Source organism: Plecotus auritus (genome assembly GCF_963455305.1).
Source record: "Plecotus auritus genome assembly, chromosome: 6".
In the NCBI taxonomy this organism is placed as follows: domain Eukaryota; kingdom Metazoa; phylum Chordata; class Mammalia; order Chiroptera; family Vespertilionidae; genus Plecotus; species Plecotus auritus.
Window position 1 is genome coordinate 1,195,681 of NC_137773.1, and position 56,172 is coordinate 1,251,852.

Consider the following 56,172-nt stretch of genomic DNA (forward strand, 5'->3'; position numbering starts at 1 on the left):
TTGAGGGAGACCTGCGGAGGCCTCCTCAGGGTGGTACCTGGGAATGCTCACGTATGCACACCGCGTATGCGCACCTGCTGCGGGCATCAGCCCTGCCACCCTCCACAGTCCTGCCCTCAGCCCACCGCCAGGCCAGCTCAGAGCTCGGTGGGCAGCCCTCACCCTGAGACCCACCTGCCCCAGGGCTGGGTGTGAGAGAGAGGCAGGGGAGCACTCCTATATGTCCGTATCTCCACATCCACCCACCCACCCACCCCTCTGTCCATCCATCCATCCTCCCATCTGTCCATCCATTCATTCATCCATCCATCCGTCCATCCATCCATGCATCCATTCACCCATCTATCCATCCATCCATGCATCCATTCACCCATCTATCCATCCATCCATGCATCCATTCACCCATCTATCCATCCATCTTTCCATCCATTCATCCATCTATCCGTCCATGCATCCATTCACCCATCTGTCCATCCATTCATTCATCCATCCATTCACCCATCTGTCCATCTATCCATCCTTCCATCTGTCCATCCATTCATTCATCCATCCATTCACCCACCTGTCCATCCATCTATCCTCCCATCTGTCCATCCATTCATTCATCCATCCATCCACCCATCTGTCCATTCATTCATTCATCCATCCATCCATCCATCCATCCACCCATCTGTCCATCCATCTACCCACCCACCCATCTGTCCATCCATCCATCCACCCATCTGTCCATCCATTCATCCACCCATCCATCCATCCATCCACCCACCCACCCATCTGTCCATCTATTCATTCATCCATCCATCCACCCATCTGTCCATCCATTCATTCATCCATCCATCCACCCACCTGTCCATCCATTCATCCATCCGTCCATCCACCCATCTGTCCATCCATTCATCCATCCATCCATCCATCCACCCACCCACCCACCCATCTGTCCATCTATTGATCTATCCACCGTCCATCCATCCCCTTACTCATCTGTCCAACCAGTATTTATTGAGCATCTACTTGTGCCCGGCCTCGATAAAGAGCAGGAGGGGGCACTGCCCTCACCCTGCGCTCTGTTGGGGGTGGGGGACAGGCAGGGAATGGGCAGTTGCAAGCTCATGTGGTCAGTGCCAGGATGTGGGGAGCATAGGGTCGGGGAGGACTTCCTGAAAGAGGTAGCCCTTGGCTGGCCTTCTCGGGTGTCCCCCAAAGCCTTGCTCCGCCACCTGACCACTGACCACAGAGGCCCCGAGGTTCAGGGAAGCGGGCCCGGCCCCAGTGCTCATAGGTGCCTCCCGCCTGCAGAGAGTGCCAGCTAGCCAGCCGGGGTGGGCAGGGTGGGCACCAGCCATGTCCCTGTTGCAGAGTCAAGCACAATCCGAGACCCACGGAGAGAAGGGAACTGGCCCAAGACCACACAGAGCTGGGGAGAGGGGTTCTGGGCCGAGCAGGCAGGCAGGCAGGCGGGGCGGGGCCGGGCTCCACTCACAGCTGCTGGCTGTCTATTCTTCTCCCAGGGCAATGCCCACCCAGCTGCAGGAGTGGGACCAGCTGCTGCCGTCGGCGTGCCCCTCCTCCTGCCACAGGGCTTCTGCGCCAACCCCTCTCCACCTCTTAGGTCTGGGCTGGGCCCTCAGGGGGCCACCGGGGGCCGGGCTGTCCCTGCCTCCGAGGAAGCCCGCAGGCCCCTGGCATCATCAAGGAGGCTCCAGGCTGCCAGGTCTCTGGGCCTCACAGCAACGTGGAGGGCAGGGTCTCCGTCGGTCAGATGGGGCGTCATGAGGCCCCAGCACCCAGCTCTGCCCTCCTGCCACCACCTCGCGTGGAGCTGGGGACCGTGCCTCCCTCCCTGGCTCGGCTGCGGGCTGGGCGGAGGCTGTCCCAGGACGCGGAGTGGGACCACGGCCTCGGATGACTTCCTGCGAGTTAATGGGTCACCCATTATGTCTCCTGCGTCTTCCCAGAGAAGAGACGGCCCAGCAGGGGACAGCCAAGGCCCCCGGAGCCCGTGGAGAAGGGGCTTCCAGAACCCCGGCGGGAAGTGGGCCTGAGCTCAGACGGGGTTGCAGCCCCACGTCTGAGCCTGGCAGGGGAGCACAGCAGGGTCCCCCGGGCCGTGCTGGTCATGGGGCCCCCTTTCCTCAGCCTCCTCTCCACCCCACCTCAATGGGCAGGTCTCAGCCACCGGGCTGCCCAGAGCCCCACGGCGGGGCTGGAGGAGGGGCCGTGCTGAGCGGGGGTCAGCTGCCCGAGGCACATGGACCCGTGTCCCTGGGCCAGGGCGCAGGCAGCCTGCGAAATGGACAGCGTGTTCCCCTCATGTTAGGGCTGGGGAAACAGGACTGTCCTGGTTCCAGGTCTTACAACTGAAAAGTCCATCTGGGTTGGAGGGCAAGCAGTCTGCCCCGAGGCCCGCAGCCCAGCCGTGTCCCGAGGCCGTGCCCCTAGGCCGTGCCCGAGCAGGGCCCCCTCCACCCTCGCCCCACCCCACCCCTTCCCGAGCACCTTAAGGCCCCAAGGGGCTTCCTGGCAACCTGATCAACACTCCCCGGCCCCCCATTTCCAGTCCTGAGCCCAGCAGCACCCCCCCTCCCCCACATCCACCTCCACGCTATTTGGCCCAGGGGGTCCCTGGAGGGAGCCTTGGATCTCGGATGAGGGTAGGGCAGGGGAGCGCCTCGGGCTGGGGCTGAGCCCGGGGAGGGGCAGGGGTGGCTGCACTGGCCACCCCCCTACAGTGTTCAGGCTCAAGGAGTCACCACGAAATTCCTTTCTCCTGACAGCAAAGACATTGAATCACTCTTGCCAAAGCCCGCGGCCCCACAAGAATGCAGTAGGCTTTGTCCTACAGTTCCCAGACGGCCCCCCACTCGCACAAGCCGGGCCCAGAGCGGCGCAGGGAAACCCCTGCTGGGCGCTATGCCATGCCTCTGGCAGCTGGGCCAATCCCGCCCCTCCCTCACCGGGCACAGCAGTCCTTCCCCAGCCTCACCGAGCAGTCCACGCAATGGGCACATGGCTCCTGCTGTCCCGTGTGTCAGAGGGCTGGGAGGCCGGAGCCACAGCAAGCGGGGCGCTCTGCGGCTGGCTCCAGGACCTCGATGGGGCGGGAGGCTGACTGCTGTCCCTGCTGCCTCTGCAGACGCTCAGACCTAGTGGGTACCACTCATTGCGGATGCTGCTGACCTCAGTCCCAGGGATGGGGCACGGCTCGTGCAAAGGTTTGGGGCTCATCGGTGCGTGCGGCTGAAGGAGAGTGAGGAGGGAAGGCAGGGATCAGCCAGAAACGGGCTGGGCCAGGTCAGGCGCACAGACACACAGGCCAGGACGGAGCTGAGGCCGGGCAGCCCTGGAGGGTTTGGGGCGTGCACGTGGGGCGCTGGCTGTGCGTGGAGGTAGGTAGACCAGGTGGACTGGGGACACGGAGATGGGGTTTCAGGACCGCCCCAGAGGTCCAGGGGAGAGGAGGCGGCAAGGGAGGAGGCTCTGTCTCAAAAGAGCCCAGACTTGGACTAGACGGGAGGGAGGGGGCTGGTGGGGCGAGGACCATGCAGCACAGACACCCTCAGACAGAGGCTGGGGCTGTGTGGGGGAGACCCACCCAGGCATCGGGTCCTCTTCCTCTCCGGCCCACTCCCACCGCTCCAGCTGCCTGGCGGCTCCAGGGCCGGGCCTGGCTGATGAGGGAGGGGTTTATGGCAGGAGGTGACACCACGGGAGGCTTGTCTCCTGGGCACAGCCGGCACCATCTGTTCGGGCATCGGCCTGCCTGAGGTGCCTGCTAATTACCTGGGGCGGCAGGAAGAGGCCTGGGAACCTCCATCCCCCACCCCACCCACGACGGGGCCGGGCCCTGACAGCAAACGGCGCAGCCCTCCGCGCGGAGCCTGGTAGCAGGCCGTGTTCCCCCCTCCGCGGAGGGCCTGCCATGCAGCAGGCCTGTCCTCCTGCGGTGGACATGCAGGTGGAGGGAACGACTGACGACGCCACCGCAGACAGACAGAGGGACAGCGCGGGGAGATGAGGGGCCAGTGGGCAGTGAGCGCGGGGGGTCGGGGGCGGGGGCGACCAGGGGAACCTTGGTGGTCCCGGAGCAGCAGCGGGAGGGGAAGGAGGCGCAACCAAGCGGAGAGCCGCCCCCAGCCGCGCTTCCGGACTGTGTTGCGGGCCGGGAGGGGGGGATCGGATCCCCATCCCACGCTGGGGGGGCCTTGGTCACTTCCGGGCCCCTCACCCCTCACCCTCCACCCGGTCTGCGGGCGCACATTCCTGCCGCCCCTGCTCGTGCGGTGGGCCGGCCGACCCGTGGGAAGGGCCGGGGGTGGCTGCCGCCCGTGTGCCGGGGGCGGGGCACAGCTGGCCCACATCTGGCCCGAGCCCGGAGGGACCAAATGGGACAGAAGGCCGCCTTTCATCCCGTGCGGGGAGGGGCGGCCTTCGTGTCTCCTCGCCATGGGGCGCCGGGAGGATTCGGGGACCAATCCCCCCCCCCCCCCGCGACGTTTGGCTGGGATTCCAGGAAATGGGCGCCGAGGCCGAGGGTGGAGCAGGTGCTTGGTCACGGGACCTTCGCGTCCCTCCCCACCTGCGGCTCAGGTGGCTGAGCTCCTCCCGACACTGAAAACAGCTGCGCTGGACCCAGCCCTCCGTCCACCCAGGCGCCGCCCCGGGACTTGGCCCGCGCGGGGAGGAAGCCAGGCTCCGGGCGGGAAGCGCAAAGCGAGGAAGTAGGGCGTCCCTTATGGGACCTTGGAGCCGGGGCCCCTATCCCAGAATCCGGGTCAGCGGGCCGAGGCGCACCCCTCCGCGTGCCGGACGACAGGGTGCAGCCCCGCGGGCGCTGGCCAGCCTGGGTTTCCCCTTTAGGGCCACAGGGAACGGTGGGCTCAGAGCCCCACGCTCCGGGCTGCCCGCCGAGAGCCACCGGGAGGGGCGGGGCGCGCACCGGAGCGCAGAGGGCGGGGCTGTGGCGCCCTCTGCGCGGTTCCCAGACCCCCGCCGCGGCCCCACGTGGGCGCGGCAGGGTCTGGGGGGCAATTCGCGCGAGGCCCCGCCCCGGGAGCCAGTGAGCGCGTGGCGAGGGCGTGGCCTCGCGGAAGGCCCGCCCCGGGGGCGGGGCCGGGCCGGGAGACTTTAAGTGCGCAGGGCGCGGGCGGGGCGCCGCAGGACGCGCTGCAGGACCCGGGCGCTCGGCGCGGTGTGTGGGGCGGCGCGCACCGGGCAGCGCGCACCCCACGATGCTCAAGCGCTGCGGCCGCCGCCTGCTGCTGGCTCTGGCGGGAGCGCTGCTCGCCTGCCTGCTGGTGCTCACGGCCGACCCACCGCCGCCCCCGGCGCCCGCCGAGCGCGGCCGGCGCGCGCTGCGCAGCCTGGCGGGCCCCGTGGGGGTGGCCCCGGCGCCGGGGCTGGAGGCGGCGGCGGCGGCGCCCGGGGCGCTGGCCCGCGAGGTGCACAGCCTGTCCGAGTACTTCAGCCTGCTGACCCGCGCGCGCAGGGACGCGGGCCCACCGCCCGGGGGCGCCGCCCGTCCCTCCGACGGCCACCCGCGGCCCCAGGCGGAGCCGCTCGCGCCCCACGACGTGTTCATCGCCGTGAAGACGACCAGAAAGTTCCACCGCGCGCGCCTCGACCTGCTGCTGGAGACCTGGATCTCGCGCCACAAGGAGATGGTGAGCCCCACGCCTGGGAGGGCGAGGGGGGCCCCGGCCTTGCCCAGCTGGTGGCCGTGTCCGATGGCGCAGGCCACGTCGCTGCCCCGCCACGGGATGTGTGCGGGCAGCGACGCCCGTCCAGCCCCTTCCCGCCCCGTTTGCCTGGCGGGACCGCTCTCCCCGGGCCGAGGTGCAAGTGGGCTGGGTCCGCCCGCAGCCGACCTCCAGAGCGCAGGGTGCCACGCACTGACCCTGCACCAGCCGCCAGTGCTGGGGGTTGGTGCCCTGCGATGCTCTTGCCCCCAGACATGGGGGGGCGTTACTAGGGCGTTACTGTCCCCGGATTCTGCCTGGGGCCTCCACCCTGGGCCCCACTTCCCTGGGGAGAAAGACTTTTCTTAGAGGTGGAATGGGGGCACCTCCTGGGCCCAGGGCAGGTCTCCCCTCCCTAACCGGGTGGTTGCTATGGGATGGGGACCAAGTCATTCCTGAGGATAACCGGAGCTGGGTGGTGTGGCACCCCGGGGAGCACATCTGGGAAGAAAGAGCCCTGGGTCTGGGGGGTGCCGAGACTCCCTCCGCTGGGCGGGTGTTGAATGCCCCACATGGAACGTCCACTTCCTACACACGCTGACACACCCCAGGCTGCAGAAGGCGGTGGGGCGGGGGCAGCCGTGTGCCCCGGGCTGGGGGGGCGGGGGAGGGCCCTGGCAGGGGGCTGGCGGCTGGGAGAGTCAGGGGACTGACTGGGCATTTGGGGTGAGGGCGAGGGATCCTTGGCTGGGGTGGGGGGGGGGCTCAGAGAAGACCCCTCACTCTTCGTCCCTGCCTCAGCCCTCCAGGCCCAAGGCTCTCTGGCCCCCCTGAGTCCAGCTTTGGGTCGGGGCTGTGCTGAGGTCACGACAAGGGCGAGGGGCCAGGGTCTTGTCGGGTCCGGCCTGGGGAGGGGCCCTGGGGAGCCCGTGGCCGCTCCTGGGAACACAGCGTCTTTCCCAGAGGCTCGGCGGCCGCGGGAGGGGGCTGCGGGCGGGCGCGGGTTTTGTTTGGCGGCCGGGCCGTTAGGATTCCCAGCGCGGGGCGGCTCTCACGCAGGCCGCTCGGGCAAGGTAACAAAGCCCCTTTCTCAGCGAGAAAGGCCCCGGCCTCTTGTGTGCAGCTCTGCCTCCATGGGAACCGCCGGCGCTGGCCACTCAGGTTGCCTGGCGATGAGGGTCCCGGTCCCCCCCCCCCATGGCTCTGACTGACAGTCCTGGCCGGGCTGCGTCCCAGAGGCCGCCCCTCCCCGCGCTGCCTCCTGCTGTGTGACCTCTGGCCCCCTGCTCAGCCTCTCTGGGCTGCCAGCAGCCCTCAGCGCCCCCCTCGTGGACTTGGGGCCTCTCTGCACGGGAAGGGTCTCAGGTACCAGTGCCAGCAGAGCTGAGGCATCTTGGGCGCGAGCCTCAGTCTCCTCGTCTCGGAAATGGGAAGGCTTGCCTCCCAGGGCTTTGTTAAAGAGGCAGGCTGCTCGGGACCCGAGCCCAGCGGGCACTCAGAGGCAGGGAGGGGGCGCACTCCCACCCAGATGCAGGGCTGCGCTTCCATCCCGCCGCTGACCCCACCCGGGAAGGGCCCGACCTGCCCCCCTGGCATCAGTTCCTGTCAGCGGAGGGTCCGCCTCTCTGCCCGGGCACTGATTCAGACCCGGGCTGAGGGGGAGAGCGGAGGAAGTCAGGGCTGCGGTGGGGGAAACCCAGAGAGGGTGTGTGAGCCTGAGAGTGGGCAGCTGACCCACGTGAGGGGCAGGGGGACTTCCTGGAGGAGGTGCCCTTTGAGCTAGACGAAGCGGAAATGCCCAGAAAGAGCCGTCCAGGCACCATAAGCACAAGCAAGGGGGGGGGTGGGTGTTGGAGAAACTTCCAGCAATGGCAGTGACGGCGGGGGGGGGGGGGGCGGTCCACACTGTGCCGGGCCTTGACGTCCAGGGTGAGGCACTGGGCCTTTGGCCCGCAGGGTCCTCCTCGCTCGCTCCTCCCAGGAGTGGGCCGGCGTGGCGGTGGCAGCGGCCACAATGGTGGGGGAGAGCCTGGCATCCTGTGTTTCTTTGAATCGCAGCTCCAGGAACAATGCCGCTTCCTGTGTGCGCCCCCCCCTCGCCAGCCCTGCCGCCCGCTCTTCCTCCTCCTGCCCGTCGGCGGGGGAAGCGGGGAGGGGGCCCCCGGGGTGTCTCGCCAGGTCCCTGGAAAGCAAGGCCGGGGGGCCAAGCACCTCCTCTGCCCCAGGCTGGGGGCACCCCTCTCTGGCCTCGGTGTCCCCGCCGGTGCCCTCGGGCAGTCATGGTGCCCACCGCTCTGCTCCGGACACAGGAGTCTGGCTCTGCCCGTTGCGTTGAGCGGGAAACAGCCTCTGAGCGGTGGGGGCGGCCAGCGCCCGTCCCTCTGCCGGCTGCTCTGATGTGGGGAGACGGGAGGCCCGTTCCCGCCCCAGCCCCGCCCTGCGAGTGCTCTCCCGGCAGCAGGCTGCCTCTCCCCACAAAGGTGACTTTAATCTCCGTAGCCTTGGGCCGGGTTTTTAGGGCACCAGCAAGCGCGGGAGAACAGGCCTCGCTTGATCTCATTAAGAAAGCATTTTCCTTTTAATCCAGCGCAGGGGCGTCTGCACAGGCCGGCCCCAGCCTCCCACGGCATTCCTGGCCGAGGTGCTGGGGAGCAGGCGGGGGGCCGGTGCGTGTCTGTGCGTGCGGGCCGCCCCGGGGTGTCTGCTGAGCTCCCTGAGGAGGGCTGTGTGTATGTGAGAGGCTGTGCATGGAGCCAGCCAGCAACCCCCTTAGCACTAAGCCTGGGGTCCCCAAGCTTGTGGCCGCTGGGGTCTGGGGTTGTGGGGGGAGGAGCTGGGCCGCCCAGGTGCTGATGGGCCCCCCAGGTGGGCCCCAGGTCCCTGGGTGTGCACTGTGGGCCAGGCCTGCACATGCGAGATCCGTCCCAGGACCCGTTGGTGCACAGAAGGCAACCGAGGCCTGGCGGGCATGGGGTGGGGGGGTCCCCTGCTGCCTGTGCTTCGAGCAGCGCCCCCCACCCCCGGGCCCCAGCCTCAGCTCTCAGCCAGGCTGGGTACATCAGCGGCACGCGCTGGGCGGGCGGGCGGAGGAGGGAACATTCCTCCCGTGTGCCGACCAGCCCAGGCGGGCGCCGGCAGCTCCTGGCCCCGCCCCGTCACCCCCATCCCCTCTGAGGCTCCATCCTGTCAGGAGGCAGCCCTGCTGGCACAGGTGAGCCCTTGATGTGGCTCGGGCCCGGCCTGTCTCCAGCCCGGTGTTCCTGCCCCTGCTGGGCGGCGTGGGTGAGCCGGGCGGGGGCGGGGGGGGGGGGGCGGGCGGGACGCAGATCGGCAGGCTGGGGCGCGTGCGGCCTGCCACCTCCTCCCTACGAACCGTCTGTGTCTCCAGAGAAGGTGACCTGCCCGCGGGTCACACGGCCAAGGGATGTGTGCCCGCCCCTCCCCCAGGCCTGAAGGCCCAGCCTGAGGACTGCGCCCCTGCCCGCCGGACCTCAGCCCAGCCCGGCCGGTTAACCAGGCCAGCTGTATGGTAATGGGCAGTGCGGCCACTCTCGCTTAACGCGGCCGAGTTAAGGCCGCCCCGCGCCCGCGGCCGGGACAAAGCGGGCGGACAATGCCGGTGACTCATCCTCCCGCCGGACCCTTTGTCCGCAGGACTTGGCAGCTGCCCAGCAGAGGCCTTTGTCCTCGACTGATTGAGACTTGGCTTCGCAAAGCCCAGCTCCTCTCCTCCGCCGGCCCTCCGCCCTCCGCCCCTCCCCCGGGCCGGGCGCTGTGTCAATAAGGGTGTGTGCCCGCCAGGTGCGCCGGAGCCGGTTACCTGGCGGCTGGGCGGGGCCCCCGCCTCCCCGGCTCGTGCCTGCACAGCTGCCGGGTGACCTTGGGCCCAGCTGTCGACGTGGGGGTGGGGTGGGGTCTGCATAAACCCCAGCCCTTCTTCCCCTCAGGCAGTGCACGCGGGGAAACGGAGGCCCGGAGGAGGGTGGGGAGCGGGCGTGACGGCCACGGCCACGGAGACCCCGTGTGCCCGGCCCTGCCCCTGCCGGGGTCGGGGACACGGGGCGCCCGTTCAAGGCCCGTTTCTCCTTCCAGACGTTCATTTTCACCGACGGGGAGGACGAGGCCCTGGCCCAGCGCGTGGGTGAGCCTGAACCTGGGGGCAGGGAACTCCACTCCCAGCGGGAATCGTCCCCCGTCCTTCTCCCCTCCCGAGAGGTCACGGAGGCCAGGAGCAGTTTACTCAACTGGTTTGCTCAGCGCCCCGCCCCACCACTCGCCCCCCCAATTCTCATGCAAACGAGGTCCTTTCAGCTCCCCGGCCCCTTTGAGCAACAGGTGGCCGGTGCTGGGAAAAAGCCGCCTGAATGGGCAGGGGCGGGGCGGCCGGGGCCAGGCAGGGCTGGGGGAGGGGAGTGGCGCTCGCCAGGCCTGGGGAACCCACACGGGGCGCGGCTTACAGGAGCCCCGGCGCCCTGGGACAGAGCCAGCCGCCCACCCTGTCTGCCCTCCGGCGCTGGGCAACCGCAGGCCCGGCTGCCCTCCGGAGCCTGCCCGCCCGCACTGCAGCCCTCCCCTCGTCCGCAGGCAACGTGATCAATACCAACTGCTCGGCCGCCCACAGCCGCCAGGCCCTGTCCTGCAAGATGGCCGTGGAGTATGACCGCTTCGTCGCGTCCGGGAGGAAGTGAGTGTGGGCCTCGGGCAGGGCCCCGGGCATCCCCCCCTCCACCAGGCCCCCTCCTGGCAGCTCCCCCCTGCACAGCCGGGACCCCCCCACTCCCTGACGGCCTGCCCCGCCTGCCCGCCCGCCCGCAGGTGGTTCTGCCACGTGGACGATGACAACTACGTGAACGTGTGGGCCCTGCTGCGCCTGCTGGCCGGCTACCCGCACACCCAGGACGTGTACATCGGCAAGCCCAGCCTGGACCGGCCCATCCAGGCCACCGAGAGGGTCGGCGAGAATAAGATGGTGAGCGGCCAGCCCGGACTCGCCTGGGCTGGCGAGGGGGGCGAGGGGGGAGGCTGTGGGTCCCTGCAGCCCGGGGGCAGGGTCTCACCACGCCCCCCCCCCCCCCCCGTTCTGCAGCGCCCTGTCCACTTCTGGTTTGCCACGGGGGGAGCTGGCTTCTGCATCAGCCGAGGACTGGCCCTGAAGATGAGCCCGTGGGCCAGGTGAGTGCCTCGGGCACAGGCCAGGCTGCCCCGGTCCTGAGCACCCCCCTCCCCCACATGCTGCGGGCCTGGTCATCGTCCCAGCAGCTGGTGTCCCCCAACCCCACGTGCACAGGCAGGTTGAGGCGAGGTTCCCCCCACTTCTCGCCTCTGCCAGCAGGGAGCTAGCACCCAGGGCAGGGGCCGTGGGCAAGACCCCGTGCCGCACCAGCAGCTCCGGCTCAGAACCCGCAGGCTGGCCGGAGCCGGTGGGGGTGGGGCTCGGGGACGGGAGAGGCTGGCAGGCGGCCCGGGGCTTGTCCACCTCCTCTGGAGCAGCGCCTCTTCCGCCCACAGCGGGGGCCACTTCGTGAGCACGGCCGAGCGCATCCGGCTGCCGGACGACTGCACGGTGGGCTACATCGTGGAGGCGCTGCTGGGCGTGCGCCTTATCCGCAGCGGCCTCTTCCACTCGCACCTGGAGAACCTGCAGCAGGTCCCCGCCTCGGAGCTGCACCAGCAGGTACCCCGGGGGGCGGGCGGGCGGAGGGGGCGCGGAGGAGGGGCCGCTTCACAGGGAGGCCGGGAAGGGCCCTGCTGGCTGCCACCCAGACCCCCAGGGTCCCCCCGCCAGCAGGACCCCACTCAGACCCTCGGTCCACTCTCCCCATGTTTGTCTGCAGCCCGACACCCCGGCTCTGTGCCTTTGGGGCCTGGTCCTGCATGCGGGGTCTCCTCTCGCTCACAGCACCCAGGGGTGGGCAAACGTTTTGACGCGAGGGCCACCATGGGTTCTTAAACTGGACCGGAGGGCCGGAACCAAAGCATGGATGGAGTGTTTGTGTGAACTGATATAAATTCAAAGGAAAGGAGCGGAGGGGAGAGCAAGAGAACCGGATAGAACAGCCGGATCCGGCCTGCGGGCCGTAGTTTGCCCATGGCTGCCCTAGACCCTCATTCCTGGGGTGCGCAGAGGTGGGGGGGTGCCGCGTGGCTCATCACCTTCCTGCTTGGCCTGAGGCGGGCAGCAGGCTAGCTGTCCCCTCGTTCAGGGCCACGTGGCCAGCCTGGGGCCAAGGCGGGGTGTCCCCGTCCTCCCAGCACTACCCCGCCCTCTCACGCAGGTCACCCTGAGCTACGGCACGTTTGAGAACAAGCGGAACGCGGTCCATATTAAGGGGCCCTTCTCAGTGGAGGCCGACCCTTCCAGGTGGGGAGACGGAGGCCCGATGGGGCGAGGCTTACCTCGAGTCCCCGGGTGGGGGGGGGGGGGCTCTGGAGGAGGCAGGCTGGACCATCAAGTGCCCAGGCCCCCTGCTAGGGCAAAGGGGGCCCCCGGGTGCCGTGGGACCCCCACCCCACGCAGACCAGCCCCCCCCCCACTCTGTCCCCGCAGGTTCCGCTCCATCCACTGCCGCCTGTACCCCGACACACCCTGGTGTCCCCACACCGCCGTCTTCTAGCAGTCGCGGCTGAGACCCCGTCCCCGGCCGCCCCGGTACCCAAAGGGCCCGGGGACCCCTGTTGGGCCGTCCTGGCCTTGTTATTTGCGGCTGCCAGGGCTGTGCCTCCGTGAGTGTACGTGTGCCCACTGGGCCGCAGGCTGCTGGAAGCTCTGCTCTGCTCGGCCGAGGAGCGGGCACCAGCGCCCCAGCCGGCCCCGCGCTCCGAGGGCCAGGGGCTCCGAGCCCAGGCCGGGGGGAGTGGTCCGGCAGCGGCCACTGTGAGGGGGTTCTGTGTGGCTCTGCGGGGTGCGGGGGGGTCTGTTGGGCAGAAAGGGGTCAGGGCTGCCCTGCCCAGCTGAGGCCCCGTGCCCGGGCACCTGTCCCGGAGCCCCCAGGACAGCTGAGCCCTGGACGGAAGCTGGGTTTTAGCGGACAGTGGCCTGGTCCCCTCCTCCCCTCACTGAGCTCTGGCCCTGCCCAGCAGCCCTGTGAAGCCCCGTGGCCGTGTGGCTGGGAGGACAGTGCCCCCCCGCCCTGAGCGGCCCTCTCAGAGGTCTTGCCTCTGTCCCCCCAGATGGGGAGGCAGAGCTGAGCGTATCTCCTCTCCCAAGTGGAGGCCCGTCGCCCACAGTGGGCGTGTCTGTAAATATTGTGACAGTATTTTTTTACTGTGCTTGTTTCAAACGGGGGTGGGCTGTAAAAAGTGGGGTGTCCTTGTCTTGCTCTCGGGGAACGGGGAGGGCGTGGTTTTGTCGTTTCTGTGGATCAGAAAAAGCAGAAGCCACCCTTGGGGTCATCTCTGTGGCCGAAGCCGGAAGCACCTGAGTTTTATGCCCGGCGGCTGACCGGCTGACCTCCCGTCGGCCCCAGGGCGCACCTGGCCGTGTCTTCTGCTTTTCTTCCTGCAAAGACGCGGCTAGGAAGGCGGACAATAAGGGACCGTTCTCAGGGAATCGCAGTGTGGTTGCTATGGTGACGTCCTTGCTGTGAATAAAGGTGCTTTCGGGCAGTGCTCTGGGGTCCTGTCACTCGCCCTTGGCGCTCGCAGGGGGAGGCGAGGGGAGAAGGGACCCGCTGGGGCCTGGCCGGGGCCTCCTGACCTGCCTTCACAGCCACCACAGAGGCCACCGCCCGGCCTCATTTTGCAGGTGGGGAAGCTGAGGCTTGGAGCGCGTGACGCCAGGGCCAGGCAGCTGGGGTGCTGAAGGGCTCAAACTCGGAGGCCAGGCTGGCCCCAGACCCTGGCCTCCCGGTGCCGGTCTCTGGGCAGGCTGCATGCCAGCGCACCCCGACGGGTCCGGCTGGAGGAGCTGCTATGCCGCTGGCAGGGGCAGCCCCTGCCCCCGCTCCCGAGCACCCTGGACAGCCCTCACTTCCTCTTCCTCCCCGACCTCCCTGGGACTAGAGGGTCCCGCCTCCTCTCTGCTCCGAGCTCAGCCTGAGCAGCACCTCAAAAAGGAACTGGTGCTCCCCCCCCACCCCACCCGCAGCCACTGGGGGCAGAATGCCAGCCCCACCCCACCAGCCCCAGGCTCGGCCCCATCACAGCCCTGGCTGCTGGCTGCCTGGCCTGTGGGCACCTGGCGGGGGCCTCGCCCCACCTTGCCGTGCACAGGCCCGAGTCAGCATAGCGTGGCTTCCAGAGTCCTTGGCGTGACGGGGACGGGGGGAGGGAAGGGGAAGGCGTGCCCCTCGCCGTCACCCGGTGTAGCCCCTGAGCACCCCGTGCGCACTCGGCGGGGGAGCAGCACGTCTTGGATGGTGGGGGAAGTGACACAGAGCAGCTGCCGGGTACGGGCCTCGGCCACGGGCCTCCTTCCTGCCGGGTGAGTCAGGCCCAGGGCTCCTCGGGAGCTGGCATGGTCTCCGCAGAGCTGGCAGGGCCTGGGCACAGGTGTGGCAGATGGAGTCCTCCTCGGAGCTGAGGCCCCTCCCAGCTGGCCCCCTGGGGCTCGGGCCTGGGGGCCCCACAGAGGAGCAGGCTGGGGCCTCGGAGTGAGCCGCTAAAGGGCGACAGGAACGTCTCCGTCCGCAGGAGGGGCCTCCCCAGCAGGTGCCATGGAGGCGGAAGAGGGGCCCTCGGCATGCCCCACCCTCTGGGGGCACCACTGTCCCCAACCCACACACACTGGGCCCCAGGTCCGTGTCCCCCGGCCCTGCCTGGCCTCTCCCAGGCTGCCGGCCTGGCCCGGGCTCTCAGAATAAAAACGCAGCCCCTGTGCTGGGGCTGGTGATGCCTCGCTGAGCTTCTGGCGGCCAGGGCGGCGGGGCCAGGCTGGGCAGGCTGAGGGGTGCAGGGTGGGGCCCCTCTGCTCAGTTGAAGCTTCTTCCCCACTGGCCCTGAGGCTGGCTTCCCCAAGGGAGTTGAGCTGGAGCGGAAAGGCTCTGCCGAGCTTCAGTGCCGAGGAGGGGGCTCCAGGCCCCAGCACAGCGGGGCACAGGTGGGGGGCCCCCGCAGATCAGCACGCCTGAGAAGTGGGGAGGTAGGGGCGCCCAGGAAGCCAGCCAGCAGCAAGCAGGGCCTTCCGCAGACCTAAGCCAGACCCAGCTGGGCTGCGCCAGGCCCGCCCGCTCAGGACGGGGGAGCAGAGGAGATGTGGGTGGCCAGGGCGGCCTCGGCCCTCTGTCTGCCAGGCCGGCTGGCCCTCCGCGGCTGCCCAGGCCTGTCTGCCCACCCCAGGCTGGTGGATGCCCGTGGAGGGCCCGGAGCACATGGGCACGTGGCGGGAGGCACCCAGGCCTGCGGGTTGCCCAGATTATATGCCCACACAGAGCTCCCTTTACCCCCACCCCAGGCCTCCAGGACCCTCCATGGACCACCCACTGCGGGCCTTTGGCGCCACCTGGTGGCCAGAGGTGGTGGCTTCGCCTTTCCCAGGACCTGGCCCTGTTCTAGGGGCGCAGCCCCCAGGCAGGGCGGACAGACCCTCTCCAGCCCGCAGCCCCCACTTGCTCTGCAAAGCTCACCTCAGGGTCCCAACGTTGTGCCCAGCATTTGGTTCGTGCAGCGAGGGTCACATCCAGGGGCAGCCGGACCCGGCCCCGGCCCTGGCTCCACGGCCCATCCCAGCCGAACCCCTGGCTGCTCCTCTGTGTGGTGCTCACAGCTGAACCCCCGCCAGCAGCGTCCTGGAAATGCAGCTCTAGGGCCGCCCCAGCCCATCGGGGCCCCTGACAGTCTGTCCCCAAGCCCAGCCCGGGTCTCATCCTCCGAGGACACTGCCCAGGCCTTGCCCATGACCACAAGGCCAGGCCACCCCCTCCTCGGTCCAGCTTTTCTGACACCACTGGTTCCCTGACCCCTCACCCTCCGAGGCCTCCTCTGCCTGAAATCCCAGGTCAGGTCATGCCCTTGAACTCACCTTCCCCTCCCCTGGACTCTGCCTTCCACATCCTCCGGGCCAGGCCTCTGGCCTGAACCGTTTCTCCCAGGCCTCCACCTGCTCAGCACCCACACGGAGGCACAGGCTCCCCCTAACCTTAACCCCCTAACCCTAACCTTAACCCTAACCCTATCCCTAACCTTAAACACTAACCCCCTAACCCTAACCTTAACCCCCCCAACACTAACCCCCTAATCCTAACACTAACACCCTAGCCCTAACCTTAACCCTAACCCTATCCCTAACCTTAAACACTAACACACCCTAACCCTAACCTTAACCCCCCTAACACTAACCCCCTAATCCTAACACTAACACCCTAACCCTAACCTTAACCCTAACCTTATCCCTAACCTTAAACACTAACACTAACCCCCTAACCCTAACCTTAACCCCAACACTAACCCCCTAATCCTAACACTAACACCCTAGCCCTAACCTTAACCCCTAACCCTAACCTTAACCCCCTAACCATAACACTAACACTAACCCCCTAGCCCTAATCCTAACATCCTAACAGATAGGTTAGGGTTAGGGTTAGGGTTAGGGTTAGGGTTAGGGTTAGGGTTGGGTTAGGATTAAGGGTAGGGATAGGGATAGGGTTAGGGTTAGGGATAGGATTAGGGTCAGGATTAAGAATAGGGAGAGAGGGTTAGAATTAAGCATAGGGTTAAGCGTAGAGATAGCGTTAGGGGTAGGGTTAAAGATAGGGACAGGGTTAGGGTTTGGGTTAAGGATACGGATAGGGTTAGGGTTAAGGATAGGGTTAGGGATAGAGATAGGGTTAGGGCTAGGGCTAGGGTTAGGGTTAGTGATAGGGTAAGTGTTAGGGCTAGTGTAAGGGTTAGGAATAAGGTTAGGGTTAGGGCTAGGGCTATTGTGAGGGTTAGGGTTAGGTTCAGGCTAGGGTTAGGGTTAAGGGTAGGCATAGGGTTAGGGTTAGTGTTAAGCATAGGGATAGGGTTATGGTTAGGGTTAGGGTTAGGCTTAGAATTAAGGATAGGCATAGGATTAGGGTTAGGGTTATCGTTAAGCATAAGGGTTAGAGTTAGGGCTGGGTTTAGGGCTAGTGTTAAGCATAGGCTTAGTGTTAGGGTAGGGTTAGGTGTTGGGGTGAGGGTTAGGGTTAGGGTTAGGGGTAAGGATGGGGTTAGGGGTAGGGGTAGGGTCAGGGTTAGGGTTAAGAGTTGGGGTGAGGGTTAGGGGTAGGGGTAGGGCTATGGTTAGGGGTAGGGGGGGGTAGGGTTAGGGTCAGGGTTAGGGCTAGGGCTCTGGTTAGGGTTAGGGGTAGGGGTAGGGTCAGGGTTAGGGCTAGGGCTCTGGTTAGGGTTAGGGGTAGGGGTAGGGGTAGGGTCAGGGTTAGGGCTAGGGCTCTGGTTAGGGTTAGTGGTAGGGGTAGGGTCAGGGTTAGGGCTAGGGCTCTGGTTAGGGTTAGGGGTAGGGGTAGGGGTAGGTGTTGGGGTGAGGGTTAGGCCTAGGGTTAGGGGTAGGGATATGGTTAGGGGTAGGGGTAGAGGTGGGGTTAGGGGTAGGGGTAGGGGTAGGGTCAGGGTTAGGGCTAGGGCTGTAGTTAGGGGTAGGGGTAGGGGTAGGTGTTGGGGTGAGGGTTAGAGCTAGGGGTAGGGGTAGGGATATGGTTAGGGGTAGGGGGGTAGGGGGGTAGGGTTAGGGTTAGGGGGTAGGGGTAGAGTTAGGTGTTGGGGTGAGGGACACAGGAATATCCCACAACAGCTTTCAGTATTTTGCTTCATGACCCTCCAGCTCCAGGGTTATGAGAGTCTCTCTGAGCGGAGTCTCAGATCAGAACAAGAATGATGCTTCCCACCTGGGCGGGGAGAGCTGGGGTTTCCCCGAGGTGACCTCTGTGAGGCCTCCTGCTGGCACTGGAGCCGGCACTGCCCTGGGAAGCTCCGGGGTCCCCACCTTGGTGCCCAGAAGGAGCAGGAGCTAGCACCGCGAGGCTCAGGAAAGCTCCTCTCGGGGACCCCCCACCCGCCCCCCCCCTTCCGCTCTCCTCCCCGCCACTGCCTGGGGCCCCAGCACAGCACCCTGGTCCCTGGGTCCCTCTGCTGCACAGGGTTGCAAAGGCGGCTTTTATAAGGCCCTCCAGACACCCGCCCTGCCCCTCTGTCACCTCCGCCGACCAGAGGCCCAGCCCCCAGGCCCTTGGTCTGCTGCCCTCCCCCAGGGTCCCCGCACGCGGTCCCCCCCACCCCCCCAGACTTCCTCGGGAGTAAATATCTCAGGGAGAGGCCTGTTTTTTAAAATCTGTTTATTTTAAAACATGAAACCCAAGCTGAATAGAAACCACAGAGATTACATCGACGAGATTTTAGTATTTGCCAAGAAAAATAAAGCCCCAAAGATATAAAAATCAAACCCCAAACCCATTTGAAAAAAAAAAAAAAAAAAGCAAAAAAACAAACAAAAATTAGCGACAGCACCTCCAGCCAAGGCCCTGGGGAGGTCAGGGGTCGAAGGTCAGTGCCCCATGGCTCAGGCCTCAGGCAGGGAGCAGCTCAGATGTTCATCAGATGGGAGGGGCCGGGAGGGCGGGGGTCTCCTCACATTGAGATGGATCTTGTAGCACAGGAGCCTGCGGCCATCAGGGCTCAACAAACCCCCCAGGAGAGCTCCCTGCCCGCGGCTCCCACTCCCACTCCCCCTCGGGGCCCGGCAGGTCCTGGGGGCGGGGGGGGGGCTGGTGCTGGGACGGAGTTGCATAGTGAGATGGGGTGGGGGTGGCCCGGAGAAGGGTCCGACTTCCAAGCAGGCCTTCGGCTGCCCAAACCCGCTTCCTGCTCACCAGCCTGGAGGGCTGAGCCCGGTGGGGCTCTGCGGCCTCCCTGCCCCCCATGGGGTCCCGGGCCCGCCCCCCAAGATGCAGTCAGGCCGGAGGGCCCCGGACCCACTGGTGCAGGAGTGGGAGTGGGTGCGGGGCCAATGGCAGGGGCAGGGCTAGGAAGAGGCCCCCAAACGGAAGAGAAAACCGCCTGCTCTGTGCACGGAGCTCAGGTCCGAACCCCCAGATTCCCCTTTTACTCGACTCGGGGTCACAGGCAAGCGGCCACGCCCACGCCGCCCACGCCGGGCGGCCTCCCAGGTGGCACAGGTCTGGGGGGGGGCGGCTGCTCCTGCTGTCCATTCACCTGGGGGGGCGCGCAGCAGCAGCAGGACATGGCTGGCACCGAGCAGGACCACTGGGCCACCTCCTGACCAGAGGCCATCACACTCCCGCCACGGGGAGGGGGGGGCACGGGGCCTGGAGCACGCTGGACAGTGTGTGAGGTTCAGCCATGTCCAGGGGAGTCCTTCCCAACAGAGGCTGCCCGGGGGGGGGCCATCCCCCCCACCCCTTTGGTCCCAGACACCAGCACAGAGAGAAGGTCCCGGGGGAGGGAGGGGCCTCTCTGGAGTTGGGGCCCACAGTCTGTAACTGCCCGACCGGCTGCCTGGCTCGGACCCTGGCCTGGCCCCTCCGTGAGGCTGGCGCCCCCTGGCAGGAGGCAGCAAACATTGTACACTGAAGCCGGAAGCACCTAGGGAGGCCTTGCCCCCACTTCACAGGTAGGGAGACCGAGGCCGCAGGGACCTTGGTCCGACAGCCCACATCCTCCTGGGGTAGCACCTGCCGGGGAGGGGTCTCCAGGGCCTGGGGCTGCCCGCTGGCCTCTGCCCCCCAGCAGCGCCCCGAGAAGCAGCGGCTGCTCAGCCCGAGTCCCAGCTGGTCCTCCTGGACTCGGGGTCACACTGGCCGGGGGGCTGGGGTGAGGTTAGTGGTTAGTCCCGGCGGCAGGGCCAAGGGCTCATTCACAGGCAGCTTGGGTGTCCCCCCGCCCCCCCAGCCGAGGCCAGGCTCCAGGACACGGCACCTGTCCTGGGTGGAAGGGGACCGGGAGGGAGTGTGTGCAGCCCGCGGCCCGCGTACCCTAGAGATGAGGAACATGGTTAGTGCAGAGAATGACCCGGAACAGGGTGCCAAGCCTGGGGGGGGAGGGGGGTTTGGCACCACGGTGAGCAGCCCAGGCTCGGCGACACCGGCTTCCTCTGGCCGCGGGGAGGGCGGGCGCCGCAGGAGCTGAGGGAGAGAGCAAAACCGGGGAGGCGGAGAGGGTGGGCCCGGGAGGCCCTGGCAGCTGGCTGAGGGGCCTGTGGGGGGGCGGGGGGAGAGAAAGAGCCGGAGACACGCAGAGGAGCAGGAGGCGCCGGGCAGAGGGCAGCGCGTGGCCAGAGGCGCCGGGGCTGCGGAGGGAGGGGCCAAGCAGGGCTCTGCGAACCCAAATCCTTAGTGGGGGGAGGGACCCCGAGGGCCCTGGTGTCTACGACAGCGCTCCCGTGTGTCCAGGCGTGGACCCCGAGGTCAGGGTGCAGCTCAGAGCTCCCTCATCTCCACCGGCAGGGCCCCTGCAGAAAGGGGGGGGGGCAGCCCGGGCGTCACGGAGGGGCTGGTGGCCTGGGGGAGGAGCAGGGCCATTGGCACGGGGCGGCGGGCCGGCGGTCTAGTGGCCGCTGCCGCTGGAGTCGGGGCGCGGCTGGCTCGTGGCGAGGTATTTGGCTCTCATGCTGGACGTGTACTGCGGGAGACAGGGAAGCGGTGTGAGCGGGATGTGGGCCGGCTGGGCAAGGCCTGGGGGCCAGCCAGAAGCACCCTTGGGGGCAGGCAGGACAGACTCGGACGGCGTGACTGGCAGGCCTGGGGGCGGGCTCGGGAGGGGCTGCGGGCCCAGCACCAGGACTCTGAGCCCGAGGGCCCAGGCCGGATCGGGACCAGCCTCCTGCCCGGTGGGGTGACCACACTCGGCCCTATCCCCGTCTCGGGCACGTGGGCGCCGTGCCAGGCAGAGCTCCGCCCCCCCCCCCGCCCCCCACAAACCAGCGCCCAGAGGCTCCATGCCAGGACCCAAAGGCCACCCACAAGCCGGCCTCTCCCCGCAGGACCCCTGCAGAGCCCCCCAGCAGAGCTCCAGGCGGGGCGGGCTGTGTCCCAGGAAGTCAGAGGGCCCACGGGGGCCGCTCCGCCAGTCTCCCGCGAAAGGAGGCCCCCAAGCCGCGCGGCGCTCGGGCGGGCGATACCCGCTGTGGTCTCCCCCAGGTCACAGGCGCAGGGACCGGGGTGACGGGGGGCGGGGAGGGCTGCACGTCTCAGCTGCCCTTGTCTGACCGGAAGCACAAGGGCCTTGCTCAGTGTGTGCATGTACGTGGGCGTGCGTGCGTGTGCGGGGGGGTGTGTGTGCGTGCATGTACGTGGGTGTGCGTGCGTGTGCGGGGGGGGGTGTGTGCGTGCATGTACGTGGGTGTGCGTGCGTGTGCGGGGGGATGTGTGCGTGCATGTACGTGGGCGTGCGTGCGTGTGCGGGTGTGTGTGTGCGTGCACGTACGTGTGTGTGCGTGCATGTACGTGGGCGTGCGTGCGTGTGTGTGCGTGCATGTACGTGGGCGTGCGTGCGTGTGCGGGGGTGTGTGTGCGTGCACGTACGTGGGTGTGTGTGCGTGCATGTACGTGGGCGTGCGTGCGTGTGCGGGGGTGTGTGTGCGTGCACGTATGTGCTCACAAACATGTGGAGGAGGCGTGTGCTAAGACCAGGCAGTGTATAAAGGGTCACACGCCCATGGGGGGTAGGGACCAAGGCCCAGGCATGTGCCACAGGCCACGGGTGTCACCCCATAGCTGCACGCTAACCCGCCGTCCCCAGCTCTGGTGGGTCGGCGGCCCCGGGCCCGAGAGGCCTCCCCGAAGCGCTGGTGGGGAGAAGGCGGCACGTGCCCGGCAGGGGCCAGGAAGGATCCGGAAGGAGCCGCGGCACCAGGGCGTGCCATTCTGGGACATGCAGCGAGGCCGGGGGCGCAGCCACGCAGCCATGAGGGTGCTCAGCTCGGGGCGGCTGGGAGCAGCTTGCACGCCGCGCGCCACCTGAGTGCACGTGGCACCTGCAGGCGGCATCGCGAGGGCCAGGCCGCTGGCCGCACCCGGGACCAGGTGCAGGGTGCCCAGGGCTCCGGGTCAGGTCTCCTTGCTGGGAGGTGACAGGAGGGGCTGTGGCCACCTGCAGCCAGGCGGGGGCGGGGGGGGGGGGGGCTCACTGTCCTGAGGTGAGTGACAGTCCCGGGCCAGCTTCAGGCCTCTGTGGCTGGGCTGGAGCCACAAGCCCGCAGGCCTGCCTGTCCAGAGCCCCCCACGGCCCTGATCTGGAACGGCCCAGGCCCGGCAGGTGGGCTCACGGACAGCCTGGCGAGGGGGCTCGGTGAGCAGGGGGCGTGAGGCACGGGGCACAGGTGGGTGGCGGTGCACAGGGCAGGGGACGCAAGTGGCTCAGTACCTGTCACTCTGAGGGCATGGCCACCACCGCGGTCAGGCACTGTCCATGGGCTTAAACTGCCAGCCCGTGTGGCTGCCAGAGTCCAGGGCAGCCAGATATCGCTAGGAGGGCCCAGGGTGGGGGAGGGAGGTGCAGGGGAGAGAGAGAGAGAGAGAGAGAGTGCAGCCTCAACGCCAGGTGTGGGCCGGCCAGAGGAGGCCACGGGGCCGGAACGGGCGGTGAGAAGGGCAGTGGGACGTGGGCGACAGCCTGGAGCCCCTGCCCCAGTTCCAGCCCCCAGCCCCCAGCCAGCTCTGTGCGGCAGGGCACGAGGGGCCACTGCAGGCCTGGGCAGGGATTTCCACAGCAAAGTGCCTCGCCTCTCTGGCCACCTGCCCCCTGCAGCCACCACTGCCAGGAAGCCCGCCTGGCTGCCTCTCCGTAAGCTCCGTCCCTTTGGCACAAACCACCGTGTCCCCTCTTTTCCGCGTCTCAGCCCCGAGGGCCAAGGGGACCCCAGACCAGGCTGGACCGGCCAGGGGCCAAGAACTGGGGGAAGCTCAGAAGGTTACAGAGAGGAAAGGAAGAGAGGTCAGGTGGGAAGAGAGACGTCGGGCCCGGGCTGCCCGCTCTGGCCGGCGCACCTCCGGGCCAGCTCGTGAGCCCACTCGGCCCGCCTCCCCGCTCGCTGCAGGCTCAGAGGAAACGCCAGACACCCACCCGCCTCCTGCCCGAGACTTACTGAGGGCGGCGGGGACTCGCGCCCGATGAGAGGGGTGTTCTCACAGCGGGGGTTCTGGAAATTGGCATTCTGGCTCCTGAGGAGCAAGGAGAGAGGGCTGAGTGACCGCTGGCCGTGGTCCCGACTCGGAGCCCGCGGGCCTGTCCCGGAGCCTGCGGTGTGCGCACCTGCTCTGCCCCGCACCCTCCCATCCTGATGCCAGCGGGGCGGGCACACCCTCCCTGGATGCGGCCGGCTCAGCTTGCAAGGGCCTAGGGGTGCCGTGAGCCCAGCACAGTAACCAGGGCTCAGAGTGCGCCCGGGGTGCACGCCTGCCCTCGCCTGGCTGCCCACCCACCATGCGGCCGGGCCTGGGCCCTGGGCCACAGCCTCCCTCCATCTGACCAAGTGGCCTCCCTACGGGACAGCCCCTGGGGGAGGCCCCATCTCCGTGGCCCCCCTGCGGACCGTCCCTGCTTCTCTCCGCACGGCCTCCCGCGGCACCGCCCCGCAGCACCCTTCTCTGGCTCTGAGCTGTGGCCGGTGCACATGCCGGTGGCCACGCTGAGCTCCGGGGCAGGCGGGCCGGGCCCCCGCCTGGGCGCCCAGCTCCCGCCGACTCACATGTACTCGGTGACCGGGGCGTTGCTGACGGTGTGGGCCGCGGCCGGGATGCTGGCCTCACTGCCGTAGCTGCTGCCGCAGCTGTACAGGCTGGGCATGTGGACGCGGTAGAGGCTGTCGTGGGCCTGCCGCGGCCCCGGGGCCGCCTCCTCCTCCCCGTCCTCCTCGGGGCCTCTGCGGGGGGGTAGGGGGGACCAGCACCAGCTCAGGCTGAGCCCGGGCAGCACCACCGACCGCGAGGCCGGCTCTGTGCAGGTGCTGCTGGCCCCGATCCTGGCTCGGGCACGCACGCACCATGGGCTGCGGCAAATCACGCCGCGTTTCTCTGCGAGATGGGGAACCCAGGGCCCTGGCTCAGCCTGCAGAGGCATGGGGACCGTCCGCCGATTAGAAGAGGGAGCAGGAGAAACCAAGATGGCGGCATAGGTAAACACCTAAACTGCTGCCTTGTACCACCACTTCTAAACTACAACTAAAAGACAAAATGGACATCATCCAGAACCACAGGAAGGCTGGCCGAGTGGAAACTCTACAACTAGAAGGGAAGAGAAAAGCACACTGAGACTCAGAGGAGCTGTGGAAGTAAAGTGCAGAGGTACGGAGACGTGCGCACGGAGAGGGCTGGCAACTGAGTACGCAGCTGGCTTTCTCAAGGGGGAGGGAGACACAAGCTCCCGACTGCTCTGAACTCCAGTTCCGGGCGGGACTCTGGGGACACAGACTCATTCGGGGAGAAACTGGACTGTCTGGCATCGGGCAGAACTCGAGGGCGGCTTTCTCTCAGAGGTGCTTGCAGCGATTACCACGGGACACTGAGACCCGGGGGGCAGGGCTGACGGGAAGACATTGCTGTTTGCTCCGCCCTGAGACCCCGCCCCACCCCAGCTGTGCGCAGAGGTTTTTGCTTATGAATGGCCTGGTTCTTTGAAATCTAAATTACCTAACCAACTGCAGCTGAGTCAGAGAGACCCAGAGCCGCCAAAACAAGGCCCAAGACCCCACAGCAGCGTGCATTGCTTCACAGCTGGGCCTCATCTGGGCACCTCCAAACCCCAAACAAAGAAGAGGAATCTGCAGATCTCTCTGTAGCTCCTGCTGGGTGTCCTCAGGCAGAGGCTAAATCAGCACCTCCTTGGAAATCCAAGAGCCAGTGTACCCTGGGGTCAGAGTGGGACCATCCAGATTACAACTCCTCAGATCCATAAGGGACACACTCGGGGCAGACTCAGTGAGCACCAAAGCCCCACTGAAGCAAGTCTGGCCCCATAAGGGTGTCTCCAGCACAGCAGTTCTCCCATCGTAGACACAGCTGATCCTCACAGCCAGTTGGCCTGGAGGTCAATTCCTCCCAGTGATACCAACAACAATCAAGGCTTAACTACAACAAGACTGTACACACAGCCCACAAAGGGGTGCACCGAGAGTGTCCACCTCAGGTAACTGGGGAGGCTGAGCCACTGGGCCCTATAGGACACCTAGCACACAAAGCCACTCTATCAACTCAGGGAAGCAGCGAAAATGCGGAGACAAAGAAACAGGTCACAAATCAAAGAAGTGGAGGAAAGCAAATGACTGGATATAGAGTTCAAAACCACGGTTATAAGGTTTTTCAAGAATTTCCTAGAAAAGGCCGATAAATTTAGTGAGACCCTCGAGGATATGAAAAAGGACCAACTAGAAATTAAACATACACTGACTGAAATAAAAAATATTATACAGAGACCCAACAGCAGACTAGAGGATCGCAAGAATCAAGTCAAAGATTTGAAATACAAAGAAGCAAAAAACACTCAACCAAAAAAGCAAAAAGAAAAAAGAATCCAAAAATGTGAAAATAGTGTAAGGAGCCTCTGGGACAACTTTAAGCGTACCAACATCAGAATTATGGGGGTGCCAGAAGAAGAGAGAGAGCAAGATACTGAAAACCTATTTGAAGAAATAATGACAGAAAACTTCCCCCACCTGGTGAAAGAAATAGACTTACAAGTCCAGGAAGCACACAGAACCCCAAACAAAAGGAATCCAAAGAGGACCACACCAAGACACATCATAATTAAAATGCCAAGGGCAAAAGACAAAGAGAGAATATTAAAAGCAGCAAGAGGAAAACAGTTAATTACCTACAAGGGAGCACCCATACGACTGTCAGCTGATTTCTCAACAGAAACTATGCAGGCCAGACGGGAGTGGCAAGAAATATTCAAAGTGATGAATAGCAAGAACCTACAACCAAGATTACGCTACCCAGCAAAGCTATCATTCAGAATTGAAGGTCAGATGAAGAGCTTCACAGATAAGAAAAAGCTAAAGGAGTTCATCACCACCAAACCAGTATTATATGAAATGCTGAAAGGTATTCTTAAAGAAGAGGAAGAAGAAGAAAAAGGTAAAGATAAAAATTATGAACAACAAATACATATCTATCAACGAGTGAATCTAAAAATCAAGCGAATAAAAAATCTGATGAACAGAATAAACTGGTGATATAATAGAATCAGGGGCATAGAAAGGGAGTGGACTGACAATTCTCAGGGGGAAAGGAATGTGGGGGGTGCGGGAAGAGACTGGACAAAGGTCGTACACCTATGGATGAGGACAGTGGCGGGGAGGTAAGGGCAGAGGGTGGGGTGGGAACTGGGTGGAGGGGAGCTATGGGGGGAAAAAAGAGGAACAATTGTAATAATCTGAACAATAAAGATTAAAAAAAAAAAAAAAAAAAGGAAGGGAGCAAAGCCCTGGCCGGTTTGGCTCAGTGGATATGGCGTTGGCCTGCGGACTGAAGGGTCCCAGGTTCGATTCTAGTCAAGGGCATGTACCTGGGTTGCGGGCTCGATCCCCATAGGGGGCGTGCAGGAGGCAGCCGATCAATGATTCCCTCTCATTGTGGATGTTTCTCTCTCTCTCTCCTTCTCCCTTCCTCTCTGAAATCAATAAAATATGTTAAAAAAGAAAAAAGAAGAAGGGAGGTCCCTCGGGGGGGCGGGGGGCGTGCGCAGGCCCACGGGGCTGACCTGCACCAAGGAGCCGGACTCGGGCCTCCCTGCTCTGCGGCCCGTGCCCCTCCTCCACTCCGCTCGGGCTGCTGCGGGCCAGGGCCCGGGCCTCGGGCTCTCTTAGGACTCGGCCGCCTCGCCTGGTCCCCCCTCCCCACCACCAGCTGGGTGGCCTCCGAGGGTCTGCGTCACCCTCCGCGCAGTGGGGTGGGCAGGACAGGGGTAGCGATGGCTGAGCACCAATAACCAGCCACGCCAGGTGCATGCTCACACCAGTGACTCATCAGTGGCCACTGCCCTCGGCCTCCGCCACCCTGTCCTCCTCGGAGCCTCTGCAGGGGGCGGGGGTACACCAAGTCACTCGGGAAGTTGAGGCCACCAGGTTAAGTGACTGTTGATAGTCACCCAAGAAGCAGGGGGAGAGTCAGGGTCTGAATCCAAGCCAGACACTCCTACCGCTGCCATCTTTCCTACCACTGCCACCACCGCCACCATCACTATCACACCAGCACCATCACCACCACCATTACCACCATCATCACCATCATCATCATCAACATCACCATCACCACCATCTCTACCACCATCACTATCACCATCACCACCGCCACCATCACTATCACACCAGCACCACCAGCACCACCATCACCACCATCTCTACCACCATCACTATCACCATCACCACCGCCAGCCATCACCATCATCACCATCATCACCACCATCACCACCATCATCACCATCACCATCACCACCGCCAGCCATCACCATCATCACCATCACCACCATCACCATCACCACCGCCAGCCATCACCATCATCATCACCATCACCACCGCCGGCCATCACCATCATCACCATCACCACCATCTCTACCACCATCACTATCACCATCACCACCATCACCACCGCCACCATCACTATCACACCAGCACCATCACCACCACCATTACCAGCATCATCACCATCTCTACCACCATCACTATCACCACCACCACCACCACCATCACCACCATCTCTACCACCACCACCATCACCACCATCACCAGCACCAACACCGCAATCACTGCCATCGCCACCATCTCTACCACCATCACTATCACCATCACCACCACCACCATCACCACCGCCACCATCACCATGAACACCAGCAGCAGCAGCAGCAGCGCCTCCACAACAGAAAACAACAGAGTGAGTCGAAGGGAAGAGCTCTGACCCGAGGGATCGCCATCCAAGCTGCTGGGCCACCCGAGAGCAGCCCCGGCCACAGGCGGGAGGTGGTAGCTGTGGGAGGTAAGCCCTGGGGGCCCGAGGAGGAGGGGCCGGCACCCGATACACCACCCAACCCAGTGCTGACTGGGGAGACTGAGGCAGGGCCACCAGAGGCCCCCCCTGCGCAGCTGTGAGTCCCCATAGCCAGCCAGGTGGCCCCCGCAACCAAACCCTGCATGTCTGGACGGGGACGGGGACGGGGACGGGGACGGGGACGGGGAGACAGGCTGAACCGGAGGCGCGGACGAGCGGGGGCATGGCGCCAGCACCACGGGCAGGAGCCCTGGGTCTCCTTCCGGCTCCGGACCAGCAGCCCCGGGCTGGGAGCCCCTCTAGACCCAGTCTGCCATCTATGAAACGGCTGCTCGTCTAGGAGGCGTACAGGCATGGGAGGGGAGCAGGCCCTCGTCCCTAGCTCGGGGCACGGGGACAGAGTATCGGAGGGCAGTTCCCTGAAGTGGCCAGTGCCGGGGCTGGGGAAGCTGCGGGCCTCGGGCCCCTCACCTTTTCTGCTGCCAGGTGTGGGGGACGCTGCAGACGATGGAGCTGAACATGAGCGCGGTGACGAAGGAGAAGAGGGCCAGGTAGATGAGGCCCTCGACGCCGTCATAGCAGAGGCCGGTCAGCGCCTGCACGTAGTCCTGAGGCCGCAGGAGAGGCAGGCCCAGCGACCGGAGACGGGCGGCAGGTGAGACGGACATGCTGGACCGTCCCCGCCCCAGGCAGCTGGCCTCCAGGCTGGGCTGTCCCCCCCACCCCCGCCCCCAGCAGCCCTGGCCCGCGCGCTCACCAGGTGCAGGCTGCGGCAGTCCACCAGCGCGGTGAGGTGCTGCAGGTTCACCTCCGTGCCGTTCAGCGCCTCCTGCACGCGGAGCAGAGGGTCCTGGGGGCACACGCCGCGCCGGGTCAGTACACGGTCAGGAGGGGGAGCCTCCAGGTCTCCACCCGCCCCAACCCCCTGCACGAGGCCACCCTCAACCCTGTGACTCGGCACGGGCCTCAGGGTCCTGGGCCTTTAGAAGCTGCAGCCCCAGAGTCCGCGGCCGGCCACCGCCGTGCGGTCCTCTACCGTGAAGGCGGGACAGAAATACCCACGTCTCCTGACACGGCCGGTTCTTTCAAAAGTTGCAATTCCAGGAACAGTTAGAGACAAAGGACGGTTTCCACAACCTTTCACATAGCAAACGTTCCCGAAAACACGGTGCAGAGCGAGCCCGATCGTGCGGTTGGGCTGCAGTGCGTCTGCGTGGTGTGTGTCTGCACTGTGTGCGTTGCATTGTTCGTCTACGTTGTTGTCCGCGCTGTGTACGTTGCACTGTTGTTCGTCTACGTTGTTGTGTCTGCGCTGTGTATGTTGCACTGTTGTGCGTCTACGTGTTGTCCGCGCTGTGTGCGTCTTCGTTGTGTGCCCACATTGTGATGTGTCTGCACGCCAAGGAGACAGACGGCAGGAGCAGCCAGCCTGCCCACATCTGACCGTGGACTTGAGCCTCCAGGGCTGAGGCGCAGATGTCTAAGCCGCCCCGGGTGACTTTGAAGAAACCCAAGCAGGTGACACACCTACCTCCCCACTCAGGTGCAAAACACCAGAGGGGAGGCCGGGGTGGGCTGTGGACCGTGTGTGCACGCGTGTGTGCGTGCGTGTGTGTGTGTGTCCCAGGCTGGGCCCTGGGGCACCGGGAAAGCACAGTCCCGAGTGCCCAGGACGCCCCCAGGGACGCACCTTTGCAGGGTCCCGCCCAGGTGGGTCTTTACGTCTGTTCCCAGTTTCCTCACCTTCTAAATATAAAGAATTTGTATGATTTTTAAAATAAGAAGCAGAACTTTTTAAAGAACCCACCAAAAACCCTCAGGGAAACGGAGGGAGGGGTGACCTCGCCCGGCTGGAGTCACCACCGGTGCGTGTGGGGCCCCGCCCCGCCCTCACCTTGGTGGCCGGGTGCTCCCGGGGGACGGTCTTCAGGAGCTCGGCCACGATGTCCTGCATCTCCACCAGCGCCTTGTGGCTGCCCGACAGCGTCTGCTCCAGAGAGAGCCGGCCGTGGCAGCAGGCCCGCAGCCCGCGTCCCCACCCCCCACCGCAGCCCTGCCCACAGGGGGGTCCAGGGTGAGCGGCTGCGCCAGGGCCCGAGGGGCGCCAGCAGTCTGCTCTGGAGGCTGGCGGGACACCCCGCCCTGGCCGGCAGGGGCCAGGCACCCGGAAGACATAGGCACAGCAGCACGGCATCTTTAAAGCAGGTGGTCCCGTCACGGGGAGCGGCGGGCAGCAGACTCAGGGTGCCCCTCAAACCCACGCCCACACCTGCCCTGTTGTCCCAGGGGGGACACAGGACCCTCCTGGACGAGGCTTCCCTGGGCCCCGCCACGCCCACCCACTGGCTTTGCTTGTGGGGCTGGCCCAGCGCAGCCCAGGACACGGAGGGAGTGAGGCCCAGGGGTTGGAGGGCACCAGCAGGCCACCCCACAGGGGCTCTCAGTGACATCAAGCCGGTGTCCGCCCAGCCGTCTCCCACGGCCTAGGGTCAGTGGCCGAGCGTGGGCCGGATGGGCTGCGGACATTCGAGATGAAGGGCGGGGCCTGCCTGTGCTCCAGACGGAGGCCGTCCCTCCGCGGGGCGGGTGGGGCGGGGCAGCTGAGCGCTCACCTGCTGGAAGGGGCTGGCGGCGCGGGGCGAGCAGGCCAGGTAGTACTGCAGGGTGTCTGCGGAGAGAGGCCGGCGGCTCAGCGACGGCCACTTCCCTGTCTGTGCGCGCGTGGCTACGTGTGTGCTCACACAAGCACACGTGTGTGCGCGGACACACCTGTGTGCACATCAGCGTGTACACTGCATTCTGTGGGCGCACACGCATTGGCATGTGTGTGCGTACCTGCACGTGCACGTGGGTGGGTGTGCCCGGGTGGGTGCCGGTCTGTCTGCACTGAGTGCCTACGTTCACGTGTGAGGGTGGGTGTGGTCTCCAGGGAGCCCCGGGCAGGGTCCAGACCCTTCTGCTCGGAGTGTGTCCCCACACACAGCACGGGGTGCTCGATTCTCTCCCGGGGGCAGCGCCGCACCTGCCCTCCCTCTGGAGCAGCGGACAGGGCACTGGGGGGCGGGGACTCGGAAGGCCCGGGAGCACCTGCTCAGGGGTCACCGGGGGAGAACACTCCTGAGGCCAGAGTGTCACCCTAAAGAGAAAGGCATGCAGCCCCGAGTCACAGCTGAGGGCCCGGCACACACAGGTGGCCTGTCCGTCGCAACCCCCTTAAGCAGGTGTCTAAAGAAGGGGACCCTGGGGCAGGGGGGGCAGGTCTGGCCCCCGAACAGGGACACGGGCTCTCGGCGCCCCTTCCTGGGACTCTGGGCCCACCCAGCGCAGGAGGGAGGGCAGGCTGCCCCCCCCCCACGTGGCCCCGCAGGTCTGGGCTCTGCAAGCTCATGTTGAAGCAGGACACACCCGCTCCGCCGCGACCCCACGTGAGGCGGCTGCTCGCGCGTGCCCAGGGCCCAGAGCTGGCGAGGCCGGGCTATGCACCAAGGCCAGCTGTCATTGGCCCTGCCAGACCCGCGCAGACGGGGCCGCCCCCCGCCCCCCGCAGGGGGTGCCCCAGGCTGAGGTGGAAACGGCTCCTTAATCAAATAAGCCGAAGCCGGCCTCACTCACCCGGGGCTTTCTTGGGCAAAGGGGGTAGGATGGTTCCATGAGGGCCACTCGGCACCCCCGTGCTCTGCCCCCCACTCAGCCCACAGCCTGGAGTCCTGCCCCGTCCCCTGCACCCACTTCTGGGGAAGTCCCGCCAGCTCCGCCCCCTCCGCACAGCCTGTAGGCACCGTGCGTGTGCAGGCAGCATGGACACCGCACCCCAGGCCCCTTCCCTGCCTGCAGGCTCACCCCGCTCCCTGCTGAGGCCGCGCACCAGCAGCTGAAGGCAGCCATCTCCCCTGCTCCCCACCCTCCAACGTGCTGTCCTTCCGTCCTGAGTCCCGTCCGGACACAACCTGCCCTGATGCCTCTCACCCTCTCCTCTCCCAGCAGCTCTGTTTCCTGCCGCAGGAATGCTGCACCGCCCTCTTCTGGCTCAATTTTAGCGCCGCCTCTTTGGCAGGCCACCCTGACCACTGCCTGAGCAGCTATCATCACCGCTTCCCCCACCACTTGCTCCCCTCACCCCATCGCCACCCTCCCCACTGTCACCTGTCCCCTCCCTCTCCCTCATCCCTGGACTCACGGCGCCTGTCAATTCATAGCCTCCCACGCGTGTTACTGCTCACTCACTAGCTTCTTGTTCTGGGCAAGTCCTGCGTCCCCCACACCCAGACCCAGACCCAGATGCAGACCCACACCCGGACCCAGACCCAGACCCGGACCCGGACCCAGACCTGGACCCGGACCCACACCCGGACCCAGACCCAGATGCAGACCCAGACCCAGACCCACACCCGGACCCGGACCCAGACCCAGACCCAGACCCACACCCGGACCCGGACCCAGACCCGGACCCGACCTGAACCTGGACCTGGACCCGGACCCAGATGCAGACCCGGACCCAGACCCAGATGCAGACCCGGACCCGGACCCGGACCCACACCCGGACCCACACCCGGACCCAGACCAGGACCTGGACCTGGACCCGGACCCAGACCCAGACCCGGACCCGGACCCACACCCGGACCCAGACCAGGACCTGGACCTAGACCCGGACCCAGACCCAGACCCGGACCCGGACCCACACCCGGACCCAGACCCGGACCCACACCCAGACCTGGACCCGGACCCAGACCCAAATGCAGACCCAGACCCAGGTCCATCAGGGCGAGGATGCCTCGGCCTCGCTCAGGTGGCCTCCCAGCCCCGCCCCTGGTGCCAGCTCAGGTGCGGCCGCAGGCTCACCCCTACTCAGCACCGAGTGCTCCTCCACCATCCTGGTCACAAAGGTGTCGGGATCCACACAGAAGTCACTGGAGCCCTGGCATGAACGTAGGCAAGGAAAATGGGATTACCAAGCTAGGCCCCCCAACCCTCCGCTCTCAGAGGTAGATAGAGCCTGGTCACCCCACCCCCGGGGTCAGGGTCCGGCCCCTGAACAGGCTCTAGGCACTCCCGGCAGGTGCTGGGCAGGGACGGCCTCTAGGCCCGGCATCTGGACCCTGGGGGCACTGACTTGCTGTGTGCCAAGGACAGGACCCGCCCCTTTGGAGGGTGAGGGCGAGAAGTGTGGCTCCCCCCATGACTCCGCCCAGCAGACAGGGATCCCGGCTGCCACTCACCACAGACGCAGCCAGCTCCAAGCCTAGTGCACCCCAGCTGATGATCAGGGCCAGGACCCCCAGCAGGCAGACCCTGGGGCAATGACAGCCAATCAGCACCCCCCCAGGTGAGGGGGGGTGGTGGAGGTTCAGGCCACCTGCGGTGATGCAGGCCAGAGGGCCAGGCCCCAGGGCACCCCGGGGGGACCGCCCACACTGGACCAGGGCCTCCTCCCCAGGCACACCCTGTGCTTGACCCGCTGAGGAAGGAGGGTGAGGAGGGGCTGACGCAGGGAGACCGGCTTGGGTGCCTCCCCCCACCCCTGGGCCCAGGCCCACAACTCACCCGACGAGGATGCCCTTGGAGCTGCGGATGAGGCCGACCAGCACCAGCAGGCAGATGGCCACGTCCAGCAGCAGCAGGCCCAGGTAACCCAGCCACCTGCAGAGCACGGGGGTGTGGGCTCCGCGGCTTGGAGCTGGGGGGAGGGGTAAGGGTGGGGGCGGGGGGGGGGGTAAGGGCGGGGGCGGGGGCTGGGCAGGCCAGGCATCCATCTGTGGGCCAGCTGACCGAGGCCAACAGCCGGGCCCAGAGGGCCCTTTCGGGGCAATGTGGCCTGCAGGCCAATGCTTAGACGGCCCCCCGGGGCCTCCTGCCAGAGTGGCTACTGCAGACCCGGCCCCTCCAACCCACAGCCCAGGCCCTGGTGCTGGGAGCGCGGGGCCCTGGAGGGGGAGCTGGGAGGTGGGGGCGGCAGGAGAGGCGGGCGCACCTGTACCAGTCGTAGAGGTCCACCTGCTCGGCCAGCGCCTCCAGGGACACGGCGGCGTTCCTCCAGAACGGGATGGCGGCCGTGTAGCCCAGCAGCGCGCCCAGCAGGCCCTGCAGCCGCCGCACCGCGCGCAGGGGCTCGGGCCGGGCGGCCAGCTGCTGCTCCAGGCTCTGCAGGCCGGGCTCCGCCGTGAGGTTCAGGGCGGCCGCGGTGTCCCACACCTGCGCCAGGTGAGCTGTGAGCGTGCGGACCGCCCCGCTCCAACCACCCCCTCCGCCCACCCCTTCCCGCGGGCTCGGGCGTGAGCAGACGCGGGGGCAGCAGCAGGGAGCGCCCCTCCCATCTCGGCAGCCACTCACGCGGTCCTGGACCCCCGCCACCGTGCGGTTGGCGTGGCGGAGCGAGTAGGTGGCCCGATGGATGCCGTCGCTGGTCTCCCCGTTGCCATAGAACCCCACGGCGATGCCGGCGCTGGGACAGGGCAAGGCCACGTGAGGGCGCTGGGAGGCCCCGGCCCCGCCCCGCCAGGCCCCGCCCCGCCAGGCCCCGCCCCGCCAGGCCCCGCCCCGCCAGGCCCCGCCCCGCCAGGCCCCGCCCCGCCAGGCCCCGCCCCGCCAGGCCCCGCCCCGCCCCGCCAGGCCCCGCCCCGCCAGGCCCCGCCCCGCCCCGCCCCGCCCCGCCCCGCCCCGCCCCGCCCCGCCCCGCCCCGCCCCGCCCCGCCGCTCACCTGCACACCAGCGTGGCGATGATGACGCACCAGGCGGTGCAGCAGCAGTCGGCGTCCAGGTGCTCCTCGCTCTTGCGCCGCCGGCAGCACAGCCAGAAGGAGTAGAGCAGCAGGAAGAGGAGGTCCAGGGCGAGGCAGGCCAGCGCGGTGGCCCCGAGCAGCAGCAGCGCCTGCGGGGGGGAGGGGGGGCGCTGGCGGTGTGGACTCCCTGCCCCACACTAACCCGCCCAATCGCACCAGCACGCGGGGCCAGGGCACGTGCTCCCAGAGGGCCCCCCAGCCTGGGGACCGGGCCCCCCAAGCCCTCGGGCAGTGCCTGTGGTCGCCCAGATCTGGGACACCTCGCAGGCCTGCACCCTCCCCAGGGGAGCCTACCGCCTCCGGGGCCCCAGAACCCAAGGCAGGTCGTTTGAACAGGGTCCTCCCGCAGAGCCTGTGAGGCGGCGCTGGGGCGGGGTGCGGGGTGCGGGTCTCCCAGAAGAGGCAGGCAGAGCCGGGAAACCCACGCCTGTCCGCGGCAGGACCAGGCACACAGCGGGGCCTGGGGAGGCTGTTGGCATCCGCCCCATCCTCGCCCTCAGCCCGCTCTGGACCCAGCCGCCTTTTCACACCTTGGAGCCCCCGAAGCCCACCGCGACCCAGGGGGCACCCTCCTGTCACGGAGGTGGGGGCCCCGAGGGAAGCAGTTGACCTGCTGCCTGCCGCGGGCTCAGCCCTGGGCCGGGCCCTCTGCGGGGGCGGGGGAGGAGGCAGCACAGAGCCCCCAATACCCCATTTCGCGGATGAAGAACTTCAGAGAAGGGATGGAGGAAGGACACACGCCCACGTCCTGTCCCCTCTGGGGTACAGGGCCGTGGGCCCCTCACGGGAGGGGCAGGTAAGGCCTAACACGTGGAGGTGCCCCCCACAGGCACCACCCCAGTTGTGGTGTGACCACTGGGCGCTCCTCAGCTGCCTCGCTGCACCGACCTCAGGAGGACCCTGGACACACACTCCCTGCCCTCAGCAGCGGTGCCGTCCCTGGGCCTGAGCCTGGGAGCTGTTGGGGGTGGAACACCCCAGGTCCGCCTGCCCCCCGCAGGGCCCCTGAGAGGAGACTGGACCAGAGGCACCGGGGCTGCTGCATCCCAGCCCTGCCAGCTGCTGTCTCCCGGGAGACGGTTGCCAGGCAGCAGGGGGAGGAGGCACTGGCTTGGGGAAGGCCAGGGCACCACTGGGGGTGGCAGTCCAGGCTGCACCAGCCCTTCCCACAGGCTGCCCAGCAAGCAATCTGGGCACAGTGGGCGTGGGTGCAGCCACCCACTGCTCACCCGCTGGATGGGGAGCGGGCCTAGTGGGGGGAGCACCAGAGAGAGCCACCTCTCAGCGCGAGGCTCTCTCCAGGTCCCGGGGCATTGGTGTGTCAGCGGGGACTCCAAGGATTGGGGCGGGGGGGGGGGGGCGGTCAGCTTGCCCAAGGTCACAGGGGCAGACGGGCCAGGACCCAGTCCTGGTGGGGCACATTCACCTTGAGGGGCCTGGTATCAGGCACCACCCCTCCCCCACCCAGCACTGCCCAACACGGGGCGTCAGTGAACATTAGGGGGCTTGGAAGAGCGCCATGCGGTGGGTTCCCCGGGTCACCCTCACACGCACAGCTGGGCCCTGCTCGGAGGTGCCGCAGTCCAGCCCACTGCCCCGGGGCCCTGGCTCCAAGGGGTGCCTCACGTCCACAGCCGAAGCCCATCCAGCCTCCTGGTCCCTCCCTGAGCTCTCCATCAGACACCCCCACCCCCACCTAGAAGCCGCCACCCCACTGAGCCCCCAAGACCTGCCCGCCCTGCTCCCACCGGCTCTGCAGGCCTCCCAGACTGGCCCATCTCCGCACGCAGTGGCAGCCCTGCTGGATGTTACCCTCTGCTCCCCAACAGCCTCCCCCGCGCTGGGGGCCGCAATCTGGGGGGGCAGGGCCCCACCGCCACATCCAGAACACAGCTTAAAGACGGCGCCCAGCCCGGCCGGCCGGCATGGCTCAGTGGTTGAGCGTCAACCTATGAACCCAGAGGTCACGGTTCGATTCTTGGTCAGGGCACATGCATGGATTTCGGGCTCGATCCCCAGTAGGGGGTGTGGGGGGGGGCGGCCGATGGATGATTCTCCCTCATCGTTGATGTGTCTCTCTCTCCCTCCCTGATATCAATTTAAAAAAATAAAAATGAGCCCTAACCAGTGTGGCTCAGTGGATAGAGCGTCGGCCTGTGAACTGAAGGGTCGCGGGTTCGATTCCGGTCAAGGGCATGTACCTTGGTTGCGGGCACGTCCCCAGTAGGGCGCGTGCAGGAGGCAGCTGATCCGTGTTTCTTTCTCATCGATGTTTCTCACTCTCTATCCCTCTCCCTTCCTCTCTGTAAAAAATCAATAAAATATATATTTTTTTAAAATGTGAAAAAGACAGCCCCCAGGCAGGCGTTCTCCCAGAGACACTCCCGGGCGAGGAGGCGCATCGGGCGGGCGTGGAGCTCGGCCTGCAGGGAGCTGGCCAGGACGGAGCGCGCCGGATCGCCGCCTTGGCGCCAGGACCACCCACTCCCTTTGCCAGATGAGCAAGCAGAGGCAGCCTAAGCATCACTGGCCGGACGAGATCCTGGCACCCGGGGCGAGGCACAGCTGGGCTCCCAGGTCCGGGAGGTGCCAGGGCCTGCCTGCCCTCCCTCCAGCCCCGCAGCGGGCAGGCCGCGCCTGTACCTTGCCTGGATCTTCCTCTACAGCTTTGATTCACTTCGTTTTTGTCGTTGTGGGTTGTTTTTTGGGGGTTTTCTTTTTTTTTTAAGCCACAAACACGCACTACTTTATAATTAAAACACAAACCCAGAAACCTGAGCAGCTCTTTCCAGCTGGGCGTGGGCGGCCTCGGGGCATGGAGACAGGGCGGCACTTCCCACCGCTGTCAGGGGAGAGGGCCTGGCACCCCGGGCCGATGTGGGGCCGTTCAGGGCGCTGTCTGCCGCACAGTCCCTGCTGCGAGATCACGAAACTTCCTGGATGCAGCCACCAGGAGGCCTGGGGGACGGCCTCCTGCCCGGCTCCCTCAGTCCCCCCCAAACTCAGGCCCCAGAGGGGACAGCCCTCAGGGAACCAGGGTGCCCAGGTTCAACCGGGCCCCTCTGCCTGGTTCTAGATGTGACGTGGAGTCTGACTAACCTCGGCGCCTGTTCCTCCACCAGCAGACGGAGTGGGGACATCACTGCTGGGGTGCTCCCTCAGGCTTAGAAGAGCGCCTCCTTGGGGAGCCCCTGCCCACAGGCAGCCTGGTGGGCTGGGGACAGGAGGCGAGGGGCACCCTGGCTGCGGGGGAGGGTGCCCAGGACAGATCACAGACAAGGTGAGTGTGAGCACACCCACGTCCACACGCGCATGCCCCCACATGTTCACACCCACACAGATTCTCACACACACACACACACACACACACACTCATGTTCACACATGCACATAAAGGAGTTGCCCCATGAGCTCCCAGCAGTGGCTATAAACTTTCAGGGATTGTGGGTGAGCGTGTCCCAAGGACCTGGGCATCAGACAGACACTCGTCAGAGACTGAAGGGGCAGAAGGGGCCGGCGGTCACCTGCCTGGGGGAGAAGGACACGCCCATCCCGGGCTGGGGGGACAGGCCTCCCTGCGTCAGGGAGCTGGTCAAGGGTGGGACCTGTGCCCAAGAGAGTGAGAGTGTGGCCTGGGCTCCGAGGGGGGTACATGAGGGCAGCGGTTCCTCAAGCGCGGGAGGCAGTGGCAGGGGGAGGCCCAGGTGCCCCCCCGGGCCCCTAGCCCTGCACACGGAGCCAGGTGTCCAGCGTCAGGGCCTGCTCCCCCGTCTGTCTGCCTGACGACAGGGACCCCCTCCCACCACCTGGCCTGGTCTCTGCCCACTTCCCCCAGGGGGCGCTGGGAAGGCCTCAGTAAGCTCATCCATTAGCAGGGGTGGTGCCCTGTGGGCCGAAGCCTGGCACACAGTGGGTGCTCAGAAACGCGGGGCCCTCAGGACCCCCACCCCAAGCTTCGACAGACCGGGCGGCTTCCTCCCTGGAGCCTTAACGCAAGGACAGTGGGTGGCTAGCGTGGCCCTGGGCAGCCCTGCAAGGCAAACGGGGCCCTGTATCCCAGCCCCCGGGAGGAGCAGGAGGAAACCCGGGTCCTGGCCCAGCGCGGCCGCCAGCACGCCCGTCCTCCTGTCCCCGGGGCCAGGTGCCAAGCGTGGCCTCTGCCCCAGTTCCTGAAGGCAGAGTCCCAGGGATCAGCCCGCGAGGCTTCCCCGCCCCCCCCCCCCCCCCCCCCATCGCCCGCTCACTGGCGTCCGGTGTCCGTCCGGGCTTTCCAGGGCCCATTCAGAAAGAGCAGGACTGCCTTTCAGCATCTGGGCTCTGACCACATGGAATTTTCCGTCTGCGATGGAAGTGATGTCAGCCCCCGGTCAGCGAGGAGAGATGCTTGGGCCGCGTCCTGACCGCCGGCCACAGCACTGGCCACCAGCCACCCGCAGCGCCAGGAATGCCCCGGGCTCAGCGAGGACGCGAGCAGTAAGGGCTCGGATGGCCACACGCGCCCCAGCCCACGTGCCCTCCTGACCCCACCGCTCCATTTCCAGCCTGGACCACGCATCCTTTTCAAGGACCCTGCAGCCCCCACCGGAAGCGTATCCAGGAGCGGGCCCTGCCCTGAGCCCACACTCTCCCGGTGCCCTAAGGCCCCCAAAGCCCCCCACCTCCCCCGAAACACCGATGAGCCAGACTGTCTCCATCCCAGTCCGGGCTCAGGTCCCAGCCCCCACCCGACCTGGCGGGAAGGGGCCCAGGGCAGTGCTGTCCTGTGGGAGGCAGTCCCACGGGGTGGGAGGGGAGGTCCTGGCTCAGCCCCAAGCTTGCTGGCAGCCTGGCTGCAAGGGGCCCCAAGCCAGCCCCACGAGGAGAGGGCGCGCCCCGAATCTTACTAAGAGTTGTGCAGCCCAAGGCCCAGCTCCATCCCCAGCTCCATGCCATCAGGGCTGTGGCATCACAGTGCCAGAGGGTGTGGGAGGTCGCGGCCTCGAGCTGGGCCCGCCAGCCGCTCCTTTGTTGGCCTGAACACACCTGTCAGATACCGTGTGGGCACCCCACCGGTGCAGAGTGGCAGCTCAGCACCAGCACGGGCCGCCCCAAAATGCCCCAGGCCACCAGCGCCACGCATGGCCCGCCCAGCACATCCATGTGCCCCCAGCGGGGAGCACACCACACACGGCGCAGTCACCCCCACGGCTCCCGGGCACCGGCTCCGGCCCTCTGCCCGCCCCAGTCCACAGCCTCCGCCCCTGGGGACCCTCACAGGGGCCCTGACCCAGCCCCAGAGGACACATCCCCGCACCCTGCTGCCCCGGCCACAGCGTGACCTCTTGGCCAGCCTCGCTGTGGGCAGCCACGTGCACCCAGCAGCTGGAGAGGTCAGGGGACGCCCTCAGGCACAGCTCAGGGTGGCAGCGGCCTGTAGCCTCTGGCAGGAGAGCCCTGGAGGCGGCCTAGGCCTCCCCGCTCCCAACACGTGGGACAGGGAGGCCTCCCGAGGGGCCTGGGCCCTCAGTGCCTGCCCACATGCTGGCACCACCGGCCTCGCTGACAGGACAGCCTGCGGGAGCACAGAGGCCGAGGCTGGGAAGGCCAGCGTCCCCCAGACCCCGCAGCGCAGGCCGGAGGCTCGGAAGGACCGGGTGCAGAAGCGACAGGGGGTGTCAGTGGGTGCCAGCTGTGCAAAGGCCCAGCACAGGTCCAGGCTGCAGACCTGGATCCTGGGGGGCCACGGGCAGCTGAGGCAGTGCCAGGAGGCAGAGTGGGGGCTCTAGTGAGTGGGCGGGGCAGACAGAGGTGGGGGGAGCAGTGGGCCCCAGCACTGCCTTCTCCACAGGAAGACCGGGTCAGGGCATCCAGGGAGCCCCCACGCGTCCTGGTTGGAGCCCTGGGTGCGCAGTGAGAAGAGGGGAGGGGGCGCTGGGCTGAACCCTCTGTGCCTGGGGCGCCTGCTGGGAAGGCGCACACCCCAGAGGAGCCGGCTCCCCTAAGGGCTGGCTCTCTGCCTCAGCACCCACAGGCTCGCTGGTCTCCAGACCACCCAGACGGGGAGGCACCCACTTCCCAGGCCTGGGAGCCTGAGGCCAGAAGGGACCCAGGGCCCACACTTAAGCGACGGAGGCAGGGCCGGAGCCGCACAGGCCAGAGGAGGAAAGCTCCAGAAAAGGCCCCTGCACCTCCCGGGCCAGGCGGAGGGGTGCGGCGCTGAGGGCCCAGGGCCCAGGCAGAGGGGTGCCGCGCTGAGGGCCCAGGCCGAGGGGTGCCGCGCTGAGGGCCCAGGGCCCAGGCCGAGGGGTGCCGGGCTGAGGGCCCAGGGCCCAGGCCGAGGGGTGCCGCGCTGGCTGTGCACGGCCGCGGCCACAGCCCCCGCCCCTCTCAGGCTTGGCTGCGGCTCCCAGATGCCGGCCAGAAATTAAAAACACATTTCCATCGAGCTGGCTTGGGTTTCTCGAATTCCATGCCGGTGAGCTCGCGGCCCTGCGGGAGCCTGAGAGGGGCCCCGCTTTCTGTCCAAGTCCCTCCCACCCTCCCCGCCGAGTGCCGAGGTCCGAGGTCCAAGGTCCGGGCCAGCAGGGCGCAGACACTGGCTGCGCTCACGTTCTCTCTGCTCCGCACACACTACGCTCGCCTCCCCGCCAGGAACCACGTGTCCCGAGCCCAGGGGTCCAGGGGAGCTCTGACCAGTCACCCCCAGGCCCAGCCACCCCCTCCCCTGCAGCCAGGCCCACGTGGAGGAAGTGCCGAGGCCTGCTCTCCCCCACACCCGCCGCCGGAGGGCCGAGCAGACGCCACAGACCCGCACCTGGGCTGCCTGGTGCCGGATGCGCCGTGCGTCTATTTCGGTCGCTGCTCCAATACCGCCCAGCGTGACACCCAGAAAACCCCTCTGCCCTCCACCAAGGCTCTGCGAGCACCTCTCCGCCGCCCCCTCTGGGGGCCCGGCCCGGTCTCAGGTGGGGCTGTGGCATCATCGGGGCTGGTCTCCACCAGGAAGATGAGGCCTGAGGGGCACGGGCCAGACCTGGACCGAGCGCCCCGCACCGGTCAGGGACCCAGCCTGGGTGCCCAGGGCCAGAGCAGGCAGCCCCCCTTCTCAGAGGCAGAAGTGGTCACCGAGGCTTTGGGGAGCCCGGCCTCACCCCATGCCCTAGGTCAACAAAGGACAGGCCCGGCCATAGCAGGGCCTGCAGGAGGAAATAGCCCCGCTGGCACGCCGGCCCCCCACAGCGCCCCGCCCTCCCATGGGGACCCAGGCCTCAACCAGCCTCCTGTAGCAGGAGAGGGGCACTGAGGGTGGAGGGTGGCACAGGTGTGCAGGCCTGCATATGCCCGAGCTCTGACTGCAGGTGTGCAGGCTCATACACACGTGTGCATGCTCATACACATGTGTGCACGTTCATACACATGTGTGCACGCTCATACATGTGTGCGCGCTCATACACATGTGTGCCCCAGCTCCTCTGGGCACACAAAGCCCAGGCCTTGGGCAAGCGGTGTGGAAAGGGAGGCTCACAGAGGGCCCGCCCACCCACCTGTGACCTTGGCTCCACCCACCCTGCTTCTTGAGGGCACGCCCCACACCAGGTGCCTTCCCTGGCTCCACACAAGAACAAGAGTGGCCTCGTGGCCAGCTGGCACCGGGACAGCTCCCTCCTGCCTCTGGCACTGGGCTGGAGGCCTGGCCTTGACCAAGGCCCACCACAGCCCTCCAGTCCCCATGCATGACAAGGACACCGCTGCCCCAGCAGATGGCTGCCTGCCACGGAGCCCCGGGGGCCCGGGGGGCAGCAGCAGACCCAACTTTGCTGGCATCTGCCTCCTGTCTCCAGGAGGGACCCCTCAGCGCCTCCGCCAGGGGTGCCCTTTGGGGAGTGGCCCCTGCTCGGGTGACAGCCCGGTGTGTGCCCATGGCGGCCCCAGCACACCGAGGGCCCTCCCCCCGCAGGACTGCAGCAGCCCTGAGACTCGGGAGCTCCCAGGGTTCTGCCACTGCCCCCGTCCTGGGCCCCAACTCCTCGGGGGCCACATGGGGTACTTCCCACTTGGTGACCCATCTGTCTGCAGATTCGGTTCCTCTTCTCCAGCAGAGGACTCAGCAGAGCTGCCTGGGGGGAGGGGTCCAGGCAAAGGGCCAGGGGGCCTCCCCTCTTCCCCCCAACTCAGAAGCTGCTCGGGGCTCAGTGCACGGGCAGGGGGTGCCAGTGGCCTCGGCTCTGCTTCTGTGGGGGTGATGGAGCCCAGAAAATGCGTGTAAGCAAAGAGCAGGAGCCTCTCTGGCACCGCGGCTGTGGCCTGGAGGTCAGAGCCACCCAGAGCCTGAGACCCCCTGGCCCGGCATCACAGCTGACGTCCCTGCCCCACGCGTCCCCCGGCAGAGCTGGTCACCGGCCTCAGACCCTCCAAAACCAGGAGCCGAGGAGCCTAACAACAGAGCTGGTGGCTGGTGGTGCAGACCCCGCACCACGCCAGGCGGGGACACGGTCTGGCCCACACCGACCCCTCAGCGGGGGGTGGGGAGGGGGGGCACAGTTGGTGGCAGAGGCAGGCCAGACCCCAGCTCAGCCAATTGGATTCTTCCCCGGGACCTGGGTACTGGCCAGGAGGGGCCCAGGCAGAGTCCATAGGGCCCAGGGGGGGCTCCCTGGCCCCCACCCGTGCATGGGCCCTGCACCCCAAAGCCAAGCTCGTGAGCTCTGTCCATGCAGGGGGTGCTGTAGAAGCTTCCGCCGGCCCCCAGGTGCTCTGTCGTTTCGAACGGTTCTGTCCCCTGCAGCCTCCGAATCCGGACTGCCACCTGGGATGCAGGCCAAGCCTCAGGAACCAAGGACCGTGGACACGGTCCCGAACACGTGACGCTTAAAGGCAGGTGACTGAGGGCACACGGCGCGATTCCAGTTCTCCGCGGCCGCCCCCTCCCCCGCGCCCCGGGATAAGTGCGCGGACGGACCCCCGCGGGGAGGGCCTTTTTCTGTCTCAAGCTCTTTCCTATTTCCCAAATGCTCCACGGAGGTGTATTCCTCTCGTACACGAGGAGAGGGGCGATAAAGGCCGTTGTTTCACCAGAGCGAGTTTCCTTCCCGTTAGCGGCGAGGATGACATCAGGGCCAGCCCCACCCGTCGGACGTGACCGCTCTGCCACCAAGCCGCTGTCAGGCGTGGGCTGACCTTGCTTGAGTCGCATTAAACGGCGGTGGGTGCTGTGTTCTGATGGGAGACCCCCTCGTGGTCTCAAACCCCCGCTCAGGCAGCATGCGCAGACCAGAGGGACTCTCTTATTTGGGGCTGAGGCTCGGGCTTCCCCGCCCCAGGGCCTTTGCATGTGCTGTACCCCTGCCTGGAACCCTCTTCCCCAAGGTCTCTCACAGCTACCTCAGTCTATGTTTAGGGTCTTGCTGGAAACATCCAAGTACTCAGGCTCTTATTAAGAAAGCTACCCCCCCACCCCACCGCCCCCCCCCCTCGCCCCCCGTGCACTGGGCAAATCTGAGGCAAAGCTACCATCTGGCCTGGAAGATGGGCCCAGTGTGCCCACGGCAGACCAGGCTCCAGGCAAGTCCCAGGCGGTGGCCGACCACAGTCTGGCTTTGCAGCCTCCATGGAAGGCCAAGAACACCTCCCCCAGGAAGCCTTCCCTGACTGCCAGGCCCCAGCAGGCCCTGCCCTGACCCCGCCACAGCACTATTACACCAGGCCATACCCGCTTTTCTCCATCCGTTTGGAGCTTCCAGAACCCCCTGCACTGGTGAGGGCAGTGAGCAAGAATGAGAAAGGGTAGAGTATGACCTCGCTACGTGATCCCGAGCCAGTCTCCTCTCCGAGCCTCGGTTTGCTAATCTGTACAATGGAGAGAGTCCTCACCTCCCAGGCTTGTGTGACAGATGTCCCCACACAGAATTCCAAAAACGGGTCACCCCTGGGGCTTTCCAGTGGGGTTCACCATGGCTCCCAACAGCGGGTGGTGGGGGCAGGAAACAGCCAAGGAGGGCAAAGGCCGGTCTCCCACGCCACCCCACTGCAGCCCCAGGCCCCACCTTTCCCACAGCGAGGAAGGCTTCGCCAGGGGAGGCAGGAAGGGGCCCCAGGCCGAGGCCCAGGGCACCCATCGCCCACCCACCCAGGGGAGGCTCCAGCAGGGAGCAGGGCCGGGGCCCTCGCATTCCAGGGCGCCCCGACAGAGAAGGCACGCCAGCCGGGGTGTCGGGATGAGGCCGAGCGCTCGTCCGAGGGCACCGGCTCCGAGGCAGAGGCGGCCCGCGCACCAGGCCTGCTCGCCCGCGGCCCACGCCGGGAGCAGGGGGCGGGATGGGGACGGCTGGTTTCCACCCCGTGAATTATTCAGTGGCTCATTCCGCTTCTCGGAGAGGAGGCAGGAGAGAGCGTGAGTCAGAGCCCTCCCACGGCAGAGGAGGGGACACACTCAGGAGGCTGGTCCAGAAGCAGGGTCCTCTGGGGGGCAAAGGGCCCTGCAGGAGGCCAGGCTGTGCCCAGGGGTGCCTGGCCCCCACCCCAGGCCTCCCAGCGCCTCAGGTGTCTGCCCCGGGCTCACTCTCTACCGGGTGTCCTGGAATCCCAGCTGGCACATGGGGGGGGGGGGCACCCGGAGACCAGGAGCCGGGCAGCCAGTCCCAGCGTGGTTGGCAGCTGGCAGTGGTGGCAGCTCACGGGCCAGCAGGACAGCTCGGGCGGCAGACAGCCCAGGTGCCCCAGATGAAGGGTGGCAGGGAACCTCCTCAGGTCAAGCCCAGCCCTGGCCTGTGGACGCAGAGCCCCCGGGGCAGGTGAGGCAGGGCCCCCGGGGCAGGTGAGGCAGGGCCCCCGGGGCAGGTGAGGCAGAGGCCCCGGGGCAGGTGAGGCAGAGGCCCCGGGGCAGGTGAGGCAGGGCCATTGCACAAAGTTCCTGGAGGCACAGGAGCTGCCCCCACTGGCCGCCCCCCGGGGCTGGGCCTCTAGAATGTGGGTGCTGGTTTTATACACTTGTGCTGCCTCGGGCATGCCGGGGCCAATCCCTCGCCCCCTTCCTAACCTGCTCAGCAGGGCCGGGAGCCGGGGTGCCCATGGCATCCTCGCCCTCGGCTTCTGGCTCTCTGCCCTGGAGAAGGGAGGCCACGGGGAGCAGAGTTCTGCACAGGCGGGGAGGGACACGGTCCACGGGATACGGGACTCTCAGGCCGTCTTGACGAGCAAAGCCCATGGCACCCACCCCGGAGGCTGTGCAATGATTGCCAGACGCAGCCCAGAGGGGTTCCTGCACCCGGTCCTCAGGGCTGGAACCGGGATCCGCCGGCAGGAAGGCACAGCCCACAGCCGGTCCCGGCCCTGCTCCAGCCCCTGCTCCAGCGGCAGAGGCGACCCCCAGCACACACTGCCCCATCCCGCTGGGTCTCAGCGCCGTGGGGTCCTCTGGGGAGCCGGCTCTGCCCTGCAACAGCCCCCAGTGATGGACAGGGGCCTGGGCAGGAGCTGACAGCTGGCAGAGGGGCTCCATGGACGGGAGGGAGGTGGCTCCACGGAACCCCAGAAAAGAGGGCCTCAAGTGACCCCAGAAGGGAAGCGAGACTGCAGGAGGGCCCCGGACCCTCGATGGGGGCAGGGGGTCCTTGTACGCTGGGAAAGGAGTGACCCATGACCCAGAAGGAGACCCTCACGCAGGGGGAGCAGCCCGATTCCAGATGGAAGTGGAGGGGGGCGTCTTCAGACCCTCACAGAGGAGGGGGCAGCGACCTTCGGGGAGGGGCTCGCGACCCAGAGGAGGAGGGGGCCGTGACCATCGATGGGGGAGGGGAGTCTTCCGACCTTTGAAAGGAAGGGCCGTGACCCGGCGCCCTGACCCCCGACCCGCGACCCGCGACCCCCTACCCGGGGGCCCAGGTCACCTGCTGGTAGTCGGGGTCCTCGGGCCGGAACTGGCTGCCGGTGGCCTCCCAGCGCAGGCTCAAGTGCGGCAGCCGGTGCAGGAGGCTCACCCACCAGGGCGCCGTGTAGCTGACCCCGGCCATGGCGGGCCGGCCGCCTCGGACACGCGGCCGCCGCGCGGCTCCTCGCTGGCCCGGGGCGTCGGGTTCAGGGGCCCGCCGACCCCGGCCTGGTCGCCCGCATCGCCTGCGCGCTCTTGGGCCCGGCCCGGCCCGGCTCGGCCCGGCTCGGCCCGGCTCGGCTGTGCTCGTCTGCGCTCGGCTCCGCTCGGCCGCCCGTGCCCGCCGCCTCTTTGTTCGCCGCCGCCGCCGCCTCCGCGCGCCCCCGCCCGCCGCCGCCGGCCCGCCCCCGCCCCGCCATTGGCCCGCCACCCTCCGGACCCGCCCCCCCGCGGCTCTCCGGCTCCGCCCCCGCGTCGCTATTGGCACGTGGCGCTAGGCTCCGCCCACCGTAACTCCTCCCCCCCCGGCCGAGGGGCGCTGGGCAGGGAAGACGGGAGGACCAGCGCCCTCTCCCCGCCCGCGAATGGGGAGGGGGCTCGGAACGCTGGCTGCGCCCCCTCCCCGCCCCCCGCACCCCGGGCCGGAGCCGTAGCTCGTTGGTTCCACTATTGCACGTTCATTCAGCTTCTGTGGGGTCGGCGCCCAGCCAGGGACCCAGTGACCTGTCTGTAAAATAAGGACGATCCATCTAGATTCAGACCTGGCTGGGTCACCTAGAGCTGTGTGGTCTGGGGCAAGTGACACAACCTCTCTGTGCACCCATGTCCTCCTCTGTGAAAGGGAAGAAGGATGAGTGAGCAGTGCTCAGGCGTCAGTGTGACCCAGCCCAGGCTGTAAGGGTCTGAGGGTAGATGGGGCGCCGCCCTGGCCTTCCCCTTTGGGAAAGGTTTTGTCTCCGGTCCAGACCTGACGGAAGGGAAGCCTGTCACCCTCGGGCCTGGAAACTCAGGCCGCTGCCAGGGAGGGCGGGGCACAGATGGTGGGGTTCCACAGCCAGCACTCCCTGTGGGGGCAGCTCCATGCCCATTAAAGTGCAGGTGGGAACCCGGACACAGGGGCACTGAAGACCTGCAGGTGCCTGGCCCTGGGCACCCCTCTCGGCACCGGGTCAGCAGCTGTGTCTGTTGGCTCCGGCTCCTCACCACCCTGGGGCATTATTTCTGGATCGGAGTTCTGAGAACCAGGTTCCCGGGCCCTGCTGCGCCCAGCTCAGCCGGCTCAGCCAGCTCGGTGAGCAGACGGGCCTCCTGGCAGGCTGGGCAGTGGCTCCTCGGGAGGCCTGTCCATCTGCTCGTCCTGCTGCCCCGACCCACCTGTTTCCCTGTGATAAGGCGGCAGGCATGGGAGGGTTGGGGCAAGGCGCCTTTGCAAAGCTGTGGCTCCTACTCTCAGGATAACTTAGACACCACCCAGTTGGAGAATAACGGCGGGGCGGGAGGAGGGAGGTCAGGTCACACGCGCCATCCCTACAGGACACAGTTCCTGGCTCCTGTTACCAACAGCACATCACACGGCCGCAGACCGCCTGCTTTGCCCCCAGCCCTACTGTGGCAGGCCCACCAGAGTCCCCAAGCGGAGGCATGGGGTCCATGAACGTTCCAGAAGCCTCACAAATGGTGCATTCGCTTGCCCAGGCCAGAAAGCCTGCCCCACACATGACATGCAACGCTGACTCGGTGTAATGGGTTGGTTGTGTGCCCCAAAAGATCGGTTCCGGTCCTGCCTCCCGGGCCCTGGGCCTGTGCCCTCGCCTGGAAGTCGAGTCATTGTGGACGGGAGGTCATACCAGGCCCCAGGCTCTGATGCGGAGACAGAGATGCGGGAGGACGTGCCGAGAGATGGAGGCAGAGAGGGGGCGATGCGTCTAAAAGCCAGGGGACCCCGGGGAATGCTGGAGCCACCCCGCTGCTCAGCCTCAGAAGGAGCCGACCTGCCGGCCCTCAGCCTCCAGAACCGAGACCGCAGTCCCTGCGCCCTAGGCCCCGCGCCAGGCGCCTGGTCACAGGCTCCACAGGATACGATGCGCTGGGCGGTTTGGAGCTTCGGTCGGTGAACCTTTCCTAAGGGGTCCATGAGGAAGACGATTCGGGGTGCAGGTGGAGAAGAGAAGGGAGCCAGTGCGCACGCAGGGCCTGGAGGCGCCCACCAGGGCCCCCATCTGGACCCCGAGCCCCGAGCCCTTGCCGCCTGGGGTCCCCAGCTGGTGAGAAAGTCCCCGTGGGGCTGAGAAGCCCCGGGTACGGGAGCCAGCTTCCCTGGGAGGGCCGGGCGCTCTGCAGCCCCACGGGAGCAGCTGTGTGAGCTCAGGGTGACGTCTCCGCTCCTTCCCTGAACTGCACCCTGGGGCGCGGGTGAGCGAGAGGATGCAGAGGATGCCAGGGACGGGGGCAGGGCACGCGGCAAGCCCCTCCCTCTGCCTGCAGCGTGGGGCTGGTACGCTCTCCCTGCCTGGCCTGGATGTGCGGCTGGAGTCTGGCCTTCCGTCCCATTCTACAGGTGGAGCAACTGAGGCCCAGATGGCGCCGGTGCTCGGAAGGCAGGAGGCTGCCACCCAGTTAGGGAGCCCGATTCCGACCAGGCCACAGACAGGAAGATCTGAAACAGGGCACCAGCGCCCGAGAAGTCAGAGACGAGCACGTCTGCCGTGCTGGCCAGTGACTGGGGCGCAGGGATGAGCCGCGATGACTCAGGGGTGACTCAGGGGGAGGTGACGGATGGGGAACTGCTAGGTCTCTCCCCGGGAAGGAAGCGGCCCCAGGCGGTGCCAGGGCTGCAGCCTCCCAGCCCCTCCACCAGGGGCCGGAAGCCCAGTACGGGCCACCCGCGAGGACAGGGAGGACAACCTGCATCACCAGCCGGGAGCCTCCTTTCTCTGGTTGACAGACCTACGCCACGGGCACGGCTCAGTCCTCCGGGAGCTTTGCCGTGTGGTAGAGCGAGGACACCCATCCTTAGCTCCCAGGAACGGGAGCAGCACGGTCCACACCGGGACGCAGCAGCGCCGTTTGCACTGGCCAGAGGGTCGGACAGCCCGCGTGCCCGCCAGCTGGCGATGGATCGGAGACGCGCCTGGCGGTCCAGCCACACACACGGAGGACCAGGCAGCCGTGAAAAGAGCTGCGGAGCCGACTGGCCACCCCGGGGCGCCCGGAACACAGGGTGCTGAGTGAGGAGTCGGACGCAGACCTCCACAGACAGACCGTGGGGCTCCGTTCCCTGCGCTGTCCGGCCCAGGCTCCTCCTCAGAGACGGAAAGTGGGTCAGAGGTGGCCGGGGCCTGGCCACGGGTGGGAGCGAGCGCTCGGGGAGCATGGGGTTCTTTTCCGGGTGGTGGAGGTATTTCCAGAATAGAGGGTGGTGATGGTTGCACAGCTTTGTGCATGTGCTAGATGCCACTGAGTTAGACTCAAAATGGTGAACACGGTTATGAAATTTACCCCACACCCTCCCAACAGATGCATGTGAAAGAGCGGCCATTGGAATCTCCCTCCCTCCCTCCCTCCTTCCTTCCCTCCCTCCTTCTTCCCTCCCTCCCTCCCTCCTTCTTCCCTCCCTCCTTCTTCCCTCCTTTCCTTCCTCCCTCCCTCCCTCCTTCTTCCCTCCCTCCCTCCCTCCCTCCTTTCCTTCCTCCCTCCCTCCCTCCCTCCCTCCTTTCCTTCCTCCCTCCCTCCCTCCTTCTTCCCTCCCTCCTTCTTCCCTCCCTCCCTCCCTCCCTCCTTCTTCCCTCCCTCCCTCCCTCCCTCTTTCCCTCCCTTCCCTCCCTCCTTCCCTCCCTCCCTCCTTCTTCCCTCCCTCCCTCCCTCCTTCCCTTCCTCCCTCCTTCTTCCCTCCCTCCCTCCCTCCCTCCCTCCCTCCTTCCCTCCCTCCCTCCTTCCTTCCCTCCCTCCTTTCCTTCTTCCCTCCCTCCTTTTCTTCTTCCCTCCCTCCCTCCTTCTTCCCTCCCTCCCTCCTTCTTCCCTCCCTCCCTCCCTCCTTCCTTCCCTCCTTCTTCCCTCCCTCCCTCCCTCCTTTCCTCCCTCCCTCCTTCCCTCCCTCCCTCCCTCCTTTCCTTCTTCCCTCCTTCCCTCCCTCCCTCCTTCCTTCCCTCCCTCCCTTCTTCCTTCCCTCCCTCCCTCCTTCCTTCCCTCCCTCCCTCCTTTCCTTCTTCCCTCCCTTCTTCCCTCCCTCCCTCCTTCTTCCCTCCCTCCCTCCCTCCTTCCCTCCCTCCTTCTTCCCTCCCTCCTTCCCTCCCTCCCTCCCTCCCTCCTTCCCTCCCTCCTTCTTCCCTCCCTCCCTCCCTCTTCCCTCCCTCCCTCTTCCCTCCCTCCCTCCCTCTCCCTCCCTCCCTCCCTCCCTCCCTCCCTCCTTTCCTCCCTCCCTCCCTCCCTCCCAGGAAGCAGCGTTTGTGAGTGACACCGGGAGCAGGAAGCCCCAGCACCAGGCCTGAGCTCCTTGGCAGCACCTCGAATGGAGGGGGAGGGCCCGGCCGCAGGGGCTGGGCTGAGGCTCCTGCCGGGCTGTCCCAGGGCCCGTGGAGCCTGGAGAAAGGCCAGGCGGGGCTGGGCCCGGGGCTGGGGCGGAAGCCAGGACAATGGAATCCCTGCTCTTGGACTCGGCCCAGAGAGGCTCATATTTTCCACGGAGACAGAGCTCAGGAGGAAGCGGGAGGCTGGCTTCCCTGGCGCCCACTGCGAGGCGGCCCCGCCTGGTGCCGCTCCGGCCCCGCAGCCAGCCCCGCAGCCAGCCCCGCAGCCAGCCCAGGCCTGCTCACCCCGGACCCCTGGCTGGTGGGTCCCGGCTACCGGAGAACCACGGGCGCTGCTCACGCCGGCCACGGTGCCATCCGCGTGTCTGTCACGCACCGGTGCCGGGGCCACACATCCTTCTCGCTGGACCCGAGACGAGTCCCCTGCGTCTCCTCCTCCGCCTGACTGTTATCTGCGTCCGTCGTGCTAATAAACGGAAGCGTGGGAATGCCAGCTGTCAGCGACGTGCATCCTCCTCGAAAACCATCGCAACCAGGCGTGGTTTGGGCAGCTCCCCAAACCGGCAGTGGGGGTCGGAAGCAAGGCCGTCTTGGGGGGACGGTGTCCTCAGACGTCTGACCCCTGCCAAGTCATCCCGGAGCCCTTCACCCAGAGCCTCGCCCGCCTGACACCGACGACACCACCCGCGTTGTAAGAGGAGGGGACGAAGGGGAGAGACGAGGTGCAGACAGATGGGACCCCGTCTTCTTTCTGGTCGAACGCTCTCCCCAACACCGGCCACTGAGCGACGCAGCTTTAAAAAGCTGACGGATCCGTTACCTGCCGCCCCCGGGACCTGGTGGTTTAAACAACCGCCACCTGCGGGTCAGCGGCTTGGGCTCAGCTGGGCCCTTCTCCTGTCGGCACCTGGAGTCCCCTGGCACCTGCAGCCCCATGGCAGCTCCGAGGGGGCTGGGGCTGGGGCTGGTCCGTGGCTCCTGCAGGCCACCTGGGGTCTCCGCCTGGCATCTCGGCGAGGCAAGAGGGTGCAAGCCCCAAGCGCGAGCGGCCTGCTAGGGTCCCACTTAGTGATGTTCGTTGGCCAAGGCCATGCCGGCCGAGGCCCCGACACGGGAGGCCCGGACACGGGAGGCCCGGACACGGGAGGTGTAGACACGGGAGACCCGGACACGGGAGGTGTAGACACGGGAGGTGTAGACACGGGAGGCCCGGACATGGGAGGTGTAGACACGGGAGGTGTAGACACGGGAGGCCCCGACACGGGAGGTATAGACACGGGAGGCCCCGACACGGGAGGTGTAGACACGGGAGGCCCCGACACGGGAGGCCCCGACACGGGAGGTGTAGACACGGGAGGCCTGGACACGGGAGGTGTAGACACGGGAGGTGTAGACACGGGAGGCCCCGACACGGGAGGTATAGACACGGGAGGCCCCGACACGGGAGGTGTAGACACGGGAGGCCCGGACACGGGAGGTGTAGACACGGGAGGCCCGGACACGGGAGGTGTAGACACGGGAGGCCCCGACACGGGAGGTATAGACACGGGAGGCCCGGACACGGGAGGTGTAGACACGGGAGGCCCGGACACGGGAGGTGTAGACACGGGAGGCACGGACACGGGAGGCCCGGACACGGGAGGTGTAGACACCGTGACAGTTCTGACTCCGCGGGCTCACACAACGGGGGAAGATTTCGTAACGTCTGATGCCTTCAAGGGGCGTCCTTTCGTCAGCCAGGAAAGCCGCTTGCGCCCTGGTGGGCACGGGCAGGGGCGGGACCGAATGGTGGGCACGGGCGTGGAGGCCAGTATGGCCTCCTCCCGGCAGCCTCACTCCACCCGCGTCGGGGCAACGGCGGCCGCAGCTGCTGGAGGAAGGATGCCAGCGCGTGGCCCCGCACTCGGGGAGAAGCCGCCTTCTCGGGCCTGGGGAGCGGCCAGCAGTGCGGGGGGCAGCCTGGCTGGGAGGGACAGGCCTCCGTCCTCTCCGAAGCCTGCGGCTGCTCTGGCCGTGGGCTGCCCGGGACAGAGCCCCTTTCTAGGGCGCAGGCCCTTCGAGCAGGCAGCTCTCCGAGCCTCGGTCTCCTAGGAGTCACCCCGCCCCCGTGGGCGCCAGGATAACCCAGGGAGGCCGGCCTCCCGCCGCCCGAAGCCTGTCCCCATGTGCCCTTGGGGCTGTCACGCCGACAGCAGGGTCTGTGCCATGGGGGGCCCTGGGCGCCCAGACTCCGAGCCCAGCTCTGACAAACCTCGCTCGCGCCCCCCCAAGCGGTGTGTGTGTGTGTATGGGGGGGTGGCAGGGGAAGCCAGGGTCGCCCTCCCAGGACGGGCTGCCTCTCCTAGGGGCCCTGGGGATATGATCCCAACGTCCTGCTCAAGGTCACCTGGAGGCGGGCCACGCCTCTGCCCTGCGCCGCTGCCCCCGGTCTCCTCTGAGGGGATCTGCCCCGTCTCTCCCCTGCTGCCCTCCCCTGCTGCCAGGCCTCAGGATCAAGTCCAAAGTCTCCCCTCTGCCCTCCACCTTGCCCCTCCCTCCCGGCCATGACGTCATGGGCGCGGCCAGGCCCTCTGTAGGTGATCCCCTGGCTGGGACAGGCCTGCCCTGGCCGCCGGCTCACACCCACTCCCTTGGACAGATGGGGACACGGAGGCGTGCCCCAGTCCTGGCCAGGGTGGGCCAGCGAGTGCCCGCAGCCCAGGGACCTCTGGGTTCTGCAGCATGGCTACGGGGCGGGGCCTCCCCATCCGCCCAGGGCTGAGGTCCCCGCTCCATGGCACAGTCTGCTCAGGGCTGCCACCCTCCCTGCTCCACCAGGGCCCCCAGAATGCACTGGGAGGAGCGTGGCTGGAGCTCTCCCCATCTGAGACCCCCCCGCTGGGTTCCCGTTGCCCTGAGCGCTCTCCTCTCCGGGAGGGCACGGGGTGGAGGGGTGGGGGTGGCGGGGCGGGCAGCATTCACCGGCGTCCTCCCAGCCTGTGAGCCATTGTGCGCCCGCCTGGCTGCCAGCGCCCGTCCACCTTCTGAGAGGCGAACCCAAGCCTGTCACTCTCCAGCCAACAGCCTCCCCGTTCCCACGGCCCCAGGGTGAGGGCCTGACTCCTGAGCAGGCACCCACACAGGCCTCTGCCCCCGAGCCCGAGGCCTCCCCCCCCCCCCCCGGCACTGTGCAGGGGCTGAGGGCCAGGAAGACACCCCCCCCCCAGCCCCCGCCTCTTTCCCTTTCCTGGGGGGAGGGGCAGCATGTCCCCGAGCCTCTGGCCACCGTCCCCTCTGCACGTGGTGCCCTGGGCCTGTCCAGCCTGACCCCTCGCCACCCTGGGGGAGGCTCAGCCCCAGGCCTGCCCGGGCACCTGGCAGGGTGTCTCCGGGGGAGGGGACTGTCTCAGGGAGCTGGCCGCTGGAGACAGACCGGCACCCAGATGAGCTGAACCTGCCACCGCGCAAGTGCCCTCCCGCCGCGCCCGGCGCACGGCAGACGTGCAGCAGATGTTAAAACGGGCGAAGTGACTCATCGGTGAGCACACAAGGAGCGGGCCGCGCGGCCGGCCCTGCGCAGGGCATTCCTGGCGGGGAAGCAGCTGAGGGGCCCAGCGGGAAGGCCTGGCTTCTGGGAGGGCTGCAGCCAGTGGCAGGGCTGCATGGGGGGGGGGAGGCAGGGCTGCGTGGGGCGGGGGGGGAGGCAGGGCTGCGTGGGGGGGGAGGTAGGGCTGCGTGTGGGGGGGAGCAGGGCTGCGTGGGGGGGGGAGGCAGGGCTGCGTGGGGAGGGGAGGCAGGGCCGCGTGGGGCGGGGGGAGAGGCAGGGCTGCGTGGGGCGGGGAGGCAGGGCCGCGTGGGGGGGGAGGCAGGGCCGCGTGGGGGGGGAGGCAGGGCCGCGTGGGGGGGGAGAGGCAGGGCTGCGTGGGGCCGAGTGCTCTGTGCACGGGGAGGGCCTGGGCCTGCGGGGCAGAGGGAGGGAGGTGAGACGGGGTGCCGGCCCACCCAGGGTCTACCCTCCTCTTCGTTAAGACAGTGGTTTTAGGGATGTCAGAGAGGAAGGGAGAGAAACGTCAGTGATGAGAATCATGGACCGGCTGCCTCCTGCACGCCCCACACTGGGGATCGAGCCCGCGACCTGGGCCTGTGCCCTGACAGGGAATCGAACCCTGACCTCCTGGTTCATAGGTCGACACTCAACCCCTGAGCCACGCCGGCCGGGCTCCTTTTCATCGTTTTTAAAATTAATCTTCGTTGATCTCACCTGAGGCTATTTTTCCATTGACTTTCAGAGCGGGAGGGAGGGGTGAGGGAAACATCAGTGTGAGACACACACGATTGGTTGGTTGCCTCCCACATGTGCCCTGACAGAGGCAGGGATCCAGCCTGCAACCCAGGTACGTGCCCTTGGCCAGGAATCGAACCCGTGACCCTCTGGTCCTCCGGCCGACACTCTATCCACTGAGCCACCCCGGCCAGGGCTCCCCTCCGTCTTATATTCCATTTCAAATGTGAGTGCCCGTGAGCAGGGCCAGCGCTTTGGGGCACACGCACCCCCTTCCCGGGGAGGAAGAAGTCCCCACGCCTGGCCGCCTCGCTGGCAGCCCCGGGCCTTGGCACAGCTCAGGGCCACCTGCCTCTTCAGAGACGCCCAGAGAACACCTCCAGGGGCGCCCCAGGCTGCACGGCTGGGCCCGGGGGAGGGGGGGGCGTGGAAGGTGGCTCCTCCAAGGCCTTTGGCTGCGCCCCAGCAGGGAGCCGACCGCTGCTCACCCCTCGCTCCAAACCCCCCAGCCGAGCTGAAGGCACAGGCTCGGTCCGGACTTCCCCGTTTCCCTGGTGACTCGGGCGCGTTCCCCCACTTACGTCATCTTGGTCAGAGCTGTCTCTGAGGAGGCGCCCGTGCTCCTTGCAGACGGAGCCCAGCGCTGCTTTTAGGTGGAGAGAATTCCTGAGGGAAGCGAGAGGGCTGTGCGTGTGCGTTTGTGTGTGCGTGTGCATGTGTGTGCGTGTGTGTGCATGTGTGTGTGCGCGCGCCCCTGATGCGTATTTCTATGGTTACAGGCCGGCTCTCCTGTCCCGGGGAGGAGGCACGAGGCTGGACCTCACCCCTCTCCCCAGCTCAGCTGGGACCCCCAGCCGCCGGCTGCCTCTGCTCTGACCCGGCCTCGGGGGAGCGCGCGTGGCAGCTGTCTGATGTGCCCGCTCTCCGCCGTCACGGCCCCGTAGGCCCCACCGCGCTCTGCTACCAGGTCTCCTAGTGCCACTGCCAGCTCGCCACGCGGGCATCGGCCGCCAGGACGGGCCTGGGCACCCGTTCGGCAAACCACAGGTCATGGGGGGCTCAGGCCAGCTCCGCCCAGTGCAAGGGCCGGCAGCAGTGCACGTGGACAGACCACGGACACGCCTCGTCTGTGCCCGGGCGCTGGGGAGCCACGCTCCCAGGACACGCGGACGCCT

The 56,172-nt window shown here is 66.9% G+C and overlaps 2 protein-coding genes across 3 annotated transcripts; one reads left to right on the forward strand and one right to left on the reverse strand.

The window, feature by feature from the left end:
• Window positions 1-5,167: 5,167 nt before the first annotated feature.
• On the forward strand, window positions 5,168-13,289 carry LFNG (LFNG O-fucosylpeptide 3-beta-N-acetylglucosaminyltransferase). The gene is made up of 8 exons (XM_080676408.1): window positions 5,168-5,660; window positions 9,768-9,816; window positions 10,260-10,359; window positions 10,491-10,644; window positions 10,762-10,847; window positions 11,184-11,349; window positions 11,951-12,036; window positions 12,223-13,289. The coding sequence occupies exons 1-8, from the start codon at window positions 5,229-5,231 to the stop codon at window positions 12,287-12,289; spliced, it is 1,140 nt and encodes a 379-aa protein (XP_080532534.1). The 5' UTR covers window positions 5,168-5,228; the 3' UTR covers window positions 12,290-13,289.
• A 4,632-nt stretch (window positions 13,290-17,921) lies between these two features.
• TTYH3 (tweety family member 3) lies at window positions 17,922-46,562 on the reverse strand. 2 transcript variants are annotated; one of them, XM_080676395.1, is made up of 15 exons: window positions 46,230-46,562; window positions 34,285-34,454; window positions 33,917-34,028; window positions 33,558-33,778; window positions 33,131-33,226; window positions 32,806-32,878; window positions 32,429-32,504; window positions 30,202-30,257; window positions 29,484-29,576; window positions 28,347-28,439; window positions 28,061-28,197; window positions 23,296-23,469; window positions 22,693-22,768; window positions 21,972-22,072; window positions 17,922-20,228 (listed from the first exon to the last, which is right to left on the reverse strand). In XM_080676395.1, exons 1-14 carry the CDS (start codon window positions 46,350-46,352, stop codon window positions 22,004-22,006), a joined length of 1,569 nt encoding a protein of 522 aa, XP_080532521.1. In that variant the 5' UTR covers window positions 46,353-46,562; the 3' UTR covers window positions 17,922-20,228; window positions 21,972-22,003. The 2 variants fall into 2 exon arrangements, with proteins under 2 accessions (XP_080532521.1, XP_080532520.1); XM_080676394.1 differs by lacking the exon at window positions 21,972-22,072.
• Between the last annotated feature and the right edge of the window lie 9,610 nt (window positions 46,563-56,172).

Coding starts and splice junctions, on each gene's coding strand:
- LFNG (XM_080676408.1), top strand. CDS start 5,229: ATGCTCAAGCGCTGCGGCCGCCGCCTGCTGCTGGCTCTGGCGGGAGCG. Junction 5,661..9,767: donor TCTCGCGCCACAAGGAGATG/GTGAGCCCCACG, acceptor TTCTCCTTCCAG/ACGTTCATTTTCACCGACGG. Junction 10,360..10,490: donor TTCGTCGCGTCCGGGAGGAA/GTGAGTGTGGGC, acceptor GCCCGCCCGCAG/GTGGTTCTGCCACGTGGACG.
- TTYH3 (XM_080676394.1), bottom strand. CDS start 46,352: ATGGCCGGGGTCAGCTACACGGCGCCCTGGTGGGTGAGCCTCCTGCAC. Junction 34,029..34,284: donor ATCGCCACGCTGGTGTGCAG/GTGAGCGGCGGG, acceptor GCCCTGTCCCAG/CGCCGGCATCGCCGTGGGGT. Junction 23,470..28,060: donor CACACCTGGCAGCAGAAAAG/GTGAGGGGCCCG, acceptor ACCCCCCCGCAG/AGGCCCCGAGGAGGACGGGG.